Genomic DNA, 72,089 nt, shown 5'->3' with positions numbered 1-72,089 from the left:
CCTGTGACTGCGCAGTACATAAGAACATAAGAAGTTGCCTCCGCTGAGGCAGACCAGAGGTCCATCTCGCCCAGCGGTCCGCTCCCGCGGCGGCCCATCAGGCCCATTGCCTGAGCAATGGTCCCAGACTATACCTATAACCTACCGCTACTCTTATCTGTACCCTTCAATTCCTTTATCCTCTAGGAACCTATCCAAACCTTCTTTGAAGCCTTGTAACGTGCTCCGGCCTATCACAGCCTCCGGAAGCGCGTTCCATGTGTCCACCACCCTCTGGGTGAAAAAGAACTTTCTGGCATTTGTTTTAAACCTGTCTCCTTTTAATTTTTCCGAGTGCCCCCTTGTACTTGTGGCTCCCCGTAATCTGAAAAATCTGTCCCTGTCTACTTTTTCTATACCCTTCAGGATCTTGAAGGTTTCTATCATGTCTCCTCTAAGTCTCCGCTTTTCCAGGGAGAACAGCCCCAGCTTTTTCAGTCTGTCAGTATATGAGAGGTTTTCCATACCTCTTATCAGTTTAGTTGCTCTTCTCTGGACTCCCTCAAGTACCGCCATGTCCTTTTTGAGGTATGGCGACCAATACTGGACATAGTACTCCAGATGCGGTCGCACCATTGCACGATACAGTGGCAGGATGACCTCCTTTGTCCTGGTCGTGATACCCTTCTTAATGATACCCAACATTTTGTTTGCTTTTCTTGAGGCTGTGGCGCACTGTGCCGACGCCTTTAAAGACGTGTCCACCATCACTCCCAGGTCTCTTTCAAGGTTACTTACCCCTAGCAGTGATCCTCCCATTTTGTAGCTGAACATCGGGTTCTTTTTCCCTACATGCATGACCTTGCATTTCCCTACATTAAAGTTCATTTGCCATTTTTTGGCCCATTCTTCTAGCGTCGTTAGGTCCCTTTGCAGATCTTCGCAGTCTTCTGCAGCACGGGACAAATGTCCAGATCTGTTGCGGAAAGCCATAATCCTACATGACAACACTTTAAAGGGTGTTGACAGTTAAGCACGATCCCTCTCAAGCTGACTGTGTGCTTGGTCTTGTCAAATAGTTAACATTTATTACTTGTTTGTTAATAAAACAATGATTTCAAATGTCATATTTTTTTGCTTCTCCCATAACACTCATCTCTCATCTGGTGGAAACATTAAAAAGTGTATGTCACACACTTTCAAATGTCTGTATTAGATTTCCAGTGCTGGCGCATTTTCCAGAGGAAAAAAAATAGTTGCTATGATTTATGAATCAACCCTCATACAATACTAATTTTTTTTTTTTTTTTTTAATATCTTTATTGGCAATTGCAAAGGGACATACAACCAGAAGTGGAGAAGGATTTCTGTATTATGCCTCATCTGGTGTCATGTTTTTTCACTCGTTGCTCACTCTGGTTGTTATGCCCTCATACAATACTTTTTTTTCCAATTCTTTATTCATTTTCATATCTCATAACAAGTATACAATAATCATTCAATATTCATACAATTCACTTGTATACTTCATATAATATTAAATCTTATATTATCCCCCCTCCCCCCTTCCCTTCCACACATATCAACATTTTATTTGAATCTCACACATTATACCCTCCCAATCCCATATCATATTATTCTTCTATAAAAAAAAAAAGTGTCTAATCATTCGAATATTCAATCAATGGCCCCCAAATTTTTTTAAACTTGTTATAATTTCCTTTTTGCATAGCAAGAATTCGTTCCATTTTATAAATATAACATATAGAATTCCACCAAAAAGTATAGTTGTCTTGTATAATCTTTCCAATTTCTAGTTATATTTTGAATGGCAGCCCTCATACAATACTACTACGAGGGTCATTTCATAAATAATGCATAGGTTGGCAACATTGGAGAGTGGATGATGCAATTTCACTTTCACTTTGGTGCTTGAAGCAGCAGGACGGCTTCTTAGGAGCTCCTGTGACAAGTGTGGGAAATGGAGGCTGCAGGTGTCTCGGGTACTGTGTCTGTTGATGATCAGAGGTCTTACATTAAGAATGTAACTCTACGTGGCAAAAACCTGACGGAAATCCACAGTGCGTTAAGTGAAGTTTGTGGTGAGTTAACAGTGGACCGTAGTACAGTTTCTCGGTGGGCAACTCGTTTTCGGAGTGGTCGTGTGAGCATAGATGATGATGCAAGACCAGGAAGGTCGAAATCAACAATCGATGGACGATGTGTGAAACTTGTGGCTGATGCTCTTGAACAAGATCGTCGCGTGACATGCGAGGAACTTTCTGAAACCACAGGGATTTCACCGACATCAGTATACTGAATTCTGACAAATGATTTAAAAAAAAAAGAAAAGAATTTCTTCACGATGGGTCCCCAACTTTTTGACTGCTGAACAGCCTGGACAATGCAACAGTGCTGAAACAAAGATTTGATGTTGAAGGTCAGGCATTCTTGAATTGCATTGTTGCTATTGATGAAACATGGGTCAGAGACTTTGAGCCGGAGCTGAAATCACAGTCCAACAAGTAGAGAGCTCCATCTTCCCCAAGGGCAAAAAAGTTTTGACGAGCTCAATCAAAAGTCAAATAAATGATGATTTTTGCTTATGATCATGAAGGCATCATCATCTCAGACATATGGAAGAAGTGTCACAGCAGTGTATTATCGTGATTTTTTGGAAAAAAAATGCGCAGAAAAATGCACAAAACCTGACCTCAGTTGCTCTTGGCTGGGTCACTCATTCTTCACGACAACGCTCGCCCGCACATAGGGAATGTCGTCATTGAAAAACTATGTGAATATGGCTGGGAGAAGTTACCTCCTGCTCCCTACAGTCCAGACATGAGTCCACCAGACTTCGACCTTTTTCCAAAGTTGAAACCACCTATGTGTTGCATCTCTGGAAGAGCTTTCTTCCGCCGTTATTCGAGCCATTCGGCAACTGAACAAAAACAGTGACTTGAATGGCATATTGAAGCTTCCCGAACATTGGGAACTCGGTCATTGCAAAAACAGGGAGACTTTATTGAAGGATTGTAAAGAAATACAGTGGTGCCTCACACAACGAACTTAATCCGTTCCAGGAGCAAGTTTGTTATGTGAAACGTTCGTTGTGTGAAACGCGTTTTCCCATAAGAATACATGTAAAACAAAATAATTCGTTCTGTAGCATAAAATATGCTAAGATGACATAAAAAAAGATAAATTTTTGGTTATTATTTTTATTTAGATACATCTAAAAACATAATTGTTTTTTAAAACAACACACATTTTTTAAATTTAAAGACAGACTAAGTAGAGTCTAATTTTACAGTGAGAGGGCAGAGTCTCAGCGGCAAAAACTGGGACTTAACTGTTCATTTTTTTTTTTTTTCTACCGTGTTTCCCCGATGATAAGGCAGGGCCATCAAATAAGACAGCCCCCCCTTTTTAGAAAAAAATGTAAAATAAGGCACCCCCCCGCAAATAAGCCACCCACCGATACCTGCGCTTACCCGAATCGGGTGGTACGGTGGGTGACTCCGTGTAGTCCCTGGCACCCCCGTCACGATCGGGGCAAGAGGGAGCTCAAGCCCTCTTGCCCCCCCGACTCCCCGACACGATCGGGGCAAGAGGGAGCTCAAGCCCTCTTGCCCCCCCCGACTCCCCGACACGATCGGGGCAAGAGGGAGCTCAAGCCCTCTTGCCCCCCCGACTCCCCGACACGATCGGGGCAAGAGGGAGCTCAAGCCCTCTTGCCCCCCCGACTCCCCGACACGATCGGGGCAAAAGGGAGCTCAAGCCCTCTTGCCCCCCCGCCTCCCCGACACGATCGGGGCAAAAGGGAGCCCAAGCCCTCTTGCCCCGCCGATTCCCCAACTCCCCGACAATATCGGGCCAGGAGGGAGCCCAAGTCCTCCTGGCCACGGCGACCCCCTAACCCCACCCTGCACTACATTACGGGCAGGAGGGATCCCAGGCCCTCCTGCCCTCGACGCAAACCCCCCCTCCCCCCAACGACCGCCCCCCCCAAGAACCTCCGACCGCCCCCCCAGCCGACCCGCGACCCCCCTGGCCGACCCCCACGACACCCCCAACCCCCTTCCCCGTACCTTTCTGTAGTTGGCCGGACAGACGGGAGCCAAACCCGCCTGTCCGGCAGGCAGCCATCGACGGAATGAGGCCGGATTGGCCCATCCGTCCCAAAGCTCCGCCTACTGGTGGGGCCTAAGGCGCCTGGGCCAATCAGAATAGGCCCGGGAGCCTTAGGTCCCTCCTGGGGGCAGGGCCTGAGGCACATGGTCGGGTTGGGCCCATGTGCCTCAGGCCCCGCCCCCAGGAGGGACCTAAGGCTCCCGGGCCTATTCTGATTGGCCCAGGCGCCTTAGGCCCCACCAGTAGGCGGAGCTTTGGGACGGATGGGCTAATCCGGCCTCATTCCGTCGATGGCTGCCTGCCGGACAGGCGGGTTTGGCTCCCGTCTGTCCGGCCAACTACAGAAAGGTATGGGGAAGGGGGTTGGGGGTGTCGTGGGGGTCGGCCAGGGGGGTCGCGGGTCGGCTGGGGGGGCGGTCGGAGGTTCTTGGGGGGGGGCCGTCGTTGGGGGGAGGGGGGGTTTGCGTCGAGGGCAGGAGGGCCTGGGATCCCTCCTGCCCGTAATGTAGTGCAGGGTGGGGTTAGGGGGTCGCATTGGCCAGGAGGACTTGGGCTCCCTCCTGGCCCGATATTGTCGGGGAGTTGGGGAATCGGCGGGGCAAGAGGGCTTGGGCTCCCTTTTGCCCCGATCGTGTCGGGGAATCGGCGGGGCAAGAGGGCTTGGGCTCCCTTTTGCCCCGATCGTGTCGGGGAGTCGGGGGGGCAAGAGGGCTTGAGCTCCCTCTTGCCCCGATCGTGTCGGGGAGTCGGGGGGGCAAGAGGGCTTGAGCTCCCTCTTGCCCCGATCGTGTCGGGGAATCGGCGGGGCAAGAGGGCTTGGGCTCCCTTTTGCCCCGATCGTGTCGGGGAATCGGCGGGGCAAGAGGGCTTGGGCTCCCTTTTGCCCCGATCGTGTCGGGGAATCGGCGGGGCAAGAGGGCTTGGGCTCCCTTTTGCCCCGATCGTGTCGGGGAGTCGGGGGGGGGGGGCAAGAGGGCTTGAGCTCCCTCTTGCCCCGATCGTGTCGGGGAGTCGGGGGGGCAAGAGGGAACCAGGCGGAGAGAGGGCAGTTAAGCGCAGTGCCTGCGCGGAAGGATGCAGCTCGGGCGACTTCGTTGTGTGAAACGAAGTTCGTTGTACGGATCAAGACATAAAGTTCGTTGTGCGCAGCGTTCGCTGTGCGAGGCGTCCGTTATGCGAGGCACCACTGTACTTGAATAAAAAAATTAACATGTAAATAAAATAAATAGTGTGCATTATTTATGAAATGACCTTTGTATAACAGGCGAGACACATGTGAATCTCCCGTATCTGTTTGTCACTTCCTCTCTAGTCCCCTCCCTTATCCACCTCATCGTTCCCTCTGTAATTCCCTACCAAAGCAGCATGTATAGATTCACTCTTTTTGTCCTGTCACAATTAGATTGTAAGCTCTCACAAACAGGGACTCTCTCTTGCATGCTAATGTTCAGTGCTGCATGTGTCCGGTAGCACTAAAGAAATGATAAACAGTTTTAGTAGTAGTAGACACGTTCTAGTAACTGAGGTGTGACATGTACCCCCAGTGGTACTATCTTCGGGTGCTATCTTGATGAGGGTGCAGGCACCTGTCCTCTCCGCCCCCCTACTCCTTCCCTGCCCCCCCCCCTGCTTCTCTCATACCTCTGTAATGTTCCTGGCGCGAGCAGCAACTCCCAACCTGCTATCAAGCCAGCGTCGACACTTCCTCTGATGTCACTTCCTGGACCCGCACCTAGGAAGTGATATCAAAGGAAGAGCCAATGCTTGTGCAACAGCAGCTTAGGGGTTGCTGTTCATGCCAGAAATGTTACAGAGGTGTGAGGGGAAGGGAAGTGGCATGTGGGAGGAGGGGGCGGGGAAGGAGCACCTCCGCCCCAGGCGCCTCTTATCCTTGCTATGCCACGGCATATCCCCCTTTACAAAACCATAATGTAGTTTCTAGTACATTATGGTTTTGTAGCGGTAACAGCTCTGACACTCACTATGAGTATCAGAGCTCTTATTGACACAGCCGGCGCTAAAAAATGCACTGCGATTTTGTAAAGGGGTGGGGTAATAGAGTTCATGTACACTTCTCCCTCTCTATTCGCGGTTTCAGTATTCGCGGTTTTGATTATTCACGGTTTTTAGCTTGCTGGCTCCTCCCCCAAATTACATCAGCTTGCATATAGAAATCGCTGATTCCAAGGATTTACAGAAAAAAATCGCTGATTCCCAGCACTTTCTTCACCGTGTTTTGCCTTCTCCTTCAGGAACAGGCCAGGTCTCTCACCGTGTTATTCGCGGTTTCACCATATTCACGATGGTTTTTAATAGAAAACAGCTAATAACATATGAAAAAGTTATTCGCGATTTTTCTGTATTTACGGTTCTGTTAATCCCCTATCACAGCGAATACGGAGGGAGAAGTGTAAGTGCGGGTGCCTAAATACCAGACTTACACTCATAATTTATGGTACTTGACCCTAAATATTGTTCATTATGAAATTTAAAGAATGTATATTTAAGATATAATATAAGAAAATATTCATTTTTATGAAGGTATAATTTTTATCATGGAGACTTGGAATGGGAGAGTCCTTGCCCTGTCCTGCCGAGGACTAACTCGTCTCTGAGAATCTGACTACACAATACTACTACTTATCACTTACAGAGTGCTGAAAAGTGTACGCAGCGCTGTACGTTTTGACATTTATAGATGGTCCCTGCTCAGAAGAGCTTACAATCTAACATGAACAGACAGACATGACATATAGACATGAAAATAAAGCAACGGATCAATTTTCCCTTAAGAGCAGAGGATGAAGCCTCTAATGGGAACAGTCTGGCCTTTTCTAACTCTGCCCTATAGTAAATTCTCAAAGAATGTATTAGATGGATGTATAAGACTTGCAGTTTAACATAATCACAGATCTTAGAGAAGACTATTATGTTGATAACATTCCAGCTATTACTGTATAAAATGACCATCTTCCTTCTGTCTTCCAATTGAACACTTTTCGTTGAATAATGACTCGTAAATATAATAGTCTTGATTACTGCAGTCATTGGTAATGAATAGTTGGAATCCTGAGACTGTCAGCAGAAGGTACTTCAGTACCCACTCTTTTAATTTAAATTAGACAATATGGCAGGCAGATGGATTTGTTAAGTCCAGGAGATTCAACCCAAGTTCTCTACTGTGAGGAGAAATTGATTTCATTGTATTTAATGAGGTATAAACTACATTCCTGGATTCCAAAGGAACCCACCCAAAGCAATATAGAATACAGATTCTTCAAGTATGCAAGACTTTTGCGCATCTGTGAATGTCTATGTGTGTATTTGGATTGGCAAGGAAGGGGTTAAGCAAGGAGAGATCCATGAGGGTACGGAGAGAGAAAAAAGTGAATGGGTGCAGATGAAAGAATGGAAAAAGGGGACAGGGAGAAAGTACGAGAAGAGGATAGTGAGAGGAGTCCTGGGTGAGTGAAGAAGGAGCAAGGAAAGAGAGTCCGAGGGGAAGGGAGGAGCAAAGGGTAAAGGGAAGGAATGAGGAAAATTGGTGATAACCCACTTGTAGGGGAAAGAGGGAGGCACAACATCCTTCCCTTCATCAAAGAAGAGTAACCAACATGACAAAGGCAATTATTGCGACAAGCCACGGTAATCACTCTGACACCCGTAGGGATTCAATGGGCATTGGAGCGCTTGCCGCCTTCGTAAAATGGGGGTAATTTCTTCCTCAGGTGCTACTTTAAGACCAGAAAAACACTTGTTCAGAGGAGTTAAAATGTCTAGGTTTCCTGGCTTATCTAGAGAGTTCCAGGAGCTCCAGCAGTTCTTTCTTTTGTCAGGTCTCAAGGTTCTTCAGTTAGGGGCCACTTCCATCATAGATTTCCGTCCTTTTGTTGTACAGTTTTCCTTGAATTGATATTTCAATAATTGCATAAAAAATTTTTTTTCAAAATCTGTTTTTTAAAGAATCATCTTTTCGTTTTGTTTTTTTTTAAATAAATCTTTATTGATTTTCAAGTAGTAACAGTGCAATACAGGTTTAGAACAAACGCTAGGAAGTTCTTTTTCACTCAGAGGGTGGTGGATACATGGAACGCGCTTCCAGAGGCTGTTGTAGACAAGAAAACATTAAATGGTTTCAAAGAAGGTTTGGATAGATTCCTAGAAGAAAAAGGGATTGAGGGGTATAGATAGGTATAGACCATTGCTCAGGCAATGGGCCTGATGGGCCGCCGCGGGAGCGGACCACTGGGCAGGATGGATCTATGGTCTGCCTCAGCGGAGGCAACTTCTTATGTTCTTATGTTCTTAATCTGAATGTATAAAAATCAAGAAAAGCACTTTGAACTTACAAATATTCGAAAGTAATCTTTTTCCCCCACCCCTTTTACTTAATTAATAATATAAATGCAATTATCTTTCCAATAACCCACTCTTATTTAAAGTAGTAATACATTCCAATACATTCCAATACATTCCAAGGAAATCAGACAAAAATAAAAGAGAAATGACAGCTATATAGAAGCAATAACAGATGCCAATGGGCCCCACTCCAAGTTAAATGCATTACTATGCCCCGATATCTCAGCCTTCATTTTTTCATATTTGTAGCTGGAGCATAAGTTTGCCCACCAGAAAGGGAAGTTAAGGTGATCATAGTTCTTCCAATTACGTGTTATCGTCTGCATGGCTATTCCCGTCATAATTAAGAAAAGTTGGCATTTATAACGATCCATAGGGGGTTTAACATGTAATAGTGTTCCACATATTATGACCTCATAAGTCAATGGGATTGATGACTCAAGTACAACATTAATTGGACCCCATATCGACTTCCCAAAAATTAAGTATCAAAGGACAATAGAATAACAGATGATCCAAAGTCCCTATATCAAGATGACAATGCCAGCATCTATTAGATTTAGAACTGTCTATCTTTTGCAAACGAACTGGGGTCCAAAAAATCCTATGCAACAAAAAGAACCATGTTTGTCTCATAGATGCTGACGCTGTATGTCTCATCCTCCAAGTCCAAATGAATGGCCATCGAGACGCAGAAATATACTGCTTTATCTCAATGCTCCAAATGTTTCTAAGACTAGATTTTGTTTTTTTATTCAGGAATTCAGAAATTAATTTATACCACCGGGTGGCCTGATGTCCTAAAAAATCTGTCTGGAAGCATAGGACCTACGAGCTATAATGAGTTTTTAAGTTTCGCCAACAGGGAACCCACTCTGAATGGCCTGCTTCAACTGCACAATATAATACAACTGGGTAATTGAATAAATTGAATATTGTTCCAAAGGAAATGTAGCACAAACAGCAAAAAAGGAACAATAATAGTTATTAATACAGTTTTAAAAATGGCGTTTAGAATCCAAAAGTAGATGGTGCAATGATTGATTCTATGAAAATTTATAAAAGGGTTTTTCCCTATGCTGAGTTATTTTACTCTACTTTTGGATTCTAAACGCCATTTTTGAAACTGTATTAATAACTATTATTGTTCCTTTTTTGCTGTTTGTGCTGCTTCAACTGCAACCACCTATAATTTTGAGACTTTCAAATACCGAATGATTGTTGCAGTTGTGAAAAATCAAGCAGTTTCCCATCTAATGTACGAATGCCTGCCTGCATCCAATGCTTCCAGAAGATCCCAGATCCGCCTATTTGAATCTTGGAGTTTATCCATAAGGATTGAAAAGTAGATTTCTCTATTGGAATATCTGTTAATTTAGTAGGACATCAGGCTGCCCAGTGGTACAAATTGATTTCTGGCTTTTTGAATAATAAGCCAAAAAATAGTCTTAGAGATATCTGGAGCATCAAGATAAAACAGTATATTTCTGTGTCTCGTTGGCCACGAATTTGGACATGGAGATTGAAATGTACAGCGTCAGCATCTATGAGGCAAACATGGTTATTTTTGTTGCATAGGATTTTTTGGACCCCGGTTTGATTAAATAAAATAGATAGTTCTAAGTCTAATAGATGTTGGCATTGTCATACTGGTATAGGGACTTTGGATCATCTGCTATATTTTTGTCCGTTTATATTTATATTTTGGAAGTCAATCTGTGGACAAATAACTCTAATTTTGGATTCAGATATTCCACTATCATATGAGGCTATAATTTGTGGAACAATTTTACATGTAAAACCCACTCTAGATAAATATAAGAGTCGTCTATTTATGATCATGACAGGTATACCATGCAATTGATCACGAGTAATTGGAAGAACCATGATAGAATAAGTTACACTTTTTGGTGGGTGAACGTGTGCACCACATACAGATATGAAAGAATTAATGCAGAGTGTAGGGGACTTAGTGATGTATTTAATAAAGTTTGGAGCCCATTGGCTAAATTTGTGAATTTATAATAATGTATTTATCTTATATTTCCTTTTGCTCATGTACCTTTATACATTCTTGGGGTTTGGGGGGTTGGAAGGAGGGGAATAAATATTGATGGGGACATTTGGGTAACTTTATTCTTTATTTATAATATATATTATGTTATTATTACATGTAAGATAACTATAAATCTTGAATGTTGTATATGTTACCTGTACAGATATTAGTGTAATTTATGTAATACCTACTGTTTGTTCAATTGTATGACACTGTTTCAGATTTAAAATCAATAAAGATATAAAAAAATAAATAAATAAATTTCAAAGATTTCCACATGTCAAATGAAATATTATTGTCCTTAACAGATCTAGGTAACTTGATACTCAACTCATGAGACAGTCGTAATGGGGACATAAGTTGCCACTCTAAATATACCCAATCAGGGAGATGTTCCATGAGCTCGGGGAGGATCCAATACATACCTTGACGCATTACAGTGCTCCCCCAAGATTAGTGGGGGTTCCATTCCAGGAACCCCCGCAAATCTCGAAAAAGCACAAATACGGTTTTTCATGGGGGAGCCTGAAAAAGGCAGTGGGAGAGGGCAGCAGGAGAGCAGCCAGAGTGCCGCAAGTGCAGGAAATCACTCGCGGTTCGCTCTGACCGCCTCTTCCTGCACGAAGTCGGGCTTTATCCAATCAGGAGCTGCGTGTCAAAGCAGCTCCTGATTGGATACGGCCCGACTTTGTGCAAGGAGAGGCAGTCGGAGCGAACCACGAGTGATTTCCTGCACTCGCGGCGCTCCGGCTGCTCTCTCCTGCCTCTCCCGCTGCCCTTTCCTTGTCGGCGGTTCGCGGTCTGAAAATACCGCGAATGACCAGGACCGCAAACCGCTGACCACGAACAACCGGGGGAACACTGTATATAGGCCTCATGGTACCTATAAAAATTAGGAAAATTTACCCCACCCGCCGCAATTGGTTTTTGTAAAGACAATAAAGCAATTCTCACAGTTTTACCTAGCCAAATAAATTTGGTAAGAATGCTATATAATTTCTTATAAAAGGACCCCTGAAAATAAACTGGCAACTTACCCATTTGGTAGCAAACCAAAGGCAAAATCATCATTTGATGTAAAAGAAGCTGAAAACCTCTCTCTCTCTCTCTACCCCCACCCCCACCCCTAGGAAGAGAGCTCCTTCCCCTCTCCCTTCCTCAATGGCATCTGCCAATAAGGGACCTCTCTCCGTTCCCCCTCCCATCCTTTATTTCTTCCTTTGAGCCCCTCAAAGCATCTGTCACCTCTATCCTCTGCATTGCAGCAGTAGGCTCTTGCTCTGTCGCTTCCCACCTCTCCATTCTCTACCTCAGCACACAGGAGTCCACCTTTTTTGACCATGTCTCCCCACTTCTGTCAAAACTTCACTGGCTTCCAGTAATTTCTAGGGGTCACTTTAAATGTGCCTGCCAAGATCTTGCATGTCATTCTTCCTCCTCTAATTCCACTGTCTTGGAATTCTGGGAGACCTGACGATACCAGATCCATCCAAAAACTTAAACTATCTTTTCCCTCATTAAAAGGCATTATCTATGCTGGAAAAGTAGGGAAATCTCTTTTCTTCAAAATCACTGAGCTTTGGAATAACCTTCCCACCCAGCTGCGGAATCTGGGCTCCTTCCAATTATTCCGAAAACATCTGAAAACTTGGCTATTCTCAAAAATGTAAATTTTGCTGCTCTCATCATATTCACTAATTTTTATTATGTATTTTTCCTTATTTTAAAGTTCATGTAAACTGTGCCGAGCTTTATCTTTATAGAGAGGAAGCGGTATCTAAGCTTAACATAAGAACATAAGAAGCGACATCTCCGGATCAGACCTTCGGTCTATCAAGTCCGGCGATCCGCACACGGGGAGGCCCAGTCAAGTGTACAGCTGGCGTAGTTTTTAGTCACCCATATCCCTCTATGCCTCTCGTAAGGAGATGTGCATCTAATTTGCTTTTAAATCCTAGGACAATCGCTTCCGCTATAACCTCCTCCGGGAGAGCATTCCAGGTATCCACCACTCTTTGTGTGAAGCAGAACTTCCTGATATTTGCCCTGAACTTGTCCCCCCCCTTAGCTTCAGCCCATGTCCTCTTGTCTGTGCCACATTGGACATTGTAAATAATTTTTTTCCCTGCTCTATGTTGTCGATTCCTTTCAGTATTTTAAGGTCTCGATCATATCCCCTCGCAGTCTCCTTTTCTCAAGGGAGAACAATCCCAGTCTCTTGAGTCGTTCCTCGTATTCCAGTTTCTCCATACCTTTTACTAGCTTCGTTGCTTGTCTCTGCACTCTCTCCAGGTTTAGTTTAGTTTAGGTTAGTTTTTTGATGCTACTTTCAACTCCTAATTCCCACTCACCATAAAATGACCTATGTCCATCCTATCATTCTGTGCAAGAATCTCCCCAATCCCCCCTGTCTGTCCAAATTAGATTGTAAGCTCTTCTGAGCAGGGACCATCTGTTACATGTTGAATGTACAGCGCTGTAAAAATGATAAAAAGTAGTAGTATTAGAGAGGAAAGCAAGGCGACATTTGGTCAGACCATAGCGCAGGTTGTCCATCCCATTCTGGCCCTTATGAAAGGTGAGGAATGCAGCAAAGAAACAATACACTTCTCCCTCCGTATTCGTGGTTTCTACACTCGTGATTTCAATTATTCACAGTTTTTGTTTTGATGGCTTTCCCCCACCCCAGTCCCGCGCCCACAGCAATGAACGTACTTTTCCCTGGCCTGGCTGTCGGACAGCGCGCTGTTCCTCTTGCCTTTGGCTTGCAGAAAGCTCAGATTGTCAAGCCTTTCATCCCTCCCTCTTCCTTCCTGTCGCGGAGTTAGTCCTGGAGTGCTGACATCTTATTGGCTAGGGTGGCTGCCAATCGGTGTCATCACGCCCCTTCTGGCCCTGGCTCTCTGTCTCTGATTGGCTACATCCAAATAGCCTGCGTCGGCTCCCCCATCCTGCCAGCTCCCAGAGTGCAGCGTGCGCACGGTGAAGCAGGTTTCTCCTGGGGCGGGGCTGAGGCGCACACGACAAACAGCAAAGTTTCCTCCATTCCCCCTCCCCCTGCCTCCCTTTCTTCCCTTCCGTGGCACAAAGAAGAATTAGAAACAGTCCTTGGATTTTTAAACAGCTGCTGGTAGGCGCCGGGTTACTGAGGTGGGTGGCGAAGAGTGCAAAGCTGAGCAGAGTCTGGGCAAATACATAGAAATAGTTATTCGTGATTTCTCCGTATTCGCGGGCCAGCTCGCCCCTAAGCCCCGTGAATACGTAGGGAGAAGTGTACTTCTTTGAATTGCCAAGCAAGGTCAGTTAATAAGGTTTTAAAAATCTCTCTTTGGTATATATTTTATTACCTTTAGGCCTCTTTTAAAAACAAACTTCACGTAACGGAGCGCAACAGACAAAGGTAGAAAGAATAGTTTCCTTATAATTGGTCTTTAATTTAAAGGTCAGATTTTAGTAATGAACATCACCACTTTCTCCAACCTTATTCAATATTTATTTAGCAGCATTGGGCCATTTTCTATATAGTTTACAAGTAAAATTTTTCATTTAAGCAGTATTTCATTTAAGCAGTATTTTTCATTTAAGCAGTATTTCAATACTGATTCCTTTAACTGCATTTACACCAGAAATTTTAAATCAGATTTCTTTCATTCTTACAAAAAAATAGAAACCTGGACTTTTAGTTTTAAATTGAAACCAAATCCAGGTAAATCAAAGTTTTTTCTTGCTAGTCCTAATGAAAAGCTTACTGAAACTACGCTTACTGTAAACGGTCAAACCTATCCAAAAGTTCCCACCTTAAAAGTATTAGGTGTTACATTAGATCATACTTTATCATTTAAGGCTCAAACAGATGTATTGGTCAAAAGATGTGTCATTACTCTTTAGAAGTTGCGTACCATTAGAAAATATCATTTAAAATACTGGTTCAGTCGTCAATTCTTTCAATATTAGACTATTGCTCATAAAAAAACAATCAGTCGATTAAGATTAATTCTTCCTATAGGCTAAGGCTCTTTGCACCTGCATTGTGATGTCATAGAGCTTTATGGTTACAAAAACCTAGAAACATGATGGCAGATAAAGGCCAAATGGTCCATTCGCAGCATCCACTGTCGCCTCCACACCCTATTGGCTAAGGCTTTTAACATTTGCATCTCCTCTTCCTATAGGCTAAGGCTCTTTGCACCTGCATTGTGATGTCATAGAGCTTTATGGTTACAAAAACCTAGAAACATGATGGCAGATAAAGGCCAAATGGTCCATTCGCAGCATCCACTGTCGCCTCCACACCCTATTGGCTAAGGCTTTTAACATTTGCATCTCCTCTTCCTATAGGCTAAGGCTCTTTGCACCTGCATTGTGATGTCATAGAGCTTTATGGTTATAGAAACCTAGAAACATGATGGCAGATAAAGGCCAAATGGTCCATTCGCAGCATCCACTATCTCCTCCTCTCCCATAAGAACATAAGAACATAAGCAATGCCTCCACTGGGTAAGACCCGAGGTCCATCGTGCCCAGCAGTTCGCTCATGCGGTGGCCCAACAGGTCCAGGACCTGTGCAGCAATCCTCTATCTATACCCCTCTATCCCCTTTTCCAGCAGGAAATTGTCCAATCCTTTCTTGAACCCCAGTACCGTACTCTGCCCTATTACGTCCTCAGGAAGCGCATTCCAGGTGTCCTCCACACGTTGGCAGTATATAAAAATTAACTTATTATTAAAACTACAGAAACTCCTTCTATTTTCTCCAACAAAACTGATCCTTCCCATTCCCACTCATTAAATTTTGTTATACGACTATATTTCACCTGACTGAAATATTCCTAAGGTTTGGAAATCCTTCCCAAGCTAATGGGCTTCTCAGGAAACTATTGTCTATTGAAAGCTTCTATATCTATACCGCTACTAATGACTGGGGAATCAATTCAGAGCAGTTTACATGAGCTTCTGTAAAGGTGTTACAGATCTGAATTAGCACTTTCTGGGAAGCTTTCTAGCACTGATCAATGCGTGAGCTTCTCTAAAGATGTTACAATGTAGAGCATTTTCCGAGATGGTTTACAAAACATTCATAGTTAAGCCGTAATCGATCATCCTACCTATTCTGCTTCTGTTTTACTATCAATCTACCTGCTAATGTATATTCATATAATATATACACTTATCCATAGGCAGCGAAACGCTGCTTTGTTTGGGGTGACCCAGGAGCTCTGTCCTGGCTCACGATCTCTCAATAGCTCCCATGCTTTAGTTTTAAATATTAAAAACATAAGAACATAAGAATAGCCTTACAGGGTCAGACCAAGGATCCATCAAGCCCAGTAGCCCGTTCTCACAGTGGCCAATCCAGGTCCCTAGTACCTGGCCAAAACCCAAGGAGTAGCAACATTCCATTCAGAATTTCAAAGAATAGCAAGATTCCGGAATCCCAAAGAGTAACAAAAGATTCCGGAACCCCAAAGAGTAGCAAGATTCCAGAGTCTCAGAGAGTAACAAAAGATTCCGGAACCCCAAAGAGTAGCAACATTCCATGCTACCGATCCAGGGCAAGCAGTGGCTTCCCTCATGTCCATTTCAATAGCAGACTATAGGCTTTTCCTCCAGGAACTTGTCCAAACCTTCCTTAAAACCAGCTACGCTATCTGCTCTTACCACGTCCTCTGGCAACGCATTCCAGAGCTTAACTATTCTCTGAGTGAAAAAATAATTTCCTCCTATTGGTTTTAAAAGTATTTCCCTGTAACTTCAATAGGAGGAAATTATTTTTTCACTCAGAGAGAATAGTTAAGCTCTGCCAGAGGATGTGGTAAGAGCGGATAGCGTAGCTGGTTTTAAGAAAGGTTTGGACAAGTTCCTGGAGGAAAAGTCCCTAGTCTGTTATGGGGGAAGGCACTGCTTGCCCTGGATCGGTAGCATGGAATATTGCTACTGATTGGGTTTTGGCCAGGTACTAGTGACCTCATTGGCCACCGTGAGAACGGGCTACTGGGCTTGATGGACCATTGGTCTGACCCAGTAAGGCTATTCTTATGTTTTTATCATTGAAAACCCTATTTAATATCATATTTAAAGTAGTTTTTCATATGAAACATTTTTGTTCATTTGTTGCTGAGAAGCTTTTTCTTTTTTTTTTTTTTTTGGATAATTTGCACAGTTTTACCAACTTTAGGTTGCTCTGGACAACCCTAATGCACACGTTGGCCACAGAATTTCATAAAAGCCTGAATATTGCACGTTTTATCCCCTTTGGCTCATTCCACATTGCTGAGTGGCTTTTCACGTGCCCTAGCCCCAGCTTACCTAGATTTCTGCTTTACCTGCTTTGCTGGAAACAAACTTTAAAGGTCATAGCACACCTTTGAATAAAGTTCACAGAAATGCACAGATCAAAGGCGTGAGAAACCTCCCAACCAAATTTACTCTTGCATCAAAAGGTGGAACACCAGCTGTGAACCGGAGGCAATGGGAAGCTCAAGCTGAATCCTATTCAAGTAGAGTAGATATTTTCCTGTCCTTGGAGGATTTATAAGAGCTCTTTAGTCTAATTTTAAAACTAGCTCCATTCTCTTATAGCGCAAAGGAAGTCTCATTTTTGGGCAAATACACCCTTTGTGCTGAATTATTGCAATGTTTTTCCAGGGTAATTTTAATACAGTTCCTCCACTGTTACTTTTGCGTTGATATAGCGTTATGTATTTAGGACTGCTTTTGTATTAATGATTTGTTTCTCCTGTATTAATGCAACATTAGTCCACAGTTACTTTTGCATTAATGCAGTGTTCATGTGGGATTACTTTTGTATTAATTAGTATCACTGCAGTATTGATGATTTAATGAGGCAGAGTCAGCATAGGTTCAGCCGAGGGAGATTTTGCCTCACTTGACTTCTTTGAAGGTGTGAATAAACATGTGGATAAAGGTGAGCCAGTTGATATAGCATATCTAGATTTTCAGAAAGCTTTCGATAAAGTTCCTCATGAGAGGCTCCTGAGAAAATTAAAGAGTTATGGGATAGGAGGCAAAGTTCAGTTGTGGATTAAGAATTGGTTATTAGAGAGAAAACAGAGGGTAGGGTTAAATGGTCATTTTTCTCAATGGAGGAGAGTAAACAGTGGAGTGCCTCAGGGATCTGTACTGGGACTGGTGCTATTTAACTTATTTATGAATGATCTGGAAATTGGAATGACGAGTGAGGTGATTAAATTTGCAGATGACACTAAACTGTTCAAAGTTGTTAACCCTTTCAGGACCATAAGGATCGTAGGCCAATTTTTGTGGTTTTGATGACATTTTTATGGTAAAAAGGGCTTGCAGATGCCAAAAAATTGATTTTTTTTTGTGAAATATCATTATTTTTATTTAAAAAAATCACACTTCTGGCTTATGGACAGTGTGGCAAGTGAATCTTCTCGTCAATCTGGCAACGACGCTAATGAATGAATGTCGGAACCAGTTTGTTTACATAAAGGCAGTATCCTATGGAATCCGTACATATCAAATTTAGAACTGTAGACTATCCCAATCAAAATTTATAGGATTTTAAAGTTATGGGACAAATATGTCCCTTGGTCCTGAAAGGGTTAAAACACATGCAGATTATGAAAAATTGCAGGCGGGCCTTAGGAAATTGGAAGACTGGGCGTCCAAATGGCAGATGAACTTTAATGTGGACAAATGCATAATGATGTACAGTTACCGGATGCTAGGGTCCACCTTGGGGATTAGCGCCCAAGAAAAGTATCTGGGTGTTATCGTAGACAATACAATGAAACCTTCCACCCAATGTGTGGCGGCGGCCAAGAAAGCAAACAGGATGCTGGGAATTATTTAAAAAGGGATGGTTAACAAGACTAAGAATGTCATAATTCATCTGTATTGCTCCACCATGGTGCGACTTCATTTGGAGTATTGCGTTCCAATTCTGGTCTCCTTATCTCAAGAAAGATATGGCGGCGCTGGAAAAGGTTCAAAGAAGAGCGACTGAGATGGTAAAGGGGATGGAACTCCTCTCGTATAAAGAAAGACAAAAAAGGGCTACTCAGCTGGCCCAGCTACAAGGAGAAAGTGCTAGAAAAATTTGCAGCGACCGACAACGCTTGCTAAATGTTTGTAAATGAAGCCTGCTGTCTACAGCCTCCTCCCTTCCCCCCCTTATTAAAACATTTTTATTGGCTTTCACAAAGACTTTTTGTACTTTTCTGCCTCTGGGGTCTGGCTGAGTGGTTGTTAAGCGGGTCAGCAGGACTGGCGGTATACTTGAAATGGCAGCTCCTCTCCTCACCTGTTGCAAATGAATGATTTGTGCAGCCCTGTGCTGTAATGAATCAACGTATTATTACCGTAAACATCACTTTAAATTTGTAACACATATAATTACCCAGACATGAATTGAGGGTGCTCTACTTTCTCACGAATGAGTTATAGACGATATTTCAACAGCCACAAGAAGACAGGCATCCTAGCTCCTCATCCCACTGCTGCTACCAAGTCACTTGTGGCCCTTCTGCCGTTATGACTTTGCAAATGCCCTGCCTGAAGATTCTGTAGAAAACAGGCAGGAAAGGTGAAAATTGCAAACCCACTGCAGAAACCTAGAGATGTAAACATGCTCTGAAATCGCCTGCTTTGTTTCATTGGGTGTTGAAAATGAAAAGAAAACCCAATTTTTCTTCCATGTTTAAAAATAAATGGCCCCGAGGTCTGTCTCACAGCTTTGGTGATTTAAAGATTACGGATCAAAGAGAAAGTGTAGGTTTATTAATAAAAACAATTTGAATTAAAAAAAAAAAAAAGCAAATCCCCCCCCCCTCTTTACAAAACTGTAGTGCAGTTTTTAACGCCGGTAGGAGCTCTGATGCTCATAGCAATTCTAGGATCGTCAGAGCTGTTGTCGCCACGGCCGGCGCTAAAAGACGCACTACTGTTTTGTAAAAGGAGGGGTTTATTTTTTTTATCTAGTGTCCATAATTTTCCCCATAATTTTAAACCTAAACTTTCTGCCCGAGGTAGAAACTTAACAGCATTAACAGACAATCTCTACGAGCCCTAAAGCACTCCACTATTCGTCCTCTGTTTTCTACCCATTAACCAGTTCCTAATCCACATCATACTGCCTCCTATTCCATGGCGTTTTAATCTTCTTAGGAGGGGTTCCAGTTCGGTGTTCTAACAATATGGACCCCTAATAAACTCATCTATCTGATTCTAACAAATGTTAGCACTTTAAGGATAGCTTATGTGGCCTGAAAAATATGATTTATGATTGCCCAATTATTCCGCCATTTGGGAGATCAGTCTGGAAAATCATAGGTACTATATTACCTATTTCTTCTCAATTATTATCATTTAACATTGTTCTCTTGATTTGCCTGAGCACGTGAATAAATGGCATTCCAAATTGCTTGATACATTAATTGCTGTCACTTTTCAAATGATTCTTTCGCATTGGAAATCAGTTCAATTATTAAACACATCATTCTGGTGGGCAACGATTATGACGATTCATAAATATGAATGAAAAGCCAATGCCATTAGTAATAAAAGCTTTAAATCTTGGTCTTGGAGGATGAAATGTACGGTGTCAGCATCTATGAGACAAACTTGGTTTTTTCTGTTGCACAGAGCGTTGTGGACCCCTGTTATGTTACAAAAATTAGATAGTTCTTTGTCTAAAAGATGTTGGCACTGCCATCTAGAAGCAGGAACTTTAGATCATTTACTGTTTCATTGCCCATGTATTATGAATTTTTGGAAATCAATTTGGGACCAAATTAATAATTTATTAGATAGAAGTTTCAGGATGTGTGGTAACCATTAACAAAGTATTGTAAAGATTAATTTGAAATTGTTTCCCTTATACTTATCGATTTAAGGGGTAGGGAGGGGGAATTTTATTATTACATGTTTTATATGATAATGGAATATAAGGGTGGGTGGGGTGGGAAAAGGGAAGGGATATGTTTTTATGTAATATATCAATGATTGATTGTAAGTGATGTAGTTAATGTTAATCTGAATGAATATATTTAACACTTAATGTAATTTTGAAAATGAATAAAGAAAAAAACCCCCCCAAAAACCAACCTTTAAATCTAATAAAATTTAGTCACCGATAGCAAATATTTCTTCTTTACCTTAATTTATAGATACTATCCAACTGGTTTTATTGAGTATAACATAGAAACATAATTTTATTGGTCTCTCATAATCAAAATTAATCTAGTGCCTGGTCTAAATGGGAGTATTTATAACCGTCTTTGAATAAATGACTTCATACGTATATTGGTTAGATCAGTGCTCCGCAACCCTGTCCTGGAGGACCACCAGGCCAATCGGGTTTTCAGGCTAGCCCTAATGAATATGCATGAGAGAGATTTGCATATAATGGAAGTGACAGGCATGCATATCTGCTCCATGATTGGCCTGGTGGTCCTCCAGGACAGGGTTGGGGACCACTGGGTTAGATAACATAGATGCTTTTTAGTCCTCATTGCATCTATGATTTGTATGTAAGTAACATTTTAACTGTAAAATCTCCTTGATTTTAATTTATTCATGTCCATTTATTATGTTAAAATTTCAATAAAAATAGAGGGATTTTCTCAAAAGCTTTCTGAAAATCTAAATGCACTATAATTGGCTCATCTTTATCCACATGTTTATTCACACCTTCAAAGAAACAAAGCAAGTTGGTGAGGCAAGACCTCCCTGACTTGAACCCATGCTGACTTGGTCCCATTAAACCGCGGAGCCCTCCTTTTACTAAAGCCTCCTTATATTAAACTGCACTACCTTTTTTTTAGAAGCTGAGCTGAATGCTGCTTGCTGCTCCCGACGCTCATAGGAACTCTATGAGCATCAGGAGCAAGGCGGAACCTTCAGCGCGGCTCCCGGTGCTAAAAAAACGCTAGTGCGGTTTAACAAAAGGGGGCCTAAGTATTAGGAAGCACTATTGTGTTCTTACGGCCAGTGCTAGTGGGCCACCCACGAGCCCTATACTCAATGGCGTAGTAAGGGGGAAGTGGGGGAGGGTCCGTCCTGTGCGACACCCCTCCCCTTCTTCGCTCCCCCGCTCCTCTCCTTGCCATGCGCACGCACCCCTTGCCTTCCCCGTACCTTATATACTTCCCCAGCGCGAGGTTGCTGCCTGCATCAGCATCGGCGCTCTCTCTGACGTCACTTTCGGGACCCGCGGCTAAGAAGTGATGTGAAAGGGCGAGCCGACACCGACGTAGGCATGCTGCTCCCGCCAGAGAAGTTAAAAAGGTACGGGGAAAGCGAAGAAGGCGCGCACATGGCAGGGGGGTGGGGGAGAGGTGCCACACCCCGGGCGCTGTTCACCCTTATTACACCCCTGCCTGTACTAATTGGCTAGCGCATGATTAGGCCCATGTTCTATAAATGGTGTCTTAGGTTAGATGCTGGAAGGCGCCCAACTGGCGTTTAACTTAAGGACAATCTGCACAACCTGAAACACCTAACCCCCAAGCCCTCTCACCGGATCTGGAAACTCACCCTTTTCCCCACACCTGAAGAGCTACTGAGAGGATCTGCTGTGCTGAGAAACTAAAAAACACATCCTTGGGAAAGGTAAACTTGGGTTGGTGGGGTATATTTTTGTAGTTGTCTCTTTAGCTCAGCAAAATCAGTCAGGCAGTAGTGTAGCCTTTAGAGTCTGTTAGAGAAGGAGGGAAGAGGACATTTTCCTTCTGAGAGGAGAAAAGCAAAAGACTTATCTTTGGGTAAGTAGACATTATTTTGCTCTGAGCTTTGATAGGTTTGGGAGGAAAAGCTCAATTGTAGGTTCCCTTTTAAAGAGTTTTGAGGAGAAAAACTCAATTGTAGGTTCCCTTCTAATATGTTCTTAGTAGCTATAAAAGGTTAATTAGCTCAATAACAAGATGGTTGCTATCCAGTCTTTTGCATTGAGTGTCACATGTATAACTTTCTCCCGGTTGGTGAGAAGTTATATGCGTGAGAACCAGTACGTTCCCTTGAGGCTAATGTAGCAGACTTGGAGGAGCTGAGGGAGACAGAGAAGTACATAGAGGAGACCTACAGGGATGTTGTAGAGAAGTCCCACCTCGAGTCTGGTAGCCTCTGTGCTGCCTTAGAGGAGAGAGGTCTCCTAGAAGGAGAGCATCATCCTGGTGAAATAGGAAATAATCCTGTAGCTAGGACCTGCCCACCAGGGGGATACAATATCCTCTCGTACTGAGGATGTGTCTCCAGGGGCTTCTGCCCAGGAGGGAAAAGTTAGGACAGCGGTTGTAGTTGGTGATTCGATTATTAGGCATGTAGATAGCTGGGTGGCTGGTGGGCGTGAGGATCGCCTGGTCACTTGCCTGCCTGGTGTAAAGGTGGTAGACCTCACGCATCACATAGATAGGATTTTAGATAGTGCTGGGGAGGAGACAACTGTCCTAGTACATGTAGGTACCAATGACATAGGAAAATGTGGGAGGGAGGTTCTGGAAGCCAAATTTAGGTAGAAAGCTGAAATCCAGATCCTCTTGGGTTGCATTTTCAAAAATGTTCCCAGAGCCACACGCAGGACCCAAGAGGCAGGTAGAGCTCCAGAGTCTCAATACGTGGTTGAGACGATGGTGGAGGGATGAAGAGTTTAGATTTGTTAGGAACTGGACAACCTTCTGGGAAAGAGGGAGCTTGTTCCAAAAGAACGGACTCCACCTTAACCGGGATGGAACCAGGCTGCTGGCGCTAACGTTTAAAAAGGAGATAGAACAGCTTTTAAACTGAGATGTGGGGTAAAGCCAAGAGTAGCCCAGGAGCGGATGGTTCGGTGTGAGGTTTCCTTGGAGGATACTATTGAAACAGGATATTTAGGGAGTCCTGGTGGAGAGGTTTCAATAATGGTGAAAGAAAGGCAGGAGGGTTTAAGAGGAAGGCAGAGTAAAAGACTCAAATTTTCCCTGTCTTATAATAATAATAATAACTTTATTTTTCTATACTGCCATAGTCAAACTGTCTTCTAGGTGGTTCACATAGAAAGAAGGCTGGACAATCAGCGAATTACAAAATGCAAGAAGAAGGAAGTTACATCATGAATTGGAGAAGCATGGGGAAAGAATACATGAGAGAGGTCATCTGATTAGGCAAGGAATTTGTCAAATAGAGCGGTTTTAATTGATTTTCGGAATGTGTTGTAGGTCTGTCTGGCTTTATTTATGTGGTTTCCCAGCCAGGATTGCTGTCTGTTTGCTTGGAACATGAAGGTTCTGTCTAGGAAGGATTTGTATTTGCAGCCTGTGATCTTTGGGTATGCAAAGATGTTTTTGTTTCTGGTTGTCCATGTGGGGTTGTGTAGAGTGAAGTGAGTTTGCAGGTAGGAAGGTGCTAGGCCCCAAACTTCTTTGAAACAGATACATGCAAATTTGAACAGTATTCGTGCCTCCACTGGTAGCCAGTGTAATTTTTTGTAATAGGAGCTAATGTGGTCTTTTTTCCTCAGTCCGAAGATCAAGCGAACTGCAGTGTTTTGCACTAATCTTAATTTTTTTGGGGATACCCAGGTAGGTGATGTTGCAGTAATCTAGGGTAGATAGGATCAGCGACTGCAACAGTAATCTAAAGGATGTGGTGTCAAAGTATTTTTTATAGTCCTTAGCTTCCACAGCGTGTAAAAGCATTTATTCACCAGTAGGTTTGTGTGGTCAGCCATGGTTAAGTGAGTATCTAGAGTGATACCCAGTATTTTTATGGTTTTGGCGATTGGATATTCATGGCCGTTTATTTTTAACGATGCTTTCGTTATTTTGTCATTGGGGCTTGCCAAAAAGACTTTTGTTTTCTCTGTGTTTAGTTTTAGTTTGAAGCTGGTGGACCATTTTTCGATTTCTATCATTGTGCATGAGAGGTTATCTATAGTTTCATTTGTGATGTCGTTTAAGGGGATTAGAATGGATATATCGTCTGCGTATATATAGTGTTTTAAGTTTAATTTTTGTAGTAGGCGTAGTAGATGTTGAATAATGTGGGAGATAGAGGGGAGCCTTGGGGCACCCCTGATGAGTTTTTCCATTGGTTGGAGTAATTTCCGTTGCTGGTTACTCGGTAGGATCTGTTTGTTAGGAATTCTTGGAACCATTTCATTACCTTTCCTGAGATTCCTATTGCGTCAATGCATAGTAGCATGATTTCGTGGTCTACTAGGTCGAACGCATTGCTAAGGTCAAGTTGCAGAATCAATGCGCTTTTGCCTTTGCTGAAAAGATCATAGAGGTGATTTAGTATGGAAGCTATGACTGTTTCTGTGCTGTATCCTTTCCTGAAGCCTGATTGGTGTTCACTGAGGGTGTTAAATTTGTCTAGGTAGTCTGTTAGTTGTAGGTTGACCAATCCTTCCTGTAGCTTTGTGAAAAGGGGAATGCTTGCTATGGGTCTGTAATTGGATGTTAGTGCTGTTGAGGTTTTTTGATCTTTGGGTATCGGAGTAATTAGGTAGTATGTATCCTTCTTTAAGGTTCCGTTTGTAAGGGCAGTTGTTAACCATGTGAATAGTTCCATTTTGAAGTCAGGGGGGGCAACTGTCATGATTTTAAGGGAGCATTCGTCGAGTAGGCAGTTAGATTTGGTGTAGTTGTTGAATGAACTTAGGAACTGGTGCCAGTTTGGGAATTCAAAATGATCCCAATTCATGTCTGCTCTGGGAACCTGATCATGGGGTTCAAGGTATTGAAGTGTATTGGTTGTGGGTGTGGGTAGAGTAGTTCTTAGGTCAGTGATTTTATTTTTTTAAAAAGTTAGCTAGAGTTTGAGCGGATGGGGTGCTCTCATTGTCCTTTTTCAGGATTCGTGTTGTGTCTGTTGTCACAACCCGCAGGCTCCTGATCCTTGCAGTGAGCCGGGACCTCCGTGACTGTACCTGCACACAGCATGTTCCCTCTAACCAGGGAATCCTTCAGCCTTCCTAGGCAACTGCCTAAGGTAAAAAACAATAGGTTCCAATGTCCTTGGAAAAATCAGGCAAGGGAAACAAACAAAACACCACTGCAAGCATGTCCAGAAAATAATAAGGACAAATTTTATTCTTATACCTTTGATTTTCTTGCCAAGGTATTTGTAATGAATAGCACTATTCTCCATGCAAAGTTTAGTGAAACATAAAACTTCAGGCCAATCTAGCCCAGTGTGGCTTTACAAATCTCAGCTTAACAAATTAAATAAACCCTTTAGGCTGGACTCTAGTTTCTTATATCACAGTCCTCTTCACCAGCCTTCTGGGTATTAGGATAACCTCAGCAGAATTCCCTCCAACAGCACACAGGTAGAAGGTAGGAACCAAAAATAACATTCTTGTAATCAAATCAGAAATACAGTTTTCCCCAACAAGACAACAAAAAACTGCTAATGTTGTAGCCCTGCTAGTGCCTGGAGATAAGGAACTTCTTTTACAAAGGAGCTCTCCTGTGCTTGCCGTTCCCACAGAATCTAATCTGCCTCTAATTAGTCTCCAGCTGGGCTGGGAGAGTGAAAAGACAAACGCTATGTTTTGCAATGCTAGTCAGTACAATGTCCCGTTTCCAGCATTGCAGTGCTTTAAAGATTAGCTTTGCTAAGCTTCCAGTGTTTTGCATACAAGCACTGTTTCACTCAAACTTTTAAGCAAAAAAACAACAACAGGTAAGAAACAAAACAAAGCTACACATTCCCCACCTTTGCTCAATCAAGGTTCATGGCCTCAAAACCCTCGCTGGGCAGACTTGAAACTCCAAGGTCCATGGGTTCACCACCTTGGACTTGTCCCTCTACTTCAATCTCCAGCACATCAGACATTTTCACAATTAGTGCTAAGTTTCCCACACCTCCGTGGAGGAGCCATGTGCTCTCCTGCCTCCTGGGCTCCTCCCATCTCTGTCTCAGCTGCTCACTTTTACCCCAATCAACTCGCCCCTCCCTGCTCTGAAGGGGGGAAGGGAGAGAAATCTTTCTGCAGCTGAGCTTGCCTTCTGGGAGCTGTAGTTTCTTAACCCCCTGAGATAGCCCCAAGTGAAGTCAGCGCTTTCAGCAAACCATGGAGCCACCCTGGACAACTCTCCTGCCTCAGGGTTTCCTGCTCTTCTTCCCTAAATCCTGTGCCAAAGCTAGGAAGAGAGCTAGATTTGTCACACTGTTAACGTTTTTACTAGTTTGAATAATTCTTTACTGTTTATTTTTGTTGAAACAATTTTTTGTGCATAGTGTTTTGTGCGTTTTTCTTTGATCAGATTTTTGTATATTTTCATTTTTTGTTTCCAGTTTGTCTTGTCTATTTCTTTGTTTGTTTTTTGCCAGATTCTTTCCAAATTTCTTAGTTCCTGTTTATTGGTTAGTAGTTCTGAGTCAAACCATTCCTTTGGTGGTATATCTTTCTTTTTGTATGTTTGGTATGGGGCTATTTGGTCTAAGAGGTCTTTACTGAACTTTTCCCATCTTGTTGGGAATTCCTGTATTTCATGTATTTCGTTGGTTGTGGGATGTAGCTCATAGTGAGCCCAGAATTCTGTTGGGTTTATGGTACCATGACTGGTTATTGTTTTTGTGTTTTTACTTTTGTATTTCGGTTGTGAACTCTTTTTTAGCCAATGTAGGTTGAAATTGCCAATATAGTGGTCTGACTAGATGCATTTTTTCCAGGTCCCTGTGTAGTATTGTATTTTTGGATCAAGGGTTTCTTTTTGAGAGAAAGTAACTATGTCTAGTTTGTGTCCTTTTTCATGGGTTATCTCTGTGCCTGGAATTGAAAAATTCTCAACAGAAGCAAGAAAAAATCCACAATTTGAAGTGTCTGCATACAAATGCTAGACAAATAAAATAAAATAGGAGAGTTAGAGTATATAGCACTGAATGATGAGATAGATATAATAGGCGTCTTGGAGACCTGGTGGAAGGAGGACAATCAATGGGACACTGTGTTACCTGGGTACAAATTATATCACAAGGATAAAGTAGATGAAATTGGAGGGGGTGGGGTTGCGCTATATGTTAAAGAGGGAATTGAATCAAATCAAATAAACATTCTGCATGACATAGATAGCAGTGTGGAATCCATATGGATAGAAATTCTATGTGTGAAGGGAAGGAATATAAAGGTTGGGTTCTACTACCGTCCCTCAAGACAAAATAAGCAGACAGATGAAGAAATGTTTTCAGAGATTAGGAAAGCTGGAGAAATGGGCAACACTATAATAATGGGCGATTTCAATTACCAAATTAATAGAGTATTAATAGGGAAGAGTAAGCTCATACTCTATAAACAAATATATCTATAGAACACCCTACAATTCCACTCAGGAAATGTCTACTCATGGTTTAAAGGGTTTCTGGAGTCTAGATTGTACCAAGTTAGGTTTAGGACCCACCTTTATTCTATCTGGAAAAACCCATGTGGTGTTCCCCAGGGATCTCCACTTCCGCCCACATTATTCAATGTTTATCTTTCATCATTGGGCTCATGTTTGAATAGTCTGGATGCAGGGCAGTTTAGTTATGCTGATGACATTACTATTGTCATACCTTTTACTTCAGTTTTATCTCAGATTATCACTAAAGTTGAAATTGTAATGAAACAGATGGATTCTTGGATGCAAAAATTTAAACTTAAATTTAACTCTGGTAAAACAAAGTTTTTTGTGGCCACCTCTAGCAAAATTCCCTTTGAATCTTCCATCAGTATAAATTCAATTTTGTACACAATTCATCCAACGATTAAAATTCTGGGAGTAATTTTAGACCAGCACCTTACAATGAAAGCCCAGATAGATGCTGTAGTATGTAAATGTTATTTTAAGTTATGGAAATTACAAACAATCAGATCTTATTTTGAACCTACTGCTTTTAGATTACAGCACTGAGACCCTACTAGGAACACTCAAGGACACCGCTAGACAACACCTCAGCACAGGCAAGAAAATGCTGATCATACAACTAGACCTCTCCGGAGCCTTCGACCTAGTAGACCATGACATCCTTCTCCAAACACTAGACTCAATAGAAATCTCAGGCAAAGTACTATCATGGTTTAAAGGCTTCCTACAATCCAGACCTTACAGAGTTAAAACAAACAAAGAAAAATCAGAACCATGGTCCAACCCCTGCGGAGTACCCCAATGATCACCTCTGTCGCCCATGCTCTTCAACCTGTACATTGCTTCCGTCGGCTCTTACTTAGACAAACAAGGCCTAACCTCCTACAGCTATGCAGATGAAATCACCATTCTCCTCAACTTCGACCAACCAGCGCCCACCATGATAGGCACAATAAATAGAACACTTGAAACAGTAGCAAAATGGATGACAGAACACAAACTAAAACTTAACCCGGACAAAACAAACTTTATCCTCCTAGAAAACAGCATATCCACAACCTTAACAAACCTCATACCCCATACAACCCATGCTAAAACTCCTTGGAGTACTGATTGACAGAAGCTGCACCATGTAACCACAAATCAACAAAATAATAAAAACATCATTCACAACTATGAGAAACCTAAGACAAGTTCGAAAATTCTTTGACAGAAAACAATTCCAACTTTTGGTACAATCTCTAATCCTAGGCTTAATAGACTACTGCAACATACTATATCTCACCTGCCCAGCAACCACGATAAAACAACTACAAACAATGCAAAACACAGCCCTAAGACTCATCTACTCATTGAAAAAATATGACCACATCACAGAGGCATACCACGACTCACATTGGCTCCCAATACAAGCAAGAATACACTTCAAATTTCATTGCCTTCTATTTAAAGCTATAAACGGAGACAGTCCAACCTACTGGAACAACTGACTAACTCAATCCACATCAACCAGACACAGGAGAACCCACTCACTATTCACACACCCGCCAACCAAAAATGTCAAACGAAGAAAACTGTATGACAACCTACTGACCACCAGAGCAGCAAAACTGGACAGACAACTCACCAATCTGCTGTCATCGATCACAGACTACAAAACCTTCAAAAAAGAAACAAAAACCCTACTCTTCAAAAAAAATACATAAAAGCTATATAACACAACCAGATTATCTCAGCAAAAAAAAAAAAATTCAATCTACTCCTTATGTATTTCCAAATATCATAACAACCCATATGTTTTATGCCTTATTTATTTAGCAATATGACAATTCTTATGTAATCCGCCTTATGTATTAGCAATATCATGACAATGCTTATGTAATCCGCCTTGAACCACAAGGTAATGGCGGAATAGAAATCACTAATGTAATGTAATTATTGGTTTAATCGTTACTACTGAGTCTCCTCGACTATTGTAATATCATCTATCTGACAGTCACTAAGAAAGAATTAGCAAGACTTACAATAATACAGAATACGGTGGTCAGAATGATTTATGGCTTGAAGAAATATGACCATGTTATACCCTTTTACTGTGAATTGCATTGGTTGCCTATGGAGGCTCAGGTGTTGTTTAAGTTAGGCTGTCTCTGTTACAAGGTTATTTATGGTATAGCTCTTTTTTACCTAGTCAACAGATTTTCTTTGGCTCCATATAGACATAGTAGAAGAACTCATCCTTTGTTTAACTTTCCATCTGTCCAGGGTTGTATGAGTAAGAAATTTCTTAACCACCATAAGTTATAATTGAGACTATTCCAATTTTTCCAATTACTTGTGATCTGTTGTATGGCGACTCCTGTCATAATCATTAAAAGTTTATTATTCTTTGATGAAATTTGGCTTTTTTTCCTCATTGACATACCAAATAAAATTGTTTCATAGGATAATGCCACATGATTCTCCAAAAAACAATTCATTTGGGGCCAAATTGATTTCCAAAAGGCCATAATAAAGGGACAATAAAATAATAAATGATCTAGAGTCCCTGCTTCAAGATTACAGTGCCAGCACCTATTAGAGGAATCTAACTTTTGTAATCGAACTTGGGTTCAAAATGCTCTATGTAACAAAAAGAACCATGTTTGTCTCATAGATGTGGACACTGTACATCTTATCCTCCAAGACCAAATTCATGGTCATTGAGACGCATTGATTTGATGCTTAATCTCAATGCTCCAAATGTCTCTAAGACTTGTCTTTGGTATTTTATTCATATATCCAGATTAATGATTAGTTTTCTAGAAAAGATTAGTTATGTGATATATTTGACTGAATGTAAGATTAGAAGGGTGGGAGGGTTGGGATTAAAAATTTTGTATCTATTAGTATCATAAATGATAGAATTGAAAATGATATATTCATTGGCAAATGTGTTATATATATGTATTTGTTGTAAGATGAAAAATGAATAAAGATTTACAAAAAAAAAAAGAAGAAATTTCTTAACCACATTTTGGCATCTCAGGCAGCTCTTCATGACAATGACTTTCGAATACTGTTGCTCACAGCTCGTTCCTATAGACATTTTAGAAAACAATTAAAGACCTATCTTTTCTCTAAATATTTGACTGACTGACTAACTAACCATCCTATTTTTTTGTAACACTAGTCTTTAAGCCCGTTACATTAATGGGTGCTAGAATACATGTGTCTGTCTGTTTTTCTTTCTTTCACTCTCTCTCCTTGGCCGCTTTCTTTCTGTCTGTCTTTCTTTCTATCTGTCTCTCTCTTTCCTCGGCTGTCCACCAACATCCCTTCACTGCTTCCTCTGTCTGGCAGTAGCCCTTCTCCCTTCCTTTTACCTCCCCCGTGTCCAGCAGCACCCCTTCCCTGCTCCCCCTGTCCAGCAGCAGCCCTGCTCCCTTCCTTTTACCTCCCCACTGTCCAGCAGCACCTCTTCCCTGCTCCCCCTGTCCAGCAGTAGGCCTTCTTCCTTCCTTTTACCTCCCCCGTGTCCAGCAGCTCCCTTCCTTTTACCTCCCCACTGTTCAGCAGCACCTCTTTCCTGCTCCCCCTGTCTAGCAGTAGGCCTTCTCCCTTCCTTTTACCCCCCTCCCCTGTCCAGCAGCACCTTTTACCTGATCCCCTTGTCCAGCAGTTGGCCTTCTCCTTTCCAGGCTTCCCCTGTCCAGCATCCGCTAGCCCGGTCAGCCTCGGGGCTTTTACTAGGCAGGCCCACCTCACATTATCGAAGTGGGCCGGCCTAGCAAATTCCCCACGGCTGCTGCATTTGCTGGTCGGGTGGGTGGGGGGGGGGGAGAAGAGGTGTCCCGGCAGTGCAGGAGTCAAACCGCTGCTGAAATTGCCATTGCAAACTGCCCCATATGCCGGAAATGGAATTCGTCACGGAGGGACACAGCACGGTGGCAGGGATCACAAAACCCTAAGTGCGCATGCACGCTTAGGGTTTTATTATAGAGGATGCTTATTTTCATAATCTTTTGTAAACCATGTTGAACTTCTGGTTACGCGGTCAATAAGCACAATATTATGTTATTATGTTAGGTTATGTTATATCAGCACTGCCAAATAATCACTCACAGAAAGAGGAAATATACCACCTCAATCATACACCACACACTAAATTCAAAGCAGAAACAGAGGGAAAAGGAGCACAAGAGAACCAGAAAAGAAACAGAAAGTGGAGAAAAAGCCTCAGTTCAGCTTCATGGGCTCAAAAAACTGCACTTTCTCTCACATGGGCTCCGTTTTTCTGAATCAAAATGTTCACTGAATCAAGTATCAGCGGTAGCCACTTCCCAGTTGGAGATTGAAACATCCAAAAGTCTTGGAAAATGCAGGGAAAGTTCAAAAATCACTAATAGGCACAGATTCAACTCAGCATATGAGATGGCAAAAAACAGATACTTAGCTGCCGGTCATCTCATGTCTCTCATGCCACGATCCCCCAAACGAACATGCACATGAAGGTAAAAGGCAAATGCATGTGTTTACACAACCATTGCCAACATTGTCGCATGGAACTCAGCAAAGGATGATTCCTGGTGGGAAAAAAAATCCAGTGAGGGCGCTTAGCATGAAGATAATACATCAGGTGAGTAGGAGCCATCAATTGCTGCTTGAGAGTGACAGGTGTCTAAAACTGAGTGTTCTTGATCCAGTCCACCAGGTGCCTTAGAAGGCAGGCTATGTTGTATCTCCAAAACAACAAAAGAACCAGAGGTCCGACTTCGTCTGCAGTGAAAAAACAGACCAGAGCAAACAAACCAAAACTGCAGACTTGTACACGGTGCAGGCAAATTTTATTTTGACAAATAAATCTTAACTAAAAACCTTTTACCAGACGGGTTTGCCTGCACCGTGTACAAGTCTGCAGTTTTGGTTTGTTTGCTCTATGTTGTATCTCCAACAGATACTTTTTGATTGGGCAGCTTGAAAACCAGACAAAATTTATCCATTTAAAATCAGAAGGAGGCCAGCAATAACAGATATGGTGTGGGCAAAAGTATGCCTGGTGCAAATGCCTGGTTCTCTGAAGCAGCCTCGGGCGTCAGAACCCTTAAATTTATTTGAACATACCAAAAGCTAAGTTCTGTTCATTACTATTTAAAGTAATTTGATTTCAAATATTTTTATTGGTTTTTTGAAAAGAACAAATATCAGTCAGCAAGTAAAAAAAAAAAAAAAAGAAAGAACAAGGTCAGTAAAGAACAACCTTACAACACATACTCTTCCATAATAACAAGGCAGAATCTAATATAATAAAATGATAGGCCGCGCATGCGCACTAAAAAAAACGTGTTCCCTGATCCGTCGCGGAAAAACGACTGCGCATGCGCGCCCCTGGCTCTCACTGTGCACTATGCTCAAGCTACCGCCACGGCTCCTCTCTCAAACTGCAGCAAGATCGAGAGAGGAGCTGCGGCGGGGGCTTTCAGGACAGAATATGATTACCATGTTTCTTTAGGCAGCCCCGGTTGTTTACTTGGATTCAATGTCAGCATTAGGGTTCGCCAGCCGCCGGCTGTCAGCCGTGAGAGCCGGGTGAGGAAGGCCGCCGCAGCCTCGCGGCTAGGTAGGGGGACAACAATCGCGCTTATGCTCAAGCTGCCGCCACGACTCCTCTCCCGAACCGCACCAGGATCGAGAGAGGAGCTGCGGCGGGGGCTTGAGCATAAGCGCCATTGTTGTCCCCCCTACCTAGCCGCCAGCCTGCGGCGGCCTTCCTCTCACGGCTGGTGGCCGGCGAACCCTAATGCTAACATTGAATCCAAGTAAACAGCCGGGGCTGCCTAAAGAAACAAAGTTTCACGGTGTTTGGCCCCGCCAAACAATTCCTGCCGTTGCCGAAATTTGCCCCACCGTTCCTTCCCTTCCTCCATCAGGTACAGTTCAGCTCCGCCTATGTTAAAAGGAGCTGCTTTGAAATTGGAGCCCTGCCGCCACCGTAACACGTTCCCTCTGCCGCGGTCCCATATGACAGAGAAGGGGCGGGACCAAGGCAGAGGGGAACATGCTACGGCAGTGGCAGGCCTCCGATTTCAATGCGGCTCCTTTTAACATTGGTGGATTAACTGCACCTGTTGGAGGGAGTGAAGGAAAGGTGGTTGTGCACTGTTGAGCCCCTCTTTGCCCTCAGACCCTCTCCTAACTGCTCCCTCCTGTCTCAGACCACTGGGGGGAGGTGCCTGTCTTCAGCTGCCAAAATGGAGGGAGGGAAGAAGAAAGAAGGGGCCCTGGCAAGCGAGTTATCAAAAGCCATCCATAGCCTGGAACCCCTACATGGTATGAATAATGACCAGACAACAAAAGGTAAGAAAAATAATTTTATTTTCTGTTTTGTGATTACAATATGTCAGATTTGAAATGTGTCTTGAGGGAGGCTGCCGCCGCGGCTTTGGACAGAGGGGCACCATTTTCATGGGAGCCGACCTTCGGAGAGGCTTGGGATGCGGGGACGGATGCGGGAGGGGCTGCCGCTGCGAAGGGCTTTGGTGGGGGAGCCAGCCAGACCGCGAGTGTGGGGCCGTTGTAAGCGCGGATTGGTCAAGGAGCCGCCGCTGCCGAGGCTTTGAAATTGCTCTCCCACCGTCACACCCTCCCACCTCGGCTCTGCCTCTGCCCCTGCCCAGGTTCAAAAGCAGTCATCTAGCACCCGTTAATCTAACGGGCTTAAACACTAGTCAATATATATTAGTGTGCAAGGAAGCTCTAATGAGGGTAGTATCGCAACCTGCAGAGGAAAATAAAGAAGAGAAAAGAGGATAGAAGGATGGAATAATCTGTCCATAAGAGAAAGAAAGACATGTGTCAAGAATATTGAGAAAGGGAAAGTTTATTTCGTGGAAGAGTAGAGTTTGGAGCAGGGCGAGCACCCGACCAAAAGCGTGAATAGGAAGTCCGTAGAGGGCTGGATAGAAGGTGAGCAGATGTATATATGGAACTCTCAACGGTTATAAAGAGAAGTGTTGAATTGGGTCCCAGATGTCGGAGATAGTACGTTGTCGATTTGAGAATTCCGCTGCTTTCAATTCGTACAAATGTATTAAAAGTACTGTATTCCACCAGAAAGTGAGATTAAGAGAGTCAGCAGATTTCCAATTATGTAAAATCATCTGAATTGTAAGGGCAATAAGAATATTAAGAAGAGATTATTGAGTAGAGTATTGTTAATAGCCAATGCTCTAAAAATAAGAATGTCCAGGGAAAAAGTCGAACTTATCGGAAGAATAGCTTGGACAACGTTCCAAATTTTGGACCAGAAAGCTAAAACAATGGGGCAAGCATATATCATATGACTAATATCTCCGACATTGGAAAGGCAATGCCAACATAAGTTAGAGTCGCGCAAGCCAGCACGAAACAATTTATTAGGGGTCCAAAAGACTTTATAAGATAAGAAATATAAGGACTGAGACAAACTAGAGGAAGCAGTAGGACGAATAATTTTAGTGAAATAGAATTCCCAGTCCTTATCATTCCTACTCCACGATGTCTCCGAAGACCAGATATTTGTAGATCTTTGAGACCTAGGAAATCGATGAGATCTAAGTGCTTTATAGAAACGGGAGGTGGAGTGGCCTAAGGAGACACTCAGTTGAGAAAGTAGCGTAAATGTAGATGTATGAGAGTACTGAAATATAGAAGGAGAACAGCGCTTCAGACAATGAGAATGCTGGAGCCAGTGGAAACATTCAGATGGAGGGAGAGCGAATTTTGCCATAAGCTGAGAGAATGAAAGAAGAGATGTGCTATCAGAAACCTGGGCAATTGTCCAAATTCCTTTATCCATCCATTGATGCCAATGGAGGGGGCTATTATCAATCAATATACAGTGGTACCTCGGTTTACGAGTGCACCGGTTTGCGAGTGTTTTGCAAGACGAGCAAAACATTTGCAAAATCGGTGCCTCGGAAACTGAGCATGGCTCGATTTATGAGCACCCCCCCCCCCCACCTCGAACCGGTACCCCCCCCCCGACACAATTGGGCACCCCCCACCACTTCTTACCCTCATCTGGGCACTCTTGAAAATCGGCCTCCTCGTCTGCTGGGCCTTGAGCATCTGAGCATGCTCAAGGCCTGCGAGTTCACGTTCACGTTCAGAACGTGAACTCGCAGGCCTTGAGCATGCTCAGATTAGAGAGCTGCACGGGAACGGGGACGATGGGAAAACCCGCGGGACCCGCGGGCATCCCGCGGGTTCCCCCTTCGGGTCAAGGGGTTCCCGTGGGGACGCCCCCTAGGGTCACGGGAATCCCATGGGGATGCCCCCTAGGGTCGCGGGGATCCTGTGGGGACGCCTCTGAGGGTAACGGGGTTCCTGCGTGGCTGGATGTACTAAGTCGCGCGGCTTTTCTCCCTACCTGCTCTGCTTGTAGCACAGAGCCGAACGGAAGTCTTCCCGACGTCAGCGCTGACGTCGGGAAGACTTCCGTTCGGCTCTGTACTGCAGGCAGGGTAGGTAAGGAGGAGTAGCCTCGCGGCTCGAGTGGCTACCAAGGGAGGGGGCGGTCCGTCCCGCCCCAGGTGCAGCACAGCCGGCCAGGTCCCCTTACTTTTGTGGCGCTAGCCCGACCGACCGACAACAGCCCTGGTCCGACAAACCTCCCTGCCCTTAACCACGAATCTAAATTACCTTCTTACAGCAGCTGTAAGAAGGAAATTTAGATTCGCGGTTAAGGGCAGGGAGGTTTGTCAGACCGGGGCTGTTGTCGGTCTGTCGGTCGGGGAAGCGCCACAAAAATAAGGGGACCTGGCCGGCTGTGCTGCACCCGGGGCGGGAGAAAAGGAGGGGGAGAAGGATGCTTGAAGCACTGGGGAAGACAAAGGGGTGGAGAAGGACGCTGAAAGGCCATGGGGAAGACGGGGGGGGGAAGGACACTGAAAGCATTTGTGGAAGACAGAAGGGGGAGAAGGACGCTGACAGGACATGGGGAAGAGGGGGGGGGGAGAAGGACGCTGAAAGCACATGGGGAAGACAAAGGGGTAGAGAAGGACCCTGAAAGGACAAGGGGAAGATGGGGGGGAGAAGGACGCTGAAAGGAAATGGGGAAGAGAGAGTGGGGAGAAGACGCTGGCAGGGAAGAAGACAGAGATGCCAGACTATGGGGGGAGCGGAGGGAAGAAGATGGGTGCCAGACCAATTTGGAAGGGGGGAGAAAGGGAGAGGCACAGTAACAGAGCAAATGGAAGACGCAGAAGGAAGAGAGACAGTGGATGGAAGGAACTGAATGAGAACATTCAGAAAAGGCTTTCGGAGCGAAAGTCGGAAGCATAAAAAGATAATAATTAACAATAGGAGTAATGTTCATTTTAATGGTCTCCAAACACCCTCACCAAGATAAAGAGAGGGGAGACCAACGTTTTAGTAGAGATTCCACTTTAGCAGTTATAGCATCAAGATTTAGGACATCAAAGTATTCCTGTCATGATGGAAAAGAGTCTCAAGGTATTTAATAGATGAGGATGCCCATCAGAAGGTAGAAGGACCGCAGTCAGAAATAGATGTAACAGCATTCAAGGATAAGAGTTCCGATTTATCCCAATTTATTCTATAGCCAGAATAGGAAGAAAAGTCAGAGACCACATGTAAGAGATGGGGAATGGATTTAGCCGGATCAGAAAGAAATATAAGAAGATCAACGGTATAAGCTAGTGTTTTAACATGTATTTGACCTATTGGTATGCCTGATATGGACCTATGTTGACGGATAAGTATGAGGAGCGGTTCGAGGGCTAGGTTAAAAAGAAGGGGAGATAAGGGACAACCCTGTCGGGTTCCTCTATGGAGAAAGATAGGTGAAGAAAGGGAATCATTAATTCTCAATCTTGAAGAAGGGTTGGTGTACAAGAGTTGAACCCATTGAACAAAAGTAGATCCGCACCTAAACCAGCGAAGAGTATTAAACAGATGATTCCACTCCACCATGTCAAAAGCCTTTTCTGCATCGAGAGACATGGCTATCATCGGAGAAGAGGATGATTGTGCAACATCTATGACAGCATGAAAGGTACGAGCATTGTCACCAATGTTGCGATTCTTCATAAAACCAACTTGATCAGGATGAATTAAGGATCCTAGGATTTTGTCCAATCTGGAAAAGAGAATTTTGCCAGAATTTTACAGTCCGTATTAAGTAAAGAAATGGGTCTATAGTTAGCTACCTTGGTATCATCTTTCCCTGGTTTGGGTAATACTACAATATGAGCTTCCGCAAAGGAACCCTGGTCATGAGGATGAGAAAAAAGGTAGCTGTAAAGGGAACTTAAGCGGGGCACAAGTTCCACGTAGAGTATTTTATAGAACTCAACAGGGTAGCCATCAGGTCCCGGGGATTTATGAGAAGATAATGCTTTGATCGCAATTGTAATCTCATCCTCCGTAATGGGAGCCCCTAGCGTTTCAGATTGAGATGTCGAAAGAGTGGGATGTAGAAGATCCTTAAAGTATTCGGGAGGAGAAGGGAGAGAAGAAGAAGACGAGGAAGCATATAGCTTTTCGTAAAAGGTCATAAAGAGAGTAGATATTGATATATCGTCAGTTACCGAAGTACCATCATATCCCACTATAGCTGCTATTCTGGACCGTTGTTTACGATTAGCTATATAGCAGGCCAAAAAATGGCCAGACTTATTGGCATTCATATATGTCCCAGATTTGGAAAGTAAAAAGTCATGCTGAGCTTTGTTGCGGGACAATAAGTTATATTCAGCCTTTTTCCTTATTGGGTCTGGAAATGGAGAAGAGGTAGAAGATTGAGATTGTGTAGTCTCCAATAAAGAGATATCTTTTTCCAATTCTTCCAAAATATTAGATGTTTCCAAGAAACATAGCTCAGAATTTCACCCCGAAGACTAACTTTGAAGGCTTCCCAAATGGTGTTATAGGAAGTCACTGAGTTCCCATTATTTAGAAAAAAATCCGCGATAAAACCACGGATCCTACTCAAGAAGACCTTATCGGAAAGTAAAGAAGTATTCAATCTCCATATTCATTTTGGATAGACATTTTGTGTGGCGATATGAAGACCAATAGGAGCATGATCAGAGAGAATTATAGGATGAAGAACAGAGGCTTTGACCATAGGCAGCAACGATTTTGAGAGGAGAAAGAAGTCAATGCGAGAGTATGATCTATGAGGAGCAGAGTAAAAAGTAAAGGAACGTTCCTCTGGATGTAAAAGTCTCCAAGGGTCACAAAGGCCCAGGTCATGAATAATATGATGAAGCTCTGACCACAATTTTGAGGTGCGATAAGAAGAGAGAGATTGTCTATCTTTAACAACATCGAGCGGAAGATTAAAATCCCCTCCAATTAGTAAGGGAGAAGTAGAGAAGTCCAGAAGGGTTTCTCGTAGGGAAGACATAAAGGAGGGTATATCAATATTAGGGGCATAGACATTCACAATGGAAAGTGTGGACTTACCAATTTCAACTGTAACAGCAATACACCTACCCTCTAAGTCTGCAGATTAATGAAGAAGTCGAACATTAGTGGCATTCTTGAATAGGATAGAAACACCTCTTTTTTTATGGATCGCAGGGGAAAAGAAATGAGCATTAAATCCGCCTATTTTGAGAAGAGAGCACTCTCTGGAATTAAGATGTGTCTCTTGTAATAATAGCTATTCTCAACAAGTGCTCTTTGGATCTGATGGTGTTGTTGATTGACACCATCCAGGAAGTATCTCAAGAGGTTCAGGCACAAAGTGTTGAGATACAGACCAAATTAACCACTGATCCCAATACATCTCCACTGTTTGCTCAATGTTTGCCTGATTTACAGGCGTTTCATGAACAATATCGTAGCAAGATCAAACAGGGGAAAATCAATAAATTTCATAGGGATGCGGAGGACTACGCATCCGGGTATGTGTATGCTTGGATGCAGCCCCAGGGGTCTTCCTCTTCCGCTGCAGCACAGCAGGTTAACACCTACCCCACTTACCCGTCGGAGGATAGTTCCTCCAACAGTGATTCCAGTGGACGCAGTTCTTATATGGGGTCAGCGCGTTTTTTAGGTCGGGGATCCAGAAGAGGTCCAAGAAGACGGTCTCGGGGCCGCAGGGGCTACCCGGACCGCAATACAGTGCAAAACATCCCAGTGACCCGCTCGCAGGCAGCGAGGGGTCCCTAGTGGTCAACATATCAGGGGTTCCTCTTTCTGCAGCACAGACTCAATTATTAGAGAAGGGGCTTTCGTTCGTTCCTACCACTGCTTTAGATTTGTTTACTGCACACCGGGATATGGCACGGTTTGTCCGGGGCCTCCAGATCAAGCTGTTTTTCTCTACTCAGGAGGGTTCCCGGGATGATTCCCTTTTCAGGGTTAAATCCCATTGGATCCCCCCGGGGCCGATTGATGCTCACATCAAAGTATTCCGGGACCTGGTCCTACGTGATATAGACCAGCTCCCGAATGCACGCTCTACTCATCATTATGTCAACATTACTAAGGGCCAACGGCTTGCTCTGGAGGCTCTCAAGAACGCCCCTGACTTGGATATTAAACCCGCCGATAAGGGCGGGGCGGTGGTTGTTCAGTCCACTGCCCAATATGATGCCCAGGTGGCGACTCATATTTCCAACGCGGACTGGTATACCAAACTGGAGAGGGATCCCTCTCCCGGTTTGCGTATGGAAATAGCAAACTTGGTTCAGGAGGCGCTCTTGGATAATATCATTACTCAATCCGAAGCCAGATATCTATCCCAACCTCCCAGTCGCAGCCCTCGCTTCTACACGGTACCCAAAATTCATAAAACACTTTCCAACCCTCCGGGTAGGCCTATAGTCTCCCTTTGTGGGACCATTCTTGAGCCCCTGTCCAAAATGGTCGATCACTTCCTGAAACCCAGGGTTGCCCAGGCACGTTCCTTTGTATTGGATACCACCAATTTTTTGAATAAAATTGAGTCCATCCAGGTCCAACACACCGACCTTTTGGTTACTATGGATTTGGAAGCCTTATATTGCAATATCCCTCAGACTGAGGCCCTGAAGATTGTGGAACAACAGTTATCTGAAGGGCTTTTCCATCATCGTATAACCAAGGTTTTTCTAATGCAATTGGCTACCTTGGTTTTACAGCGGAATTTCTTCGAAGTAAGAGGGGAATTTTATCTGCAGACCCACGGGGTAGCCATGGGGACGGCCATGGCCCCTAGTGTGGCCAACCTCTATGTTACGAATTTCGAAGAACAGCTGTTATATCCATCTATGTGGATGTCGGATATTGGTACATGGCTCCGGTACATCGATGATGTGTTCCTGGTGTGGACTGGTACCAAGGCCAGATTTGATGAATTCCTTACCTGGTTGAATACTTTGGATAGACACTTGAAGTTCACCGCTACGGTGGATGGTGCCAGGGTCACCTATTTGGACACTATGGTCAGCAAGTCCGGTGGGCATTTGGTCACTACGGTCTTTCGGAAAGTTACCGATCGTACCTCATATCTTCATTTCACCAGTTGTCATCCTGCCAGGCTGCGTCAATCAGTGCCTGTGGGGCAATTTCTCAGGATCCGCCGTATCTGCTCCTCACTAGGGGAGTTCAGAACTCAGGCCAAGCTGTTATGGCAGCGCTTTAAGGCACGCGGTTATCCAGACTGGACCATCAAGAGAGCCTATCGCAGAGCTCGTTATGCCAACCCTGAGCTTCTGCGGGCTCCTGCCATTAGGCCGCCCATGGAACAGCAGGTGTGCGTCATTTCATTTTCTGACCAAGCTCAACAGGTAGCCGGTATTGTGAGAAAGCACTGGCATGTTTTGGACCATCATTCCATTTTTAACCAGGCTCCGTGCATTGCTTTCTCTCGTCCAAAAAATCTGAAGGAATTGTTATCTACTAAAGGCCGAGTTGTCACCGGGGGGAGGCATGGTCCATGTGGCCATTGTGACATGTGTGCGTCTTCTTTATCCATTTCTCAATGGCAACATCCTCGGACGCAGCGCATTTACCATCTTAGATCCCAAACGTCCTGTGATTCTGCTTGGGTGGTATATATTATCATCTGTCCTTGTGCGCTTCACTACGTGGGGCGCACGAGTAGAAAGATCAGGACAAGACTTCAAGAACACAGGAGTCGGATCAGAACGGCATCTTTAGCCGCCCCTCTGGTGCCTCATTGTCTGGAAGTTGGCCATCAGTTTACTGATCTTACATGGTTCGTGCTGGAGCAAATTCCCTGGGACTTCAGGGGGGATAAACAATTCCAGTTAAATCTTAGGGAGCAATATTGGATTTTCCAACTTCAAGCTGTTGTTCCCCATGGCCTTAATGAAAGTGTGGAGTGGAACACCATCATATAGGGTTCCCGTCCATCCTTTCTGGGTGCCGTGTGTTCGAGTAGGTTTTCTGTGCTGGGTGGTTTTTTGCATGTTTGGGTGCGAATTCTGTACGGAACTTGCTGTTCTCTCTTTTTAGTTTTGGGGCCTTTTTCTTTGTCCCGCCCCTGTATGAGTGATTTAGGACGCGTAGCGCGTCCTGTATGATTGGTTGGGTTGTGTGTGACGTAATTCCTGGTCCGCCTTTTAAGCGCGGGTGCTCTCCCGCTCGGTCACCCCTCCCTCCAGCCGTCCCGCTTCGTTTTCGGCGTTTTTTTCATTTTTTGTTTTTTGGTTTGTGGTCGGGGGCTTGGTTCCTGAAGAAGGGCTCCTCCCCGAAACCAGCTTGGTTGAACTTCGGCTCCTGGCGCTTTCATTGTGGCAGTTTGGTTTGATAAGTATAATTTTGATTTAGTTTAATTAGGGCTTGATATTGCTTTGTAGTTAGCTTGGCGGGTTTCGGCTGGCAGGGTTTGTGTGGGGGTCGTTCAGTTTGTATCTCCACCGTTTGAGTTTAAATTGCTCACGGGTTTGTTTGGATTATATTATTTATTTAGGGCCTTATTGTAGGTGTTTTCATTATTACATACACATAGGGGGCTCAATGATGGTGTGGTGGTGGAGGCTTCCCGCCTCAGCCCGGAAGTGAAGCATCGGAGCTCTTGCTCCCATTGCTGATGGTTCACACTGAGAGCGCCCTTTACTTCTTCAGTGGAGTTGCTTTAGGCTAGTACTATTACTCATTCTGAGCGTCCCCCATCCAAACCCTGTTGTGACTGGTTGTGCCTCTTTGTTGTTACTCTTGTAATAATAGAACATCGTAATTCTTGATTCTAAGATAGTCTATAATTTTTTTACATTTAAGGGATTGGTTAATACCGTTGACGTTCCATAAAGCAAATTTAAGGGACATCATAGAAATGGAGTAATGAGATCAGAAAAGAGACACTCATTGGAAGGATGCTCGCCCCGCCCAAAACCATAGTAGAAAAGATATACTCAGGAAGCACAGGTATGGAGAAACAAGAGAAAAATCCTCTCCAGGAAAGAGGGGAGAACAACAGACAATCCAGTGCACTGAACATAGGACCACAGAGCAGAGAAAGACCATCTCCTTAATGAGGCATAAATTAATGTCAGTAGGTATAGTATACACTGGAAAGAAGCATACAAAACGATTGTCAATGTGTACAGTGGAACTCTGCAACAAAAAGTCAAGTACAATGTGAAAATGGCAGAAATTGTGAGGATGGAAGATTAACAGGTTATTAAACAAATTAGGAACATATAACCCATCAATTTTAACATCAACGTACTCGAAAGAGCTACATAACTGGTATAATACTCTGTAATGCACCATTAGGCATTATACGGCTCCATAAAAATAAGGATCCACCAGGGAATAACATAAATGTCTAAGTCATCAGGACTTAAGAAGGAAGAGTGAGCATGGATAAAAGGAACATATGAAAATAAGGTGACGACCAGGGAAGCCATTGAGAAAAACATATATGTTATAGTTCAGCCATTGCATTGTAGACAAGATTCGAGATGGCATGTGTATAATATCAGTTAATCAACAGAAAAGTAATTCATTAACAAGTAATATTAAAAGGAGGCTGGGAGATAGAAGAGATCAAAAGATGGAATAGAGTAACAACGTATATGTAAATACAGGAAAATTCATATCAAAGATATTTCATTGATAATAATGAAATTAAGAAAATAGTAAAATAAATATATCTGAAGTAAAAAGGCAGATATGAATTCATGCTCCCCAAAATTCATCTGTTTTCTAGCTATTAAAAACAACAAGTAATGGCATCCATGAAGCTGAAGAAGATAAAATAGAAGAAACACAGCTGAGGTTCAGGGATGAAGACATAATAATAAATAAGCAAATTGTACCATAACATCAATAATAGAATAAATACTATAAATACAAGGAAACATGGCAAGATTCAAGGCATAGTTCAATTAATATAACATAGTAGAGAAGGAGGTAAAGTAAAGGTAAAGGTGTAAAATTAATAGGGGGTAGGGCATCAAAAATTCAGGTAAAAGAGGAAATTCATATATCTATCAAATATTAGGCCGTAACATAATTGGGGTAGTGATCAATCAGTATTGAATAAATTCATTACCTTATATTAATAACAGTAATAAAAAGCAGAAATGAGTAAATATTAATAATGTAGGCATATATACAAGAAATGCTTTGTAAAAAAGTATTGTGGATTATAATGATAGTAGGGGGAAAGTAAAACAATTAGGGTATAAGTGAAAAGACAAATACAAATTCATGCCGCCTATAGGATATCTATACCTAGGGAAAAAAAATCCACACAGAACTTACACACTAAATGGTGAAACCTTGTCCAGGACACGGTGGAACGTGATTTAGGAGTGATCATTAGCGATGATATGAAGGCTGCCAATCAGGTGGAGAAAGCTTCGTCCAGGGCAAGACAAATGATGGGCTGTATCCGTAGGGGTTTTGTCAGCAAAAAACCTGAGGTCATAATGCCACTGTACAGATCCATCTCGAATATTGTGTTCAATTCTGGAGACCACACTACCGGAAAGATGTGTTGAGAGTTGAGTCAGTTCAGCGTATGGCTACCAGGATGGTCTTGGGGATCAGGGATCTCACGTATGAAGAAAGGTTAAAGAAACTGCGGATGTACTCACTGGAGGAGCGAAGAGAGAGGGGGGACATGATTGAGACCTTTAAGTATATCACGGGGCGTATAGAGGTGAAAGATGATATCTTCAGTCTTACAGGGCCCTCGGTAACCAGAGGACACTCGCTGAAGATCAGGGGAGGGAAATTTCAAGGTGATGCTAGAAAGTACTTCTTCACCGAAAGGGTGGTCGATCATTGGAACGAGCTGCCTCAGCAGGTGATTGAGGCCAACAGCGTGTCAGATTTTAAGAGAAAATGGGATATTCACGTGGGATCTATAGGGGAGTAAAAGTCAGGGAGTGGGTCATTGGTATGGGCAGACTCGATGGGCTATGGCCCTTTTCTGCCGTCAATTTCTATGTTTCTATTAAAAATAAAGTTAGAAAATAGCATTATCTATTAGATAATAATGAAGAAAATAGTAGAAACATATCTGAGGGTCAATAAAGAAAACATAGTAATAAATATGTACAGTGTGCAATGGTATAAATAATGGGAAAAATATGATATGTAAAAGTAAAACAAGATTTAAGGCATAGTTCAAGCAGGAGATAAAGTGGGGGGGTGGAATTAAAAAGAGATATGGAATTAAAAGTAAGGCAAAATATAAAAGGGGGATTCATTCATCAAACAGATACTAATCATTAGCTAAAATAAAAGTGAAATTCATATGTAAAAATTCATATTGCAGACATCTCATTAAAAACTCCAACAATAAAGTTAATATATCTGTATTCTAGAGTAAGGGACACTAAAAAGTTCATATATCTCAACATTTATCACTGACTCAAAACTGAGACAGGAAAATAATAGTGGCTATGAGAGAGAATAAAGTAAGATTGAAGAAATATGTTCAGGGTTTAAATTTAATAAGGTTCAGTGTGCAGCTTATTTAATATAGTGTAAAAATAATGTATATGAAGTAAATGTGCCATATCTATAAGAGGAAAGGAAATAAATATTAATATTGAAAAGAGAATTCATGCAGGTATAAAATAATGAACAGCATGACTACAAAAATGAGTTCCACATAACCAAACAGAATAGAAGACAGAATAATAAATATCATATATGGGGAGTAGAAGAGGAATATGTCGAAGGAATTCAAAAGATCAGAAAAGAAGATCATAGTTAGAATGAAATACACAAAAGTGACAAAATTATTTGAAAAAACAAGGAGGAAAAACACACAAAAGAAAACACTGCCATGATTACAAGCACTGGTAAATCGGGGAACGAAACGAAAGTCCAGGCATAACATAGGATAAGAAAAAGAGGGACAATAAGAAAAAGCAAAACAAACAAGAAACAGCAGGAATTAGGAAGAGAACGGAAGAAGATTCGTGGGTGAAGCATGTATAGAGCAATTAACAGAAAAGTTAGAGTTACAGGAAATTGATTACATAAACAAAGAGCAACCGGTATCGAAAAGTCTAACATAAAAGTATTAGAATTTAAGCAGCGAGTTGTCAGCCAAGGAAACGTAGAATCCATCAAGGGAGAGGAGCTCACAGTCAACCACGAATCTTCCAGTATACATGAGATTGAGTCGGATCAAATTCAATGAGACGCCATTAATCAAACACATGGTGGAGAACAGAATGTAGAAGTTTAATCTGATGGTTGTAGTAGCAGACTGGTAATATAGGTTTTTTTTTAGGCAGAGTGACTACTGTCACTGGGTTTTTTTTTGGCACACTGATTGATTGAACTGGTTGTTTTTTGCACACTGAGTGTTGACAATGGTTGTAAAGGCTCACTGAGTGTTTGCACTGTTTGTTATTTGCACATTGACTGATGGAGTTGTGTATTTTTTGATACACTGAGTGCTGACAATGATTGTATAGGTTCACTGACTGCACTGTTTTGTTTTTTTTTAAGTGTGTTTATTTAATCTGATGGATGGAGTAGCAGACTGGTGCTACAGGTTAGGCAGAGTGACTACTGTCACTGTGTTTTTTTGGCACACTGATTGATCGAACTGGTTGCTTTTTGCACAATGAGTGTTGAAAATGGTTGTATAGGCTCACTAAGTGTTCGCACTGGTTGGTTTTTGCACAATGACTGATGGAATTTTTTTTTTTTTGGTACACTGAGTGTTGACAATGTTTGTATAGGCTCACTGACTATTGACATTGATTCTATAGGCTCACTAATTGTTGTTACTGTTTGTTGTTTTTGGTACACTGAGTGTTGGCAATGGTTGTATAGCCTTATTGACTTTTTTTTTTTTACGCCTCCTTCCAAAAAACTTCTCCCCTCAAATCAAAGCAAGATCAGTACCTGATCCAAACAAAGCACACCACCTTCCGTTAAAGAAATGAGTAAATCACTCTCTGACCCCCCTCCTCAACACACTTCTTCCCGCAAAGCAATGCAAGAATGTTCCTTTTCCTTTCCAAATACACCCCTCCCCCATTCCCCCTCCCCTAAAATTGTTTATTGTCCCCTAGCAAGCACACCCCTCCCCCAAAAACAAAGCAAGATCGCTCTGTGTCTCTTTTCCCAGCACTCCCTCTTCACCCAAACCAATGAAAGATTACTAACTGATCCCCTAGTACAACTGCTTTACCCAAATCAAAACAAAATTGCTCCCTGCCCCAAGTACACAGGTTTTGTCTTATCTGAGAAGTGTTCAGTTTTCTGGAGCAGCTCTGGCAGGGTCCTACGCAGGCTCCTTGTAGCGATAGGGAAAGTGCCACACGTACACTGCTGCAGGCTCCTTAGTGAGCTCGAAGAAACAGCAACACACAAATACTGGCAGGTGCTAGAATAGATGTGTAGATTTATACATTTATATAATTTTTAAATTTATGTATTTGTGCAAGTATACTTTTTTTTTATCTGTCCTGTCTTTAAGTGGTTTTGTTTTTGTTTTGCTGTGTGTCTCTCTCTCAGTGTGTGTATGGAGGTGTCATATCTGTCACCTACCTTTTTTTGTATAATAATGGAAGTTTAACAGAGTAAGTTGTTTGAAGTATTTTTTTTTCTGTGTCTCTTTGACCATTGTCTGTCTGTCTGTCTGTCTTTCTCTGAATCTGTATCTGTAGCCCCCTGTCCTTCTGTGTGTCTTTTTTTTCTGTTTGTCTCTCTCTCCTTATCCAAAGTTTATTTTTCTTTAAATCTGTCTCTTTAGACCCCTGTTCTTCTGTGTGGTTTTTTGACTGTCACCTTCTATCTATGTCTTTGGCTGCTATCTGTATTTGTTACTTTTGGTCTCTCTATCTGTGTTTGTTTTGGTGTCTGTCTCTTTGAATCTGTATCTGTAGCCCCCTTGTCCTTCTGTGTGTGGAGATGTCTATCACCTACCTTTTTTTTTTTGTAATAACGGAATTGCACAGAGTAAGTTGTTTGTAGTAAATCGGCAGAGTATAAATGGTACAAAGTATGAAATAGGCACAGAGTGGCTTGTGTAGGTCAAACCACCACTTGACACTCATTTAAATGCGAAAGTTCACACGTGGAACGCGCAACATTGTTATGGCGACCGTCTAATGCGCCTGCTATTTAAAAAAATACATGGCACAGTTGCTTAAACTCCTTCAGTACAGATCCGCAAGTTAACTTTGGCAACTTTTTTTTAGACTTACCTTAAATTAAGAGGGAGCTGCTTAAAGGCTAACGGCTCCCTTAGTTATTTTTAGAATTTTTTTTTTAGTTCAAACCCGTCGTCACAGCTCCGTGCCTCCATGTATGAACAGCACTTTATTTGGCAGCGGAAGTAGCTGAGAGGGAGCATTAGAGGTGGATCGCCAGCCGCCAGCGCTCAGCCGCACCGTGGGAGAGGCAGGAAAGGAAGGCCTCCGCAGCCTCGCGCCTCCCCCCAGCTGGGTAGCTATATCGGGTTTGCTGGTTTCTCTGGGTAGAGCTGCACCCCTGCCGATTTGTAGGGTGGGGAGTCATTACACGGGGATCGGCGGCCGCCAGTGCTCAGCCGATGTTAAGGAAATTAGCATTTATAGTATTCTAACTTTGTTCCTTTAGGCAGCCCCCCCGGTTGTTTCCTTGGATTCAATGTCAGCATTAGGGTTTCACCGGCTGCCAGCGCTCAGCCGCACCGTGAGAGCCGGGTGAGGAATGCCGCCGCAGCCTTGCGGCTTCCCCCCTAGCTAAGTGTTCCCGATCCCCTTCTAACAACATCATTTTTTAGTTCAAAGCCGCCGCCGCAGCTCCTCTCTCGATCCCCGCCTGGTGCGGTTCGAGAGAGGATCCGTGGCGGCGGCTTGAGCATAAGCCCGATGCGCGCAGAACCCTGCACAATGTATCTTCATGGTGTGTTCCCTAGTCTTTGCGCATTTTGAAAGCATTTCATAGACCTCGGCTGGCTGCAGCGGTGGTAAGCCCGATGCGTGGTAAGCGCACATTTGCACTCTTGTGGCCACATCACGACGGATCAGGGAACACGGCTTTAGAGTGCGCATGCGCGCTTACCATTTTATTATTATAGATGACAAATAGATATATCTCCCCCCCCCACAATTATATTCAAAAAAATACACTCAAAAAAATTGAAAAATACATTCCTACCCACCATCCTTGATGTGTATGACCAAAGAGTATAATCAGCAATCACTCTTTGCAAAATTCTGTCAATGGCTCCCAAATCTTCAGAAACTTCTTATAATGTCCCTGAAGTATAGCCATATTTCGTTCCATCTTAAAAACGTGACATAGAGACTCCCACCAAAAGGTATAGTTCAGTCTATCCCAGTTTTTCAAATTTCTCAAAATAAGCAGTATGGCAACCCCTGTCATAATAAATAGAAGTTTATTATTATGAGATGATATTTGGCTTTTAGCTCTCATCAAAGTGCAACTAGCTCAGTGTCATAGTTAGTGCCACTGGATTTTCCATTACTTTGTTTACCTGATCCCAAATGGATCTCCAAAATTGAAGTATCAAGGGACAATAAAATAATAAATGATCTAATGTTCATTTTTCCTCTTATCTGTGCTTTATTCTAACTTCTGTCATTTTGTTTCTGTTACAGTTAAAGAGAGCCCTTCACACGTATTCACAGGTGTGGAGAGCTTCCTCCAGGCCTGGTTCTGGTCTACCTGCTAACTTGATTACTCTATGATATTACAGGCCACCAGAGCTGCAGGAGGCCATTTTGTTCTGGATGAGATTGCAGACAGGCAGGGAGTCCTCCTGATTTATTTGTGCCCAAGGTGTTGACTTAGGCGCGACATATTGTATTAACACACAGTAGAAAACTAAATCTGATTTAGTTTTCTGTTTCACTTATAGAGTTGGAGCGGGAGTCACAGAATTTACTCCATGAAGTTGCACTTTTTTCCCTTTGACAAAACACACCAAAATACAGGAAGGCCTCTGCTGCCATTCCCCCATGTCAAACTTTCCAGTTACATGAACTCCAAAGTACACATAAGGGTCTGGAAGAAATCCAGTGCTAAGTCAGCCTGTGTGTGCGTCTTGCTTAAAGCCAAATCCACCAACCAGAGAAAAGAAAATCTAGCTCAATCTGTTAATCATGGCACATACCAGAAATTCAATGACATCTCTATCTCTTGATGCATATCCAAGATCTCCATTAGAGTGTCAGCCATTCTCTCCCCTTCATTCACTCCCAATTCTCTTTTTAGCCACAGATTATAACTTGGAGATTCTTTTGGACGCTAAGATATGTCTTGGCTCATGTGTTTATTGATGTAATATATTTAAGAGTTTCATTCCTATTAGGTCATTGAAGCTTGTTCTTCAAAAGTCTCAGGTTTTGGGCAGAATTTGGTGATATGAACGTCAGGGTCTTGTCAGCCACTGTCTTTCCAGCACTAATCTCTGCTCCTATCATCTGTTTCTTCCTGAGCATAGGTTCTGCCAGTACCGATTTACTGGGTTCCAGTCCAGTTCTCTCCGAGTGGTGACTGCTTCAAATATTTCCGCTCTCTTTGTTTCATCAGATTCAGTATTCTTTCCTGTCAGATTTCAGACCTTGGCACTTAACCTCATCCCAGTGCTTTCTCAAGAAACCAGCTGAAAGCCTTATATAATGATTGCATGCCCATGGCTTCTCAGAAACAGCTTCCTCTGTCTGTTCAGAGGTTCTTCTTTACAAAAGACCAGCTTTGGGTCCTTGTTAATCAATAAGAACATAAGCATCGCCTCTGCCGAGTCAGACCACAGGTCCATCATGCCCAGCAGTCTGCTCCCGCGGCGGCCCCCCAGGTCAATGACCTGTAAGTGATCTAATGCTCTAAAGCATTTTGTACTGTATAGTAACCCTCTAACTGTACCCTTCAATCCCCTTTTCCTTCAGGAACTCCTCCAATCCCATTTTGAAACCGAAAATTGTACTCTGCTGTACCACCTCTTCTGGAAGCGAATTCCAGGTGTCCACCACCCTATGAATGAAGTAGAACTTCCCAGCATTTGTTCTGAATCTGTCTCCCTTCAATTTTTTTGAGTGCCCTCTAGTTTTTGTTGCCCCCGCTAGTCTAAAGAATCTGTCCCTTTCTACCTTCTCTGTACCCTTCATAATCTTGTAAGTTTCTATCATATCCCCTCTAAGTCTCCGCTTTTCCAGGGAAAAGAGCCCTGGCTTCTCCAGCCTCTCAGCATATGAAAGGTTCTCCATGCCCTTTATCATTTTTGTTGCTCTTCTCTGGACTCTGATGGCATTTCTAAATCGTTTGTGTGAAGCTCGAATTCTCTGTGCGACTATAAGAGAGCTTTAAGGATTCAGTCCGTGTCTCTCTTCCTGCTCTAAGTTCCTCAAGAAATCCCAGTATAAAATGCAAGTTGTATGGAAACCTAACCATCTTCTGTTTTAGGCTAGACCCTAACACTTATTTCTATCTGTATAGATGTATCTATCTGAGTTTCTGGGTTTTTAGGGCTATGGATAAAAAGCAGAAAAGACAATTTTATAAATAAGCATCAATGAGTAGACTTCAAATACAAAATATACAAATATTACCACCCTCGAATGTTTCAGAATAGCCAAATGTTATCAATCTGTATACTTTGGAGGAAAGGCTGGAGAGGGGAGATATGATGGAGACGTTTAAATACCTACATAATATAATGTGTATGAGTCAAGTCTCTTTCATTTGAAAGGAAACTCTGGAATGAGAGGACATAGGATGAAGTTAAGAGGTGATAGGCTCCGGAGTAATCAAGGAAATACTTTTTTATAGAAAGGGTGGTAGATGCGTGGAACAGTCTCCCGGAAGAGGTGGTGGAAACAGAGACTGTGTCTGAATTCAAGAGGGCCTGGGATAGGCACATGGGATCTCTTGGAGAGAGGAAGAGATAATGGTTATGGTGGATGGGCAGCTCTATGACCTCACAATGCAGGTGCACAGAGCCTTAGCCTATAGGAAGAGGAGATGCAAAGTCAAGAACCTTAGCCAATAGAGAGGAGATAATGGTTACTGCAGATGGGCAGACGGATGGGCCATTTGGCCTTTATCTGCCGTCATGTTTCTATTAGGCCTCGGCAAATACAAATAATTAGCACAGGAGTGGTTACATCCTCCTATATAGGAAGCACTAAGGCCCGGATTCTATCAATGGCACTGTTGTCAGCAGCCACCTAAAACATGGCCACCGATTACGTGTCAATAATGTGACAGCACCGTTTATAGAATCACAGCTTCATAAAAGGTAGGCGCTGGAAATGTGGGCCAGGCTTTTCAAGGCCTACATTTCCGGTGCCTGTCTTTTACGTGCCTTGTGCCTACTTTACGACACCAAACACCACTTCCTGCATTAGCCACACCAAGAGTGGCACCTCTGTAGGTGCGATTTAGGTGCTGTTTATTAAGGCGCCGGTATGGGCCTTCATTTTTCATTTTCACACCTGTGCTGGCCGAACGTCACTGGTTGCCGGTTGTTTGGAGAATACAATTCAAGCTTCTAATCCTATTATTCATATCTGTCCGGGATCTATTGCTTCTCTGCGGCAGACTTAAGTGCCGTCTCGTTCTTTGAGATCACAAGACAGAGCTTTTTTGGCTGTTCCCACTCTTCGTTCTGTCTCCAAAGTTGCAAATCGATCACGTTTGTTCCAAGTAGCCGGACCTTTGCTATGGAACTCGGCTCCAGATTCTCTCCGTCTGACCTCTGGGCATTTCAGAAAAGTTTGAAAGCCTATTTTTTCAACTTGGCTTGACTTTTTATTTTAAGGCACATGTGCACGTTGTTTATTGTATGCTGTTATTTTAATAATCTGCTATGTTGTGTTTTATGTATGCAATGTTTTGCTTAAATTCTGCCTCTATTGTTGCTATCATAAACCTTAAAGAACTAGGAGGAACTGGAGTAGGCAAATACAACTCCAGTCCACACTCCAGTAAAAGTGCTGAGTATAAAGCAGCCTCAAAGAAAGCGAACAGAATGTTGGGTATTATTAAGAGGGGGAATTACGACCAGGACGAAGGAAGTCATCATGTCGCTGTATCGCGCGATGGTGCGCCCGCATCTGGAGTACTGTGTCCAGTTTTGGTCACCGTACCTCAAGAAGGACATGGCAATGCTTGAGAGGGTTCAGAGAGCGACGAAAATGGTAAAAGGGATGGAGAACCTTTCTTACGCAGACAGGTTGGAAAGGATGGGCTCTTCTCCCTGGAAAAGCGGAGACAGAGGAGACATGATAGAGACTTTCAAGATCATGAAAGGTATAGAGAAGGTGGAAAGGGACAGATTCTTCAGCCTATTGGGAACCACAAGAACAAGGGGGCACTCGGAGAAATTGAAAGGGGACAGGTTTAGAACCAATGCCAGGAAATTCTTTTTCACTCAAAGGGTGGTGGATACCTGGAATGCGCTTCCAAAGGTTGTAATAGGACAAAGTACCCTACCGGGCTTCAAGGAAGGATTGGATAAATTCCTGAAGGACAAGGGGATTGAGGGATACAGATAGAGGTAGAGATAGGTTATGAAAGGGCTTAGATAGAAGGATAGGGGGATTTAAGGGTTTAGACAACGATCACCTTACAGGTCAGGGACCTGATGGGCCGCCGCGGGAGCGGACTGCTGGGCGCGACGGACCTCTGGTCTGACCCAGCGGAGGCAACTTCTTATGTTCTTAGGGCTCCTTTTACTAAGCTGCGATAGCGTTTTAAGCGAACACAGGATTTTAGCATGCGCTAAACCCACACTACGCGGCTAGAACTAATGCCAGCTCAATGCTGGCGTTAAGGTCTAGCACGCACGGCAATTCAGCGCGTGCTAAGCATACGCTAAAACCGCTATCGCAGCTTAGTAAAAACAGCCCTTGGTGTTTCCCAACTAGAAAACACATTTCTTTTATATATTTTTTTCTACCGTTTTCTTTTCTCTTTTACAAGGAGGAAAAAGGCCTCAGAAGCCGCCGGGATCGACGATGCCTTTGGGCTATGTGGGAAGATGTGACAAATACACTAACTCCCCTGCACTGGCCGTAAAAAAAACCTCCTTTGAATCTTATATAAAAGCGCTTATCTTAATGAGGTTCCATTCAGGATCTGTTTGCACGACGCTTTGCCCTTAAACTTGCTTCAGCCTGTGTTCGTTTTCAGTCGACAGAGGCCATCGTTTCACGTTTCAAGAGTCTCAACGGCTGGTAGTTCTTTCACATAAATAGAGCATTGAATACAGATCAAATTTAGAAGCGAGCAGACCAGAATTGTGAAACAAATGGTCAATCATGAATTGACCATTTGTTTTAAGAGTGTCTGATTTAACATTGTAAGACCAGCATAAGTCATTTTGGCTCTCTTTCAACTGTGGCCTGGAGTGTTAAATACTGCTGCTAGGCTGATCTTTGCAAAAAGTAATTTTGATCACGTCTCTCCGTTCCTGCAAAAACTTCATTGGCTGCCTATAATTTCCAGGGTTTATTTTAAATGTGCCTGCTTAACATTTAGGATCTTGCATGGCTTCCTTCCTCGTTTAATTCCCCTCTCTTGGAATTCTGTAAGAGCTGACGTTACCAGATCTAATCCAAAATTTAAATTGTCCTTTGCTACGCTGAAAGGCGTTACCTACATTGGCAAACTAGGGAAGTCTCTACTTTTCAAAATTACTAAGCTGTGGAATGATTTTCCTGTTCAACTGCGCGATCTGGATTCTTTCCAACCATTTTGAAAACATCTAAAAACTTGGCTATTTTCAAAGTTGGTCTCGGGGCTCAGGGATCTCACGTATGAAGAAAGGCTAAATAAATTGCAGCTGTACTCACTAGAGGAACGAAGAGAGAGGGGGGACATGATTGAAACGTTCAAATATGTTACGGGCCGTATCGAGGTGGAAGATTATATCTTCTGTCCTATAGGTCCTTCGACCACCAGAGGGCATCCGCTGAAAATCAGGGGAGGGAAATTTCGTGGTGATTCCAGGAAATACTTCTTCACAGAAAGGGTGGTCGATCATTGGAACAGTCTACCTCTGCAGGTGATTGAGGCCAGCAGCGTGTCAGATTTTAAGAGAAAATGGGACATTCACGTGGGATCTCTAAGGGAGTAAAGTCATGGGGGGTGGGTCATTAGAGTGGGCAGACTTGATGGGCTATAGCCCTTTTCTGCCGTCATATTCTATGTTTCTATGTAAATTCCGCTCCTCTCCATAGTATTCCAAATCCATACTGTATCCGTTCTCCTTTCTAATTTTCTTGTAAACCGTGCTGAGCTCTGCTGTTATAGAGAAGATACGGTAGAGAAGCCTAAGGTTCAGTTTAGTTTAGTTTCAATGCTCTGTTCCTTATAGAATTCTATCAGTGTCGGAGCAACATCGGAACATTTAGTGCTCGGGGCCTGCGATAGGAACCTCTACCACGGCTTAGGGCTCCTTTTACTAAGGTGTGCTAGCGTTTTTAGCACGCGCTAACCACGCGCTAAATGAAAAATACTAATGCAAGCTTTATGGAGGCGTTAGCGTTTAGCACGCGCGCTAAAACCGCTAGTGCACCTTAGTAAAAGGAGCCCTTAGTAAAAAGGGGTGAGGGGTTCGAGACAAGCTACATCTCAATGATTTAATTGGAGTCCATAAAGATCTATGTTGGAGAAAAGTAGTAAATGTTGGAGATCTAGTTCTTTTTGCCTTTAAGTAAGAAACTTCATTGAGTAAATATTTAGAAATACAATTTGGTCACTTTATAATAGAAACAATTAACAGGTGCGCTCTCACCTGGAGTACTGCATCCAGCACTGGTCGCCGTACATGAAGAAGGACATGATACTACTCTAAAGGGTCCAGAGAAGAGCAACTAAAATGGTACAGCAAAAGATTAGAGAAACTGGGCCTCTTCTCCCTCGAACAGAGGAGATTGAGAGGGGACATGATCGAAACATCCAAAGTACTGAAGAGGATAGACTTAGTAGATAAGGACAGGTTGTTCATCCTCTCCAAGATAGTGAGAACGAGAGGGCACTCTCTAAAGTTGAAAGGGGATAGATTCCGTATGAACGTAAGGAAGTTCTTCTTCACCCAGAGAGTGGTAGAAATCTGGAACGCTCTTCTGGAGTCTGTCATAGGGGAAACATCCTCCAGGGATTCAAGACAAAGATAGACAAGTTCCTGCTGAACCAGAACGTACGCAGGTAGGGCTAGTCTCAGTTAGGACGCTGGTCTTTGTACAGAGGGCCGTCGCGTGAGCGGACTGCTGGGCACGATGGACCACTGGTCTGACCCAGCAGTAGCAATTCTTATGTATGTTCTTATTACTTCAATGAAAAATGCAATCACTAAATGGTCGACTCTATTTCATAGCTGGTGGTTTAGACGTGAAACCATTACAATGGCCCTAACTCCTCCAATCAACTATATATTCAATTTGCTACCAGTTAGATTTTTCAAGCACTTGGTAAAAATATTGAAAAAAAAATTACGCAAATTCTTATGGGATAATAAAACTTTTATTCACTTAGGCCCTGATTCTCCTTAGGTGGTGGTAGGCATCCTACCTCTACCTAACTTAATTGGTTTAATTGGCGATAAACAATGCAGTAATTGACTGCATCATTTAAAACCAATTACAAACTAATTTAAAAAAATATATGCGACGGCAGGTGCCTTCATAACAGACCACCGATGCCCCATCTACAGAGGTGCCTACCTGCATCTATGGTTAAAGTGGGCATGGCTTGCACTGGAAGTGATCGTAGGAGGTCCTGTGGACACAGTTCTTCTGTAAAGTAGGTGCCCGAAATGCAGGTCAGTAAAACCCTGGCCTACATTTCCAGTGTCTACTTTGGATGTGGCCATTACTGGTACATGATTGACATTGGAACCAGCACCGGTTGCAGTGAGGTTCTTTGACCAATGGCATTACACACAACCCCAATAAAATCAAAGGTTTTACCATATGTCTGGGTGTTTGAGGTCTTTTTCCTTTTTTAATAACAAAATCGAACACTATAGAGCAGGGGTGCTCAAATGGTCAATCGTGATTGACCAGTAGATCGCAAAGGCAACGCGAGTCAATCGTATTGCCTTTGCGATCTTACTCTTCCTGCCTCCCCGAGCCAGGCCAGGCGCGTACAAGTGCCAGACCCAAAAGCCTTCACCTCCAATGTCAATTCTGACGTCAGAGAGGAAGTTCTGGGCCAGCCAATTGCTGCCTGGCTGGCCTGGAACTTCCTCTCCGACATCAAAATTGACATCAGAGGTGAAGGTTTGTGGGTCTGGCGCTTGTACGCGCCAGGCCTGGCTCGGGGAAGCAGGGAGAAATCAGCGTGCTAGTTTGGGGGAGGGGGGGCAGGGAGAGAGAAAGAATCTGGGAAGTGGAGAAATTGGCACGATGGCTTGGGGGGGCAGGAAGAGAGAGAAAGAAAGGCAGAAATAAAGAGAGAAAGAAAGAAAAGGGGGGGAGGGGCAGAAAAAAAGAAATATTGGATTTACAGTCAGAAGAAGAAAGTGCAACCAGAGACTCATGAAATCACCAGACAACAAAGGTAGGAAAAATGATTTTGTTTTCAATTTAGTGATCAAAATGTGTCCGTTTTGAGAATTTATATCTGCTGTCTATATTTTGCACTATGGCCCCCTTTTATTAAACCGCGATATTGCAGGGAGCCTATGAGCATTGGGAACTGCGAGGAGTATTCAGCGCAGCTCCCTGCGCTAAAAACTGCTATCGAGGTTTAGGAAAAGGGAAGAGGGTATGGTTGTTGCTGAGATGACATTGCATAAAGTCATCTGCCTTGACCTCTGAAAAACCCCCTGAATACAAATAATTAACATTTTCTCTGCATACAGTGTGCTTTGTGGGTTTTAAAAAATTTTTTTACAGTATTGTTGGTAGATCATTTTGACTTGGCCATTTTAAAAGTAGCTCGCAAGCCAAAAAAGTGTGGGCACCCCTGCTATAGAGGTATATAGTTAGCTCACAGTTTATGTGTGAACCTAGAACGGGGTAGGCAATTCCGGTTCTCGAGAGCCGGAACCAGGTCAGGTTTTCAGGATCTCCACAATAAATATGCATGAGATAGATCTGCATCTCAAGGAGGCAGTGCATGCAAATCCATCTCATACATATTCATTGTGGATATCCTAAAAACCTGACCTGGCTCCGGCTCTCGAGGACTGCAATTGCCTACCCCTGACCTAGAACAATGGTATTACTGTAAATACACTCGTAAAAAGAAAAATGATTATGCATGCCCTCGGGACATGCCCTCGTCCTTGAGACCACACAAAAAAGATCATGCACTACCTACCGCGCCTCTGGAAAAAAATACCTACCCACTTAAAATCATTAGGTCTACTGAACTTCAGGAAGGCAATAAAAACCCTCCTCTTCTCTTGACCCTCTGAGTGCACCTACCCAAATCCCAAACCTAACCAAGAAGAACACCAGCCCTCTGCTGTCACAAATCTCAAACTCTGATGCAATTTGCCCAGCGGACCAGGAACTGTAGCACTTTATAATGCTCAACCCTACCAAGTCACCATGTCTTTGTTATACAATGCTTGGCCACATTTTGCCATACTGACACCTTCTCCTTCCACTCTACTATACATTGTATCTTTCTCACTATATATGCCATACCATGTCTGCCATGCTACAAATGCTCTATCCACTATGCAATATCTGCTATCCCATGTCTATCGCGCTAGGTTCTACCATGTTAAGTGCCATGCTGTCATGTCATACTAGGGTAGCCACATTTTGTACCCTGTTTTCCCATGCTATGTTTGTATTCGGTTTGTAAATGGCTGAGGGGGAGATATGATTGAAGTCTACAAAATCCTGAGTGGACTAAAACGGGAACAAGTGGATCGATTTTTTTCACTCCATCAAAAATTACAAAGACTAGGGGACACTTGATGAAGTTACAGGGAAATACTTTTTAAAACCAATTGGAGGAAATATTTTTTCACTCAGAGAATAGTTAAGCTCTGGAATGCATTGCCAGAGGATGTGGTAAGAGCGGATAGCGTAGCTGATTTTAAGAAAGGCTTGGACAAGTTTCTGGAGGAAAAGTCCATAGTCTGTTATTGAGAAAGAAATGGGGGAAGCCACTGCTTGCCCTGGATCGGTAGCATGGAATACTGTACTCCCCCGATATTCGCAACAGAACCCCCGCAAATTTCATAAAACCGTGAATATGGTTTTTCGCCTGTCAAAAGGCAGGAGAGGGCAGCTGGAGCGCCGGCAAGTGAAGACAATAACTCGCGGTTTGCTCCGACACGCAGCTCCTGATTGGTGTAGCCCAACTTTAGTACAGGAATAGGCAGTTGGAGAATGCCACAAATTAGTGAGTCCATGAACCACAAATTCACGGGGGAACACTATATTGCTACTTCTTGGATTTTGGCCAGGTACGAGTAACCTGGATTGACCACCGTGAGAACGGACTACAGGGCTTGATGGACCATTGGTCTGACCCAGTAAGGCTATTCTTATGTACTGTATATATAATACTATGTTTATCATGCTTTGTTTGCCATGCTAGGTCTATATATATATATATATACACTATGTAGTATAATACAATGTCTGTCATGCTATGTTTGCCTTACCTGTAATACTGTGATTATTATATACAGGCTATGCTATGCCTGTGTCATATATACAGGCTATGTTATGCCTGTATATATGACTGTCTAAAAACAAAAGGAATTGACCCCCAAAATATCCACAAAGAAGAAAATCCAGAGAAAACCAAAAAAACTCTGTGGAGTGACGATGTTCCTAAATGGACTTTATTTGAAAGTGTCAAAGTTCCAAAGGTCCACTGAAATCATCCACATAAAATAATTCCATCCACATATGACTGTCTACCCTGCTAAGCTGCCATCCTATGTTTGACATGCCATGTTTGTCATGTTTAATATGTATGTAAACTTGTAACTTGTTCTGAGCTGCCATGGGAGGACGGGATCTAAAACCACATAGAGAAATAGAATATTTGTTAAATAGAAATGATCTGGTAACCCCAGCCAGTAGTGGACTGGACTGTTGGGTTAAAATGATCCAAATTATCTGCACACAGGGAATTCAAAGGAAGCTGATGTAGAGTGTACACTGGTTGGCTCCAAGAAACTGTCATAGACCCAGGTCTTGGGTTCTAGCAGCTTCTGGTAGAAGCCAGGACAGTTCTTGGACTTCCTTGGAGAGGGGGGAATCAGTGAAATGATTTGAGATTTGGGTTGGTGCCAAAATTTTGTCTTATGGGGAATCTCCTACTAGCTGACCATTCATTTTGGATTTGGAAGATTTTGTGAGTAGTTGGACTGTTTCTGAAAACCTTTGTCACCATTTTAAGAAAGGGCCCTTTTTATCAATTGGAAGAGTAAAGTTGTGTTGGGGTTTCAATCCCTGGAGTGGTCTGCCTTTTTGGTCTGATGCATGCTTGCGATGACCTGTCAGCTTGGAAGTTGGTCCCGGCCCTAGTCCCCAAAAAATCATTTTGTGTGCCCCATTTGCCAGCATCCAACTGCCTAGAACAATACAAACAAATCTTTCCCAGAGATGAAGAAGCAGGACATGAATTGATGTTGCGAGGTGCTACTCTTAGGAGATTATTTTTCACGGAGAAGGTGGTGGATGCCTGGAATGCTCTCCTGAGGGAGGAGGTGGAGAGGAAAACGGTGATGAACAGAGGATCTCAGATTAGAAAATTAATGGTATAAAAAACCCAAAACTTTAATGATTCAATGTGTAGTTTTGATGTGTCGAGTGATGCTTAGATGGCGACTCCAGTAGTGAAAAGCAGACTTGTACTATCTGTGCCCTTTTTATAGCAATCCGGTTTAGGATTGGCTGGAGAAGTTTTTGATGGAAACTCCAGTAATTGAAACATGAGGCCTGTGTCCCGCAAATGACAAGATGTATTCAGATAAGCTGAAGTGGGCTTTGACAGCAACTCCAGTAGTTGGAACCTAAAGACAGTGCTGGGTGGACTTCTTCAGTCTATGTCCCAGAAATGCCAAAAAGACAATGATCAAACATTTCATATCACATTTAATGTTGTTTTAATCAAGAGTGTCACTCTTGGGCAGATGGATGGACCATTCAGGTCTTTCTCTGCCATCATTTACTGCATTTATTAGACCTCTTTCAAGGTGCAGTCTACACCTAAATACTCTAAATGAGGTCTCACCAGAGAGGTATACAGAGGCACGGTCACTAGAGGTCTGCACGGGAACGGGGATCGCGGGAATCCTGCGGGTCCCGCGGGAATCCCCCCTAACCCACGGGACTCCCACGGGGATACCCCTCTGGCCCACGGGACTCCCACGGGGACCCTCCTCTAGCCAACGGGACTCCCATGGGGATGGAAGGCTTTGGAAGCAGGGTTCGTCCATATAATATAATGGACACGTCAGCCTTAGTAAAAGAGGGGATTTATAAGTTAATTACCTGAACAGAAAACCAAAAAAGGGTTCCACCAAAGAGATTCCACAAGGAAAACAGCAGCGCAAACACATAAGAAACTGTGGAATTATGATCCTGTCAGAAGTAATTGCTGCTTTTTATGGGGAGGAGTGAGGATGGAGGTAATTCCTTGAAGGGATGGGTGGGGACGGAGAGGATCCTGGTGGGGACGGGCGGGGATGGGTGGGATTTCTGTCCCCACACAACTCTCTAAAGGTCACCCCCTTCTTATTGATGGCTGTTCCTCCCTCTAGGCTCTCGAGCATCCTTCTGGCTCTTGCTCTTACCTTTCTACCCAGGGATGCCAGATTTCCTCTATTAAAAAAAGAGGACACCTGGTCCCACCCCATTCTGTCCCCAGCTCTGCCCTGTTCCATGCCCGCCCCACCGCCACAAGCTCAGGACTGCGTCTGAAGGGTGCCTGCACATGCATGGATGCCGATGCGAAGATGTCGCATGCATACGACATCATTGTATCAATGTCACTCGAAGGCATTATTATTTCAAAATGGCATTTGAACCTAGTTCCTAATACATAGTAACATAGTAGATGACGGCAGATAAAGACCCGAATGGTCCATCCAGTCTGCCCAACCTGATTCAATTTAAATTTTTTTTTAAAATTTTTTTTCTTCTTAGCTATTTCTGGGCAAGAATCCAAAGCTTTATCCGGTACTGTGCTTGGGTTCCAACTGCCGAAATCTCTGTTAAGACTTACTCCAGCCCATCTACACCCTCCCAGCCATTGAAGCCCTCCCCTGCCCATCCTCCACCAAACGGCCATACACAGACACAGACCATGCAAGTCTGCCCAGTAACTGGCCTAGTTCAATATTTAATATTATTTTCTGATTCTAAATCCTCTGTGTTCATCCCACGCTTCTTTGAACTCCGTCACAGTTTTACTCTCTACCACCTCTCTCGTGAGCGCATTCCAGGCATCCACTACCCTCTCCATAAAGTAGAATTTCCTAACATTGCCTTTGAATCTACCACCCCTCAACCTCAAATTATGTCCTCTGGTTTTACCATTTTCCTTTCTCTGGAAAATATTTTGTTCTACGTTAATTCCCTTCAAGTATTCGAACGTCTGAATCATATCTCCCCTGTCTCTCCTTTCCTCTAGGGTATTTGCAACTTTTGCCACGACTCTTGACTAGGGCGTCTTTATCTCTCCAATATTGTCTCAATAACTTTGACTAGGTAGTCTCCATCTTACGCTTTTCTTTTTCTCCTCTTTTTCCGCATCCTACCCTCTTGTTCCTATCCTGCCTGTTTTCCCCCATGCAGGCTTTTCCTTATTATGACAGGGATAGGGATGCAAATGATAACACACAATTGGAAAAATTGCAACCACCTCAACTTTTCGTTTTGGTGGGCCAGTTTATGTTTAGGTTATAAATACGAAAAGATGAATGCTGATATGTTGGGGCATAGCAGAGTATTTAAATTGATATGGGGCCCGTTGGAATCTTTTGTTAATTCAACATAATTGTATTTATTTAATTTTTTGTTTATTTTTATACATATCCAGGACAGGGTGGGTGGGTGGCGGGATTTCTTTCTGGTTTATTTCTTGATTGAATTGCTGTATTGTTGTTGATGGAATTTAAGTGCTTATGTTGATTATTAATGTTTGTATAATTCATGGCACTTTGTATTAGTTTTGAAAATTAATAAAGATTTAAAAAAAAAAAAAAAGATATTGTAACCTCTCCTGCCCTTTTTGTCCTCTTGTGTCTAGTTTGGTTCATTTGTTTGTCTTCACTTATCTTGTTATATTTCTGTATTTTAAATATTGCCCACTGCTTTGATTTGACTTTTTTGTTAAAAATGGCGATATATCAAATAAAATAACTGTAGCGCGGTCCTGAGGTGAGGGACTTCCAAAACCTAGACAGATTGCCGGGTTATGGAAATCCCTTCAGACACCCAGACAGGCCTCTAAAAAGAAGACATGTCTGGTAACCCTATTAGACTACTTGAAATCATCAGCTATGATCACCCAGTAGTCTCATTCTTCTTTTGTGCTTCACCCCTTATGCCCTGCTACCGTGGATTTTTTGCAAACCCAATGTGTGACCTTGCACACTTTAGCATGAAATCTTACCTACCAAACTCTGAACCATTCTTCAAAGTTTTCTAGATTCCTCCTTATATTATCCAGATCTTTCAGCTTGGCAAACTCTTTGTAATGTCTCAAATCTTGGACATCATATCTGGTCAACAAATGGGGTTTTGAGGTCCGGTTCCTCCTTTTCCTGGGATGTTCTTGTCTCTTGAACTTTTTGAGTTGTATACTGGTTCTTCAGTTTCATAGCAGGTGTTGATCCTATAAGCTCCTACATTCTGCGTCCAGCTATTCTTTTTCTAGTAGAGTTGCATCTTCCACTTTGCTGGAAATGCTTCATGCCTAAGGTGACCATACGCCCCATTTTCAACGGGACAGTCCCGTTTTCAGACTGACCGTCCTGTTGTCCCGACCCACCGCTTCGGGACACCGAAATGTCCCGTTTTCAGAGCATCTTGCACCCAGACCTAGCCCCTCACCTTGGATCAGGTTGTCTGCTTGAACCAGTGGCATAGCTAAACAGCCAATTTGTGGCAGGCTTAAGCCCAAAATGGGCAGACATCTCTTTCCCTCCCTCCCCCCTCTGTGCAGTCTCTCTCTTTCCCCTTCCTTCCCTTCCACTCCCCCAGCCTGTGCATCAGCTCCCCCCCCCCACAAGCCCATGCAACCTTTCTGTTTGTCTTCAGGTAACCAGCAGCGGTGCCGATCCAGAAGCCTTCCCTTTGACACAAAACACAAATGCGTCAGAGGGAAGACTTCCAAGCCAGCTGCCGACAGTGGCCTGTGGCTGACAGGTAGACGGGTCTGATCCCAAACTGGCTATGCCCCTGACCTAGATAGAGGTAGAAACTGTAGCAGGGGCAACGGCTGTAGGAACAATTTTTCCCAACCGTACTTTTGAAAGAAACGGGGAATAGACCCACCAAAGTTCCTTCTTTTTCCTCAGAAGAAGCAACTAGCCTCTTTTCTATGAGATCTGACATCTCTAATCTGATTCCCTGTATTTCATCCTGCTTGCTTGCACTCCAATGAGACATGCAACCAGTTCCATTCTTATCCTTTTGAATTCCATTCTCCCCATCGCTGGGCTCCTCATCACACATGGAACTTCTATCCAGAACGATTCTGCACTGCATTTTGTTCCCACATTTTTGCATTTCGCTTTCTCACTTTTTCATGCTGGAGCATTGCCCTGTCACTGCAAGAGACCTGCTCGACTTGCGGCCTTGATCCCGCCCCAGAGGTGGCTGTGCGCTCTGTATTTCTCTGCTGTCCTAAGGCTTTAGAATTCAGCGCGCATGAGGTTTTGTTCATTCTTGGACTGGCAAGCAGCAATTTCTGCTTTGAAGAGCTGGGCTTGCTGCCACCAGAGACAGCATTTTGTGCAGATAGAGGAAAATGCTTTTAATCGCTCTCTTCAGCCAGATGAAATGATGGAATAAACTTCATTTTTTAAAAGCAGCACTGCTGTCAGCAGGCACTTCAATCTTGGCTGGGACTCTGTGTGTACGCAATGTGAATTAGATATGTTTAAATTATCCAGCTCTCTTTGAATACACTTAAATTCAGCAGCCCTGGGAAGTGAATACCAAGCATCCATGGCAGACAGGCTCCGGTTCCTTGGTCATCCTTTAGAAAACAGACATAGTCTCGTTCCTTGAGGAGGATCACTGTGATTATGGTACAAATGGCATAGTTAAAGCCCTGAAAACATTTTTTTACACCATTTAAAATTTTTTATTGCTTTTCCTACTGTGTTACTTGCACCTTTCTATCTTCTCTTTCCCTCAATTAATCATAAGTAAAAGGATGATGGGACAAAGCATGGAGAGCCCCACAGGGGCAAGCCAAGCCATAATTTCTGTTCTGTAGCTGGAATACAAAGGTTCATGTTGGGGTGAGGGTGGAAAAAAGCAGGGGATTAGTGGGAGAGTATGGTACAGTGGTTCTAGCTACGATGAGGTTGTGGGTTCAAACCCACACTGTTTCTTGTGACCCTGGAAAAGTCACTTAATCTTCCCCCCCCCCCATTGCCCCAGACATTAGATAGGTTGTAAGCCCACCAGGATAGACAGAGAAAAACACTTGAACAAATTGATGTAAACCATTCTGAGGTCACCTGGGAGAATAGTACAGAAAATTGAATAAATAAATAGTGTGAAGAATTTCAGCCTCTAATAACCAGAGCTGGTATTGTGACGTCATAATGCCTCATTCCACCAATAAGAACCAACCTCATCAGTGATGTCACAATGGCTGGATTGTCCTATACTTGGCTCACTTTTACTACATTGTGATTTCAAGAGTCGGACAGTGGTTAAAGCTACAGCTTCAGCACCCCGCGGTTGTGGGTTCAAACTCATGTTGCTCCTTTTGACCCCAGGCAAGTTAAAAACTCCCCCCCCCCCCACTGCCCCAAATACATTAGATAGATTGTGAGCCCACCAGGATAAACAGGGAAAAAAATAATTGGTTCTTCCCTTCCCCATTCTTTTTTTTTACTTTATGAGATGATATAAATCCTTGCTGTCTTCCTTTCATATCCTTTCATCCCCCTTTACAAAACCGTGGAAGCGTTTTTTTTCGTGGAGGCCAGCGTGCTGAATGCTCTGCGTTGCTCCCAACACTTCTATGAGCATCGGGAGCAGCGCAGAGCATTGCGCTAAAAAACGCTTCCGCGGTTTTGTAAACGAGGGGGTTGGTTTGTTAGTGGTTGGATCCTTGGTATTGTAGTTTGCTATTATGATCTAATAAAGAGATTTCAGTTTAAAAAATAGAAGATAAAGGAACCACACACTCCTCAGACATTAGAGATCTACATAAAGATATCAAAATTACATGAAGCTTCCTAAGAAGACTTGTTACACTCATAAACATAGTCGGCTGCCATGGTTCAAAAAACTCATAAAATCTACTCATATCTTTACACCTTATCAAACATTTACAAGGGAATTTGAGTTAAAAGGAAGCATCCGGATGCTAGGCCTCATTCAAGAACGGATGATGCTTTATTTTCCTGAGTGGATCTCACTGCATCTGGAAATATGCAGGGTTCACAAACCCCCAATCTCAAACATCACGATGCCTAAAGGAAAAACTTCCAAAAACCAGTCCCGATCTAAGACCAAAGCCAAAGTCATGATTATTGTCGACGCTGTGACCAGCTTAGTATCTGCAGTAGAGAGCGACACGGGGACAAAGATTCAACCCCCGTCCTCTCACCATCCCCGCAGTCTTAATTTTCTTCCCCGAAGCAGAAAGATGATTTTACGCAATTTTAAGGGCCTAAGGCATTTTAAGCCTATAGTGGGGGGGGGGGGGTTTCTTTTGATTGAAAAAACATCAATAAAAGAACAACTTGCAACAAAATAAAGCCAGCAAATAAAGAAAAAATCCAATCAGGTACAGCTTTCAGACTTTCACGTGCATTTATTAAGGAAGAAAAATCCCTAAGTAAATTCAAGTTTCAAGTTCAAGTTTATTTATTCATTTGATGAATCGCCTATTAAAATTGCTAGGTGATGTACAAAAATCCATGTAGAAAGTAATGCAGAGAAACTATCAATTAACAATATAATTACATAAAATACGGACATGAGGAGGTAGGGAAGGATTAAAGTTTACAATCTTAAAATTGGTAGAAAAAGGTAAAAACAAGAGGTCAGGGGCTAAAATCCAAAGCACAGTTAAAAGCATCTTTGAAGCTTGTAAAGGTTTTAGTTATTAAAAGCATCGATAAATAAATAAGATTTTAAAAGTTTTTTTAAATGTTACGATGTCTTTTTCAGATCTAATGTAATGTATATAAATTTAAAGGACCGTTAAAATGCTGGTTGTACAAGGATGCTTTTGAGACCTAATCATCGGAGTCTCTTTTGATCCCATTCGTTGCTTAAACTCACATGTTCTCTGTTTTAGGCTCCGAGAAATTGAATTTTTTTTTTTTTTTTAAATTCTTAATTTTCCATTCCATTTTTATCAATACTTTTAAAATGTCTTACCCTCCTTTTCTACTTTCCTTTGCTTATCGTAGTTCTCCCTACTTCCCTTATGTATTGCTACGTCACGTTCACGTGTGTCGGTTGTAGTTAATAATTAAGGGCTCCTTTTACAAAGGCGCGCTAGCGTTTTTAGCGCACGCACCGGATTAGCGTGAGCTAGCTGAAAAAACTACCGCCTGCTCAAGAGGAGGCGGTAGCGGCTAGCGTGCGTGGCATTTGAGCGCGTGCTATTCCGCGCGTTAAGGCCCTAACGCCCCTTTGTAAACGGAGCCCTATGACCCTGTTTTTAATTGTATATCACTTTGAACGAATGATATAGCGATACATCAATATTTTAATAAAACTTGAATAACTTGCACACCTCCCCCCCCCCACCCGCCTTTTACTATGCTATGGTGACACAGAAAGCTAAATGCTCTGACGCTACGGTTATTATTTTATTTTTTTCTTTTCAATCGCTGCTCTTGCTGGATGTGCTGTCAAATCTGTGCATAATTTGAGGTTGAGGGGTGGCAGATCCAAGAGCAATGTTAGGAAATTCTACTTTACGGAGAGGGTAGTGGATGCCTGGAATGCGCTCCCGAGAGAGGTGGTGGAGAGGAAAACGGTGACTGAGTTCAAAGAAGCCTGGGATGAACACAGAGGATTTAGAATCAGAAAATAATATTAAATATTGAACTAGGCCAGTACTGGGCAGACTTGCACGGTCTGTGTCTGTGTACCCTGTTTCCCCGATGATAAGGCAGGGCCATCAAATAAGACAGCCCCCCCTTTTTAGAAAAAAATGTAAAATAAGGCACCCCCCCGCAAATAAACCACCCACCGATACCTGCACTTACCCGAATTGGGTGGTACGGTGGGTGACTCCGTGTGGTCCCTCCGTTTACCGTATTTGCCTCCATGGCTGCGTGCTGCGCCTCGTCATGAAGTGAAGAGGAGGAAGTGACAGGACTGCAGCGCGCGCACGTGACTCCGTGCAAGGAAACACAGGCAGCTTCCCTCATCCCTCCCTAACGGAGACTGCAGGAGTTTGTTCACGGCCAGAACATCCAAAAGTGAGACACGCAGACAGGTTTCTTTTGCTGTGAGCAATACCACTTACTGTATATAAAGCCTGTTTAAAATGCATACGGTATATAAACAATGGTTTCACATTGTCAAGTCCCCTCTGATGCTGCACTACAGAATAATCTCTTTACTGTGTTTCCCTGATGGAGAACATTGGGGACATTAAATGGTACAATATATGGTATGATGGATAAAGCTGGCCATACACGGTACGATTTTTCGGCCGACCGATTCTTCAGCCGACCGTTTTCTTCCTCCAACGAACGCATTGCGAACGTACCTATCGCGAACGTAATAAAATTCTGTTTTTTTTCAACAATAACTGTGTACTGTAGTCTTCTTCATGGGTAAATAAGGCATCCCCCCGAAAATAAGCCCTAGAGCATATTTTGGCCTTCCAAAAAAAATAAGACAGTGTCTTACCATCGGGGAAACAGGGTATGGCCGTTTGGTGGAGGATGGGCTGGGGAGGGCTTCAGTGGCTGGGAGGGTGTAGATGGGCTGGAGTAAGTCTTAACAGAGATTTCGGCAGTTGGAACCCAAGCACAGTACCGGGTAAAGCTTTGGATTCTCGCCCAGAAATAGCTAAGAAGAAAAAATAAAAAAATTTAAATTGAATCAGGTTGGGCAGACTGGATGGACCATTTGGGTCTTTGTCTGCCGTCATCTACTATGTTACTATGTTACTATGTATCTCCTTATATGTATTTTACAAGATGCTCCATACTGAGACTTTGGTAAGATACAAGGGGAACTCAGCAGATCCTGCCCCAGCGCTTCAGTGTGTTAGAAGGACCAAACCACACGCACTTGACCTACTCAAAAATCATCCAGCTATTACTCTATTTCAAAGGCAATGGACGGCATACCACAGATATAAAATTTGAGTGAAAACCCCACACTGAGCAACAATAGTCATCCAAATTTCTTTTTTTTTTTAAATTATCTTTATTCATTTAAAGCCAAAAATAAGTGCAACATATATATACAGTCATTTTACACTATAACAGCACTTAAATTCAATCAAAATTATATTCTATGATATACACATATATCACCCCCGTCTACGTATCCAAAAATTGCACTCAAATTAAAAAAAATATCTCACCCACCCACCCTGGACTTGTATTATCAAAGGATAAGATCAACAATCACATCTTGCAGAATTTTGTCAATGGCTCCGGGCTCCCAAATATCCATAAACTTCTTGTAATGTCCCTCTTGTCTGGCCATTATATGTTCCATTTTAAAAGTGTGACATAGAGATTCCCACCAAAAAGCGTAATTTAACCGATCCCAGTTTTTCCAGTTCCTCAAAATAAGTTGTATGGCAACCCCTGTCATTATAAAGAGAAGTTTGTTATTCCGAGCAGATATTTGGCTTTTAGCCCTCATTAACAGCATGGCACTTCCTGGTCTTGCAGCACACAAACTGTTGTTAATGTTATTAATGTTGGAATTACCAGATGTACAATGCTATACCCTTTAATTCGTTGTATGTACAGTTTCTCTTTATTGTAAACCACTTCTCTTTATTGTAAACCGCCTAGAAGTCGCAAGATTGTTGGCGGTATATAAGAATAAAGTTATTATTATTATTATTATTAACGTACCAAATAGGACGAGTCATCCAAATTTCTCCATAGTTATTAACTGGGTACAAATGCCACAGTTGATATGATATGAAAAGTGTGGAATAACTTGTAAGTTTCATGGCTCTACATCATTCTCTTCTTGGTTGGGCTGAGAACTGTCCAGCAGCCCCTCGTATTGTGATGTCACAATGCCTCATTCCACCAATGCCTAAGAGCCAACCTCATCAGTGATGTCACAATGGCTTGGTTTCCCTATTCTTGGCCCATTTACTAGTGTGGAATAACTTGTAAGTTTCCTGGCTCCACATCATTCTCTTCTTGGCTGAGCTGAGAACTTTTCAGTGGCCCCTTGTAGCTCTAGAGATATGCATTCATTAACGCATCTAGACCACCAAACAGGTTCAAAAAGAGAAGGACCTGGGGCGGGGGGATTGTTCTGGAAAGGATTTGTGCAGTCTAAGAAAGACTTTTCTTAGTCAGGCAACTTTCAGTTCCAAGAAAGTAACTTTAGCTATTTATTCAACAAATCATGAAAGATCTATGAGCCCAGTTGATCAGAAAAAAAATACATTATGAAGAAGCCGAAAACATACCATCAGTATTGCTATTTCTTCTACATTAATGCACCTGGAATACACTGTTGACCCTATTTCTTGTGTATTTTTTCTATAGTTACATCTTCTATATAAAGCATAAAAGCAAAATTTGTGACAGTGGCACACTCATTATACTTTAGGGACAGTTCCGGAAACGAGCAGCCTCCGTGTGCCGCTAAAGAGAAAGCGATGCATGAGAGGCATTTATGCCACAGGGGTTTCACCAGCACTCGACTGCAACCCGACAAATGTAGGGTTAACACGAGATATGAAGGGAACACCAAGATTCCGTTTAGGAGCACATTAGCAGCATCAAATGGGTCTCCCTAGGAAACAGGATAATGTCCCGTGTCTCTTTCTCCACCACTCTGCCCAGCATTCCCTCAATCTCTCGCTTCCTGCCCCATTCATATCCCACTTTTCTTCCCTTGTCTAGGATTCCCCTTTCCTCTCCCAGGTCCAACCTCGGTCTCTATTTCTTCCTCCCTCTGCCCTCATTTCATTTTCCTCAAAGCTTCCTACCAGCAATGGCTCTCTGGTTCAGCATCAGCTTTCCCTCCCATTCCTACAGGCCCTGCATGTGGTTTCTGCTTCAGCACAGCTTTCTTCTCAACACTGCAGATCTCCTGATTATACCCTACATCGGTAGGGTTAGCAGACATCTGGGAAAGCTCGGACAAGTCCTATTTTTAGAGGACTGTCCAGGTTCCAGATACACTTTTCAAAACCCAGCAGTTGGTCTGGGTTTTGGAAAGCCCTGCGCTCTGGCTGTGTCTGGAGAGCCTTCAACAAGCATCGGCATCCGTGCTCGCTGGAGACCCTCCAGACACGGCCTGGAAATCGCCAAGAAAGAGACGAGGCTTTTCGGGGGTGGGGTTGGGGACTGAACGGGACGGGGTCAGGTTTTTCTGTCTTTAAATATGGTAATCCTGCATGTTGGCAGCAGCTGTGGGTGGGATCTAGGCATGGAGGAGTAGCCTGGTGGTTAGGGCTGCAGTCTCAGCACCCTGAGGTTGCAGGTTCAAGCCCAACGCTGCTCCTTGCAACCTTGG

Source organism: Geotrypetes seraphini, chromosome 5 (assembly GCF_902459505.1).
Source record: "Geotrypetes seraphini chromosome 5, aGeoSer1.1, whole genome shotgun sequence".
Classification (NCBI taxonomy): domain Eukaryota; kingdom Metazoa; phylum Chordata; class Amphibia; order Gymnophiona; family Dermophiidae; genus Geotrypetes; species Geotrypetes seraphini.
This window is presented reverse-complemented; position numbering follows the sequence as displayed.